Source organism: Chenopodium album, chromosome 1 (assembly GCF_948465745.1).
Source record: "Chenopodium album chromosome 1, dcCheAlbu1.1, whole genome shotgun sequence".
Taxonomy (NCBI): Eukaryota; Viridiplantae; Streptophyta; class Magnoliopsida; order Caryophyllales; family Amaranthaceae; genus Chenopodium; species Chenopodium album.
The window spans coordinates 70,433,624-70,505,712 of record NC_137834.1 but is presented as its reverse complement, the minus strand read 5'-3'; the positions used below and the strand labels follow the sequence as shown (position 1 = coordinate 70,505,712).

At 34.9% G+C, this 72,089-nt stretch overlaps 1 protein-coding gene and 1 pseudogene across 1 annotated transcript; both read right to left on the bottom strand.

Moving 5' to 3' along the window:
* Nucleotides 1-43,924: 43,924 nt before the first annotated feature.
* LOC145601571 (transcription factor RF2b-like) lies at nt 43,925-46,150 on the bottom strand (annotated as a pseudogene).
* A 2,580-nt stretch (nt 46,151-48,730) lies between these two features.
* Nucleotides 48,731-57,250, bottom strand: LOC145635247 (uncharacterized). The gene is made up of 4 exons (XM_081686535.1): nt 56,739-57,250; nt 56,477-56,621; nt 56,366-56,407; nt 48,731-48,886 (listed from the first exon to the last, which is right to left on the bottom strand). Exons 1-4 carry the CDS (start codon nt 57,248-57,250, stop codon nt 48,731-48,733), a joined length of 855 nt encoding a protein of 284 aa, XP_081542661.1.
* Nucleotides 57,251-72,089: the final 14,839 nt, after the last annotated feature.

Below are 72,089 nucleotides of genomic sequence, written 5' to 3'. Positions count from 1 at the left end.
ATCACTGTCCCAAACCCTATTTATACTAGTATCTTGTTCTTATTGAATTTGGACTAGCTTCTTGTTACCAATAAGCTTTTGAATTTAAATCTTTGAATTTAAAACAATTCTCGATGGTATATCCCTCTGTTTGATCATATGGATAGTAGAACCTATCCGTCACTACTACAAAATTGGCTAAAGAGACCCGTCGAAATTAGCCAAAGAGACCTCCTTGGAGGCGGTCACTAGCGCAGCAGTCTCTTTGGCAAAGAGACCGCTTTTAATGGAAAAGCTAAGACCGCCTCTTTAAGAAAAGCGGTCTCAACTTTGAGGAAATTAAGACTACCTTTATAAGAAAAACAGTCTCTATTTTAAGAAAACTGAGACCGCCTATTTTATTTAGGCAGTCTCTTTTTTTAGAAAAGTGAGATCGCTTTTTAACTCAACGGGTCTCTTTGGTCACATTTTAAATAAAAAAAAATAGCTTATTAGATTTTTATAATTACAATTCGATTCATCAATAATAACTTATATACTACGTAATTTTATTCATATTTTTCATAATTAAATACAAAGGAGAAAAATTAATTCTTGTATACTCCCTAAAAAATTACGTACATAGTACAGATATCAAAGAAAATTTAATACATAAAAAAAAAAAACAAAAATTCTATAAATTGAAGAAACAAATTTTATTACTCAACCCCCTTATCAAAAGAAACAATGGGAATTGAAGCAGGGAAGGTGGAGTAGCTGAACGCTCATATCCAGCTTGCGAAACCCAGTATCAAAAGCATTTCTTAGGCCAAAAATGATCGCAACCGCTTCTGCTTCGCTGACACTTCTCACTCAAAAAGAGATTTGGCTCTAGTCATCATCATATGAAACTTGAAACTACAGATTTCTATGTAAAAAGAAAATTAAACAGCGGATATTATTATCTAGAAATAAACCAGAACAATTATAAAGGAATGAAAAAAAAAGGAAAAAACTAAAATTTAAAAATCAAGATACAAAATAAAATCCGTTTACATTAAAAAAAATTGATAAATTGTTTAATTTAAGTAATGAAATACTAGATCTAAAATAAAATTTGTTTAAAATGATGAATGAACATAAAAATCAAAGCAAGAAAAAAAAACTAATTTCAAAAACAAGTGAAAGAACAATTCATAAGGAAATTCTCTAAATTAAAAGAAATTTAAAAACCATAAATTAAGTATGCTTAAAATTAAATCTGAAGAGCTTAAATCAAAATTGAAAATGATAATAGAAATATATAAAATATAATGCAAACTTAATAATGACGAATAATACCTGATGCGACTCCATACGAAAGAAAGTGAGTGATAATAACGAAAAAACTAGATCTGACTATGATAGAAGTTTTCAAAACAAAAAGTTCATAAAAAAAAGGTTAATTTTTAAATTACCACCCAAAAATGTAACTATTTTTGAACTAACCACCCGTTCAATTTTTTATTTTAAATTACCACCCCTTAAATTACATAAATGCTTAGATTACCACACATTTCAAAAATCCGGTGGATTTTCCGTCTATAGGCCCCACCTAACACTTTCTTTGACCCTTTTGACTGATTTTTTCCCCGATTTTTCTCTTTAAAAACCCTCTCTAAACTTTAATTCACATTTTCTTCACCAAATTTTACAAAATTTCAAAGAGAAAAATGTGAATTGAAGTTTGGAGAGCGTTTTTAAAGAGAAAAATCGGGGAAAAAAAATCCACCGGTTTTTTGAAATGGGTGGTAATCTGAGCATTCATTTAATTTAAGGGGTGGTAATTTAAAAAAAAAAAAATTTAAAACGGGTGGTTAGTTCGAAAATGATTACATTTTTGGGTGGTAATTTAAAAAATTGGTTTTGAAACGAAAAAATTAACATGCAAAATATACAAACAATAATCTATTACCATGGCTAAACAAAAAATCGAACAAATTTTTTATTTTTTAACAAAAAAAAAATGTTAAAAAGCAATTAATATAAGAAATTCAGATTTTTAATTACGAAAAAAAATGAACATCAGATAACTAGAACTCAAAGATTAGATGTACTCAAATAAACTTATAAACTAGAAAGAAAAATTAATGGAAAAAAAACCCCTATTTTTTGCGCCACATCTAAGAGCTAAAAAAAAATTGAAAAAGGGGATTGAAGAACTCTCACCGATCGAGGAATCGAAGTGCTTAATTTAATTTCCATAAGTTTGCTCTCTTTGTTTTGTCATTCCACTTTCCTTTTCTTTGTTAATGGCTGATCAAAGTGAATCGTTGCTAGCTATTTGGCTTGAAGGAAATTGTTAGGGTTTGAAGGAGGAGAGAGAAAGAGACGAGAGAAAAAGATAAAGGAAATGAGTAGGGGTAAGGGTAACTGGGGAGTACAGAGGAGAGAGAAGTTAAAAAGAGAAAAGGTGAGTGGCAGACGTGTAACCTCAAAAAACAAGAGGTTTTCAAAAAAAAAAAAAACCCCTCAAAAACAAGAGACCCGTCTTTAATGTTAAACAGTCTATCTATCAAAACAAGAGACCGGTTTTCTTAATAGGCGGGCTCTGGTTTATTTTTGATAAATCATTTAAAAAAACAAAATAGACCCGTCGTCTTAAATAAGTGGTCTCTCGAATACTTTTACCATTCCAACACTAAAGTTAGAGACTCATTATTAATAATAAACGGTCTCTTGGATCAAAGAGACCGCTTATGTAGATAACAGGTCTTATATATTGGGTCTATTTGACCAATTATGTAGTAGTGCGTCGTCTTTAATGACTCAAATGGTCTCGGTTCGAGAGGTTTAAACTTACCACTCTCGGAGAGCATTGTGAACATATTAGCATAGGAAGTCACGATTGGAGTGTAGGGTTTATTACTCCTCTTGGGTGTGTTGATTACTTGTAGAGAAAATGGTTTCTTCTCTATAGGTGAAATTTAAACATATTTATTCTAAACAACTTTTTCTAGTTTCTTCGCAAACTCGAAAGCTTCACGTAACAAGTCTATTCCCTCCCACATTGATCGTATGAGAATCCATACTTCTTCCCTCGTTGCAGGTTCTTGTCCGGGAGGGAGATCACTCATGGCATCGAAAAATATTTCCTCCTCTTATTCGATAGCATGAATTTCTTCAACTGGTTTTATGAGGGATGAAGGATCAACATGGTCTTCTTCATCAGAGATATCCAAAGAATTAGAGAGAGGTGCATTGTTGATACTTGGCTTCTTGCTTGTCGGTCGAATGCGGTGTCATAACTCATACCAATAGGAGTAAAGTTCCTCCTAAATGGTTTCTTTTGTCCTTGGTTATTCATAGCAAGGACTTCACTCAAATTAAAGGTGCTAACATTATTTGAGTGGGTGGTTTTGGAAGATGAAGGATTGTCGTTCTTCTTACCTTTCCAGCCACTGATGGAGTTATTATTATTAGCAGCTTTTTGTTTAGCCAAGTCGTCTTCAATGTTAATTCCAATATCATATACGGCCTTGAAGGTATGCAGATTGTTTTGGTACTTAAGATGCTTGGAGTACTTTTCTTGGAGGTTCTTAATGAACATCCTCACAGATTCTTTTTCGCTTGGTACTTCAATCATCCTAGCAGAAGTTTCTCTCCATTTATTAAAGAAAGAAGTGAAACCTTCATTCTCTTTTTGTTTAAGTATTTCAAGTTCTCTATGATCAGTTTCAAATTGAATATTACATTTATATCTATCAATGAAAGCGTTTACAATAGATTCCCAAGTAGAGGTTTTCTCTTTGTCAAGGGAAAAGAACCATTTTTGACAAACGGTTTCAAGAGATAAAGAAAATAAAGAATGAAAGACCTTCCTATCAATCCCCTTAATATTCATTATAGTCTCAAAGGCTCTTAAATGGAAATAGGGGTCGTCAGTAGCTTTTAATTTTGGGATGTCGTTGGGATTGAACTTCTGCAGAAGAAGCTCCTTGCCCACCGAGACCCCTTGTGAGCTAATTCCTTGGAATCTATAGTCATTGGATATCGTGCTTAAGCTCTCTTGCATGAGCTCCATTTATTGTTGCTTCACAAGGTCATTGATTTGGATGGTTAAGGTCCTTAATACCTCAGTAACGCTAGCCATTTGCTTATTTAGCTCATTGACTTCTTCTTTACTCACCATTATCTTCTTAGTTTTTCTTTTCCGACTGACTGGTTTATCAAAAATTTGTACTTGAAAGAAAAGGTTGTCTCGAATTAAACGCCCTTCCTTTCTTGACCACGCGGTGTATATTAAACCATTTTACTTGTTTTATTGACTTAACTCAAATTGACTATGACTTTACTGGTTTATAAAGAAAAAAAGAAGCAAAAATAGGGTGCATATATTTGGGAATCAAGTATATGGGTTCAAACAAGTGTGGTTTAATTGGAGTATTAATATCCGACTTACCCTCCCTAAAAATGACATAAAACACGCGCATACAAGACTCTTTAGACATGTTCAAAGTGTACATTAATATTAGTGTGTGCTTTATTTGTGAGTGCAAGTGACATGCTTTGACTCTTGTATATGACCATGGGACTATGTACATAGAATCAATTAAGGACTAAATGAGGTTACTGCCATTACAAAAATAAACAAACTGATTAATAAACTGTTTATTTAGACTCGTCGTGATAACTCGAGCAAAAATCTAAACTGTCGCCAAAGTAACAAAACTGTCGCCGCACACTGTAATGTAGCGCCAGACGAAAGAGTTGTCACATGGCGTTGCACAGCAACGTTCGGCGCTACAACCCAGATTTTTGCGCCATTACTGGATCATTAATCTGGGATTGTTTTCAGTATTTTTACTCTACAGGACAGGCCTGAAGTCGTACTAAGTCAGTTTTGATTAATTTATTAAACTTTAATTACTCAAACTAATTAATTAATTAATTAGGCAAAGTCCTTTTAGTCATTAATCAGTTTATTTAGGCTTAAACACAAGTCAAACAAACGGTTAGGAAAAACACATAGAGTATGCACAACAAATGATGCAGAATTAGTCAAGTAGGCACAATATGATGCAATGAGATTGCAACCTAACCATGGCTCTAGTTCTCTTAAGTTCGGGATATGGGTTAGTCAGAGAGGGTCCATGGTTATGAGTCTAGATGCACCACGTGTATGCCTTACCATTGGAAGAGTTAGCGCATGTGGATAGGATCCTGCAAGTTAAACTCGCTTCCATGGTTTGGTGAATTCAAAATTCTCGGATGTACCCTTTGTTGCTCCGAACGTTCAATCAGGTAGATGGAGCATGAATTCCCAGAGGGTTACGTCCATATGTAGAACACATATGGGTTTTAGCAAAGTGAGAAAAACTCAATCAGGAAGTAGAATCGAGCCAACAGTGCTAGAACTGGTCAAAACAAGAAGGCAGATTTTTGGCTCGGTATTAGAAGAAAACGGCGCCAGACAACAGAGCCTGTCGCCAGGATATAAGCCCCGTCTTCAGACGACAGAATTGTCGCCAGGCGGCAGAGCCATATCATCGGCGACGGGCTCTGTTTTCTAGATAGTTTTTCCTACATGCCTCAGCAACTTTATGTGTTCTTAGAATTTTCCAGTTTTTAAAGTATTATTTCGATTCTAATTGTGAAAGATATTCCTCAAATTCCCTACGTGTAAAAATCCTATGTTTTTCACTCATTACGGATGGTCTTTCCATGGAGATCCTTTTTTATGCATATGACAATAATGTTAAACAAAATTACGCACATGAAATACTTAAAACTTTTTTAGTCTCATCCACTCATTCTAAATCATTACCGAAATAAATTTGAGGAATTAAAATAGAAATCCTCCCCGGTGGAGTCACCAAAAACTGTAGGGAATATTTCAAGCTTCACCCCAAACTTGAACCACACTGTGATCATACACTTAAGCATGGTGGCGTCTCAAAGGAAGGAAGCTAGAGAAAAAGAGTGGCCAACAAGTTTTAGGAACTTGTAAACCGTCCATAGGGTAAAGGTTACACCCCTTAACGATTCAGGAGATCGTTAACTCCAATAGGTCTGGAACTGTAGACACCTAAAAAGTCTCCCCAAAACCAAACCCGATGATGAACAACCTTTAACTGCCATTATTGGTCGGGTTGAGTATTTAATCTTAGTGTACTTAAATCCATATTTCCATTTCATAAACAAACCCAACTCCTAGCCCATTTTCCCAAACCATAACTTATTTTCCTCTTTTGGTGCCTTGAAACCCAAAATAATTCATTTCGTGTCCTTTAAAATCATTCATTTCGTGTTCTTTTTTTAAAAAACGTTTAATCCAGTTTATTTTGGTCCATAATCCGGGTCTAATGATTTAATAATTGGATTTTTCTTGAAAAGAGATTTCCAACGATATATTATAAGCCCAAATTCGAGTTATAACCAATAAGTTATGACCAAAATATTAAACTGAGCTCAAACCGAACCTAAGTCCACCTAACCTACGACCCAATGATCATGTGGAGGGTCCAAATTATTTAATCCCATTCCTAAACCAATTAGGATTAATTAGAAGCTTCTCTAAGTTTCTAAAAGATCTTAATTATCATTTTTGAAAAGATAAGATTAAAAAGTTTGAAATTGAATAAACTTTTTTTTATTTAAAGTCCTAATTTTATTCGAATTGAAAGACATTCAAAGATAGACAGATATTGTTTCGTGCCTCATAGTTTTTATCCAAATTTTATTTGGTTGGATAGCCCTTGAAATTATCTTTCCAATGATATAATATAAATTCCGAGCTATAACGGTAAAGATATGAATGAAATGTCAAACTCTACCCAAAACTGACACCGTACACTATTTAGGCCATATCTTTTATTCTACAAAGGATTTTAATCTGATTCTAATTGGGTTAAAAAGTAGACTTCAAGAGATTTCCAACAATATCTTATTTATCCTATTCGAATTTCTGTATCAAAAGATATGATAAAAACAAAAACCGCAAAAACTGCAGTCTATCGAGTTTTATTCCGATTTAATTCGGATCTTATCTTGTTTCTTGGACCCTCTTTTTCCTTATAAATAGAGTTCATATCTCCCCTTTTTCAATAGTTAAAAAGTTTAATCACAAAATTATTCTCTTCTCCCTCTTTAGCCTAAATACTAGCCACCCTATTCTCTCAAAATACTTCCCCTAAGCACTTCAAGGAGCCCATAAAATACCCAAAGTTCTATACGTTAACCAAGGCGTGAAAGGTATAATTGACTGAAGGTTTGGAGCAAATTAACTATACTCTTTATTTAATTTAATTGTTTCAATTTGATTTATATTTTAATTGACGTCACTAAAAATTTATTCATGATGTAGCAATTCAAGGAAACATGAAAAGTGAGTAATTAATCACTTAATTACTCTTATTTTTATTCTTGTTGCTAGCATCATGATTACGTCTATAATTTATATTTGATTTGACGAACAATTTATTGATAAATTGCTTCCAATATTAATGTTTATTTTATTGTTATTTTAGATCACCATATTGCATGTATAAAGGGAATATGTAATTGAAAATCACGCCTAATAAGATAATTTGGACAACCGATTTAGGTTCCTTTTTAATCTTTTTTGTTAATTAAAGTGATCATTAATTATTTGAATAATATGTTGCATTAATATTCAACCAATTTAACCTAATAATAGTTTGGAGAAAATTTAATTTTTATTTGTATGTCTTTGAGAACGCAGGAATCACTTTTCATTATAAGAATCGAGTAGAGGCCAATACGAGCGAATGTGACTCCATGACTCACTTCGTACCATCATCCCTGATCCTCTTTTCGTGGTTCCGAACCATATGGAGTTATTAATATCATGGATTATGAATGGGGTGTAACCTTCACGGGTCAATCGTTGTTGCCTATCGTTGTCCCTTATTCGTGGTTGCCTTAAATGATCTGTGAACGGTTTACAAGTTCGTTAAAAACTTGTTGGCGGATCCCGACTTTCCTTGTCCCTAATCGTATATGTCAATTCCCACTTCCTATGAGTGCCAAGCATATTCACAACATGCTTAACGTAGGCGTACTTTGAGCGACGCCTACAATTTGGCGACTCCACTGGGAAAATTCTTAGTTATTTATCGATTTGAGTGATCGGTAGTTAATTAAGATGAGTGGATGAGACTTGAAAGATTCTTGAATTGTATTCCCGCAACTTAATTGGCATTGTCACATATGCATATGCTTCTTAGGTTACCTATTTCTCCTCAATAGTACGTGTTCTACGTACGTGGCTAGCCCGGGAGATTTAAGTTCTATCAACCCGAAAACGCTCATGGCAATAGAGGTTCATTCGAGTTTTTAAATCCACCCGAACCATGGAGTCGAGTTCGATTTCATCACGAAATCGTGGAGCCGCCCGTTGGCATACACCCTCAAGGAAGGTTGTCTTGCTAACGCGTCCAAACTTTTAACCATGGTACCCTTTGACACCCAAAAGCTTGACCAAAGTGGAACATAGATCTTCACTTTAGGTTGCAAACTTCATTGAATCATGCGTGACAATGTGCTTATATGTGCATTTTTTGACTTTTTTTATTTATTTATATTTTTCTCTTATCATACCCTTTTTTTTTTATTAGAGCCGAGTCATAGATTTATTTATTTATTTTTTATTTTTGAGTCACCCGGATTTTTTATTCTTGTATCCTGCACAAGAGTCAACTTGTTTTGGTCATAGCCGGAGTTCTAGAAAGAGTTACGCGTCGTGCCACATTTTGATCTGTAGCCCCGAGTTTTATCTTTGATTTAAAGTTGGTTTCGTGCCAATGAGAGTCACAGATCAAAAAATATAACCAACACTAGCCTATCCAGTTTAAGTGTCTTTTTAGAGTCATCTTACTTTAAAAAAAAAAATTAATTTTTTTTTTATCTTTTCGTGTCAAGCTAATTTTAGCCAAGTCCTTAAATCCGTGTCAACTCATATAACATAGGATTATAGATTTTTATTTTATTATTATTATTTTTTTCCCATGAGTCCTAACTCTTCTAGAATTCTAGTCCTCTTCCTAGTTTCTTGTGATCGATTTTTGTGCTAACCTTAACACGTGTTTTTTATTTTTGATTGTGGTTAATCTTTTTTATGACTAACAATTTCCAATGGACCGTTTTCACCTAGTAAATAGCATAAACATTAAAATTGGACAAAATTAATGAAGGTAGTTTGTCTTTTAGTCTTCCGTGCTATTTGGTCATTGTGTCCTTTGTTTTTCACAACGTTCTCATGTCTAGCCATGCGATCATACCACGAGTCTTAAAAAATTCACCTAATCACACATGTTGGGTCATTTCTCACACTTTGTCTTCGAGTAATGCACTATATTGTTTATGATCGTATACTAGGACCATGCATGCATCATTTTCCGTCGTAATAGGAATGAGTGGAGTGTTTGCCATCAGTTTTCAAAATTGTTTCATATGCTCTTCCTTTTAAATCCGGGTATTGAGTGAATGCATTAAGTGAGTTCATCCTTACACAGTACTTGAGTCTAATATCACTAGGCAATAGTTGGAAGAATAAGGGGAACGTCACTCCTTCCTTTTTTCCTTCCAATCAAAGCATCAACAACAACAAACTTTTTGTCCCTCTTAGCGGTAACAAGTGATTCATAAGCCTCCATGAAGACGAAGCACAAGACAAGTTTCCGTACAAGATTTAATTCTTATTTTTTTCTTTTTTCGTTTCAACACTTTTCCCATAATAAGTCTAGCATAGGTTCTCCTCATCTTTATGTCAATATGCCAAGTTCCATCAATGAGCATTTATTTCCTTTGCATTCGATCATGTCATTCGCACAAAAAAAAAAATCAATTACCGAACTAAACACAAGGTACACCAATGACTTGGGGCACCTTTGCAACCCTGTCATTCCCTATTAAACATTCAATCACATATCCATTTTTTCGTCAACCACTTTGAGCCTCGTCTAACGAGTGACCTTATTTATTCAACCCACATTCACTTAACCCTAGGATGGGAAGGTGTGCAGTTTGTGTAACATTCATAAAGAAAGTTCACAAAAAAAAAAATTAACTAAGAAATTTTCATAATAATAACCATCATCATCATAATAATAATAATTATAATTATCATAATCATGTTCATGTTAAAAATAAAGCATAATAATAGCAAGATCATCGGCACGATACTAACAAGATTGATAACAAACCCTAGCATGCCACCAAACATCAAAGATCAAAGCTTTAGCCCTAACATGATACTAACCATGCTATTATGAAAGAAAATAGGAAGCATTCTTTTAATCATACTTGATATAAGAAACTTATTCTTTAACCTAAACATGATATACTAGGAATCAAAATAACAATCTAAACATAATTTCTATATCATAATATCAATAAAACAATTAAAGCACTTACTTGGATGTCTCGTACCTCTTCTAATAACAAAATACACGCGTTAGTAACTTCAAGGAAAATAAAAAAATCAAAGAATTAAATTAAATAATTGAAATAGATATTTGGGACCGAACCCTCACAAATACCAAACCTTTCACGTCTAGGGCGAAGGAACATTCGAACTTGGCTAAGTATGTCTAGTGCTAATGTATGAGGAATTGTGTTTGTAAAAGGCTAGTTTAGAAAGAGAGAGAAAGAATCAAGAAATTATTGATGAGAGTTGGTGATTAAAAAACGAAGGTCTAAGGACACTATTTATAATAAAATATTCCGGATTTGATACAAAGAATCACAGTTCGAAAAGGAATAAAACACGCCTCTATCGCTAGGCGACAACCTGATGTTTGGCGCTGTAGGAGATTTTTCCACGCGTTTTCTAGTTTTGATAAAATTAAGTCGTAAAAGTCCGTACGAAGGGTAAAATTGTAATTTCACATAAAACACTTCTTTTATTCCAAATAAAACTAATAAAACTTAATTATCAATCCTAATCCCATTAGGATTCAAAAGATCCTTCTAGAAGATTCTAGAAGACTATAATTAATCCTAATTGTATTACGAATGATAATTTATAATAGGCCCTCCTCTAGATCATTAGGCCGCATATAAAGGTCAAACTGGGCCCAATTTAGTAATTTGGCCTTAACTTCCTCATTATTCATCGGAATTGGGCTTAAAATATATCGTTGGAAAGCTCTTTTCAAGCCCAAACAAACTAAACTATTATTGGACCCATGTTATGGCACATACTAAACTAGATTGGCTATTTTCATAAAATAGAGTAGGTTTTCGAAAATAGAAGGATAGATTTTTAATAAAAACTAACCGCAACACTAGACTTCACACACTTTCACTTCATTTGATTATGATTCGACGCAAAAGGAATTCATCACTGGGTTTTGTTTTGGGGAGATACAAGTGGGTGTATATAGTTAGATTTTTATTTATTTCAAAAAACTTTGTTTGAATGTGTTTGTCTTTCATTTGATTCAAAAAGCTTTGTTTGAATGTGTTTGACTTTCATTTAATTCAAAAGGATTTTTTTGTATGTATTTGATTTTCAGTTGATTCAATTGAATTTGTTAAATGCATTTGATTTTCATTCGATTCAAAAAGCTTTGTTTGAATGTGTTTCACTTTCATTTGATTTAAAAAACTTTGTTTCAATGTGTTGTACTTTCATTTGATTCAATTAGATTCATAAAATGCATTTAACTTTAGTTCGATTTAAAAAGATTTGTTTGAATGTGTTTGAATTTCATTTGATTCAAAAACCTTTGTTTGAATGTGTTTCATTTTCATTTGATTCAAAAAACTTTGTTTGAATGTGTTTATTTTAATTTGATTCAAAAAGATTTGTTTGAATGTGTTTTAATTCATTTTATTTAAAAAGCTTTTTTGAATGTGTTTGACTTTCATTTGATTCAATTAGTTCGTTGAATGCATTTGACTTTCATTCGATTCAAAAATCTTTTTTTGAATGTGTTTGACTTTCATTTGATTCAAATAGCTTTGTTTGAATGTGTTTTACTTTTATTTGATTCAAAAGGCATTGATTGAATGTTTTTTGACTTTCTATGATTTAAAAAGCCTTTTTTGAATGTGTTTGACTTTCATTTTATTCAATTAGCTTTGTTGAATGCATTTAACTTTCATTCGATTCAAAAAGCTTTGTTTGAATGTGTTTGACTTTCATTTGATACAAAAATCTTTGTTTGAATATGTTTGACTTTCATTTGATTCAAAAAGCTTTGTTAGAATGTGTTTTACTTTCATTTGATTTAATTAGCTTTGTTAAATGCATTTGACTTTCATTTGATTCCAAAATCTTTGTTTGAATGTGTTTCATTTCATTTGATTAAAAATCTTTGTTTAAATGTTTATAACTTTCATTTGAATCAAAAAGCTTTGTTAGAATGTGTTTAACGTTCCTTAGATTGAAAAAGATTTATTGAATGTGTTTGACTTTAATATTATTGAAATAGATTTGTTTGAATGTGTTTGACTATCATTTGATTTAATAAGATTTTTTTAATGTGTTTGACTTTCATTCAAAAAGATTTGTTTGAATGTGTTTCACTTTCATTTGATTCAATAAGCTTCGTTGAATGCATTTAACTTTTATTCGAATCAAAAGGCTTGGTTTGAATGTGTTTGACTTTTATTAGATTCAAAAATCTTTGTTTGAATGTGTTTGACTTTCATTCGATTCAAAAAGATTTGTTTAAATGTGTTTAACTTTCATTTGATTAAAAAAGCTTTGTTAGATTGTGTTTTACTTTCATTTATTTCAAAAATCTTTGTTTAAATGTTTTTTATTTTCATTTGATCCAAAAAGCTTTGTTTGAATGTGTTGACTTTCATTTGTTTTAAAAAAGCATTGTTTTATTGTTTTTAACTTTTTTTTGATTCAAAAAGCATTGTTTGAATGTGTTTGACTTTCATTTGATTCTATTAGCTTCGTTGAATGCATTTGACTTTGATTCGATTCAAAAAGCTTTGTTTGAATGTGTTTGACTTTCATTTGAATAAAAAAGCCTTGTTTGAATGTGTTGACTTTCATTTGAGTCAACTAGCTTCGTTAAATGCATTTGACTTTAAATTCATTCAAAAAGCTTTGTTTGAATGTGCTTGACTTTCATTTGAATCAATTAAATTTATTGAATGCATTTGATTTTCATTCAATTCAAAAAGCATTGTTTGGATGTGTTTGAATTTCATTTGATTCAAAAAGCTTTGTTTGAATGTGATAGACTTTCCTTTGATTTAAAAAGATTTGTTTGAATGCGTTTGACTTTCATTTAATTCAATTAAATTTGTTAAATGCATTTGATTTACATTCGATTTAAAAACCTTAATTTGAATGTGTTTAATTTAAATTTGGTTCTAAAAGCTTTGTTTGAATGTATTTGACTTTCATTCGATTCTAAAAGCTTTGTTAGAATGTGTTTGACTTTCATTTGAATTAATTAGCTTCTTTGAATGCATTTGACTTACATTCAATTCAAAATGCTTTGTTTGAATGTGTTGGACTTTCATTTAATTCAAAAAGCTTTGTTTGAATGTGTAAGACTTTCAATTAATTCTAAAAGCTTTGTTTGAATATTTTTGAATTTCCTTTGATTCAAAAAGATTTGTTTAAATGTGTTTGACTTTCATTTGATTTAATTAAATTTGTTGAATGCATTTGATTTTCATTCGATTAAAAAAGCTTTGTTTAAACGTGCTTGACTTTCATTTGATTTAAAAAGCTTTTTTTTTTTTTTTTGGGTAAATAAGATTTTATTACCAAAGAGAGAAAGTTACAACTTACAAGAGCTAAGTTTTAACTACCACCACAACACCACAAGACCTGAGAACAGGCCAACCCCCAAAACCAGTTCTAGATCCTACCTAGCCACCTTCTAGGAAGGGTTCTAGGAAGGGCCTAGAACAAACTGGACTCAGATTCCCAGCCACCTTCTAGGAAGGGTTCTGGGAACCAGGACCAGACAACAAAACAACCAACAAACTACAAGGCAACAACACAAGCCTAAATACACAATTTCTATTAAAGACAAGGCAACAACAAGAAAACTGCAAGCTTGAAACCTCTGCCAAAACCAGAACAGCAACACCAAGCAAGCACCAGACCAACAGCCACCAAGAGCAAGCAAACAGCACCACCTGCAGAAAACATCAGTAGAAATTGCACAAAATACAGCAACAGCAAGCAGCAGCAACATACACAGCAACTGAAGCAAACAAAAGCAGCAGCAAATAGCTGCACAGAACAGACACAACAACAGTAAGCAGCAGCAACAAACAGAACAACAACAGAACAAAAGCTGAAACAGAACAGCAGCAGCAGGTAAGCACAGCAACTAGCAGACCCCTGCATTAGCTCAGAACAGCAACACAAGCAGACCACTAGAGCAAAACAAAAACAGCCATCCTAAACGCAACACTAGACCAAAGAACGCAACAAGCCAGAACCAGAACATCAAAAGTACAGGAATTTCCTGTCATGATTCAAAAAGCTTTGTTTGATGTGTTAGACTTTCATTATATTCAATTAGCTGCGTTGAATGCATTTGACTTTCAATCAATTATAAAAGCTTCGTTTGAATGTGTTTTACTTTCATTTGATTCAAAAAGATTTGTTTGAATGTATTTGACTTTTATTTGATTAAAAAAAAAAAAAAAAAAAAGCTTTGTTTTGATGTGTTTGACTTACATTTGATTCACTTAGTTTGTTAAATGAATTTGACTTTCGTTCGATCAAAAAGCTTTGTTTGAATGTGTTTGACTTTCATTTTATTCAAAAAGGTTAGTTTGAATGCGTTTGACTTTCATTTTAACCAACTAGCTTCGTTAAATGCTTTTGACTTTTAATTGATTCAAAAAGCTTTGTTTGAATGTGCTAGACTTTCCTTGAATTAAAATAGATTTGTTTGAATGAGTTTGACTTTCAATTGATTCAATTAAATTTATTGAATCCATTTTATTTTCATTTGATTCAAAAAGCTTTATTTAAAAGTGTTTCACTTTCATTTGATTCAAAAAGCTTTGATTGAATGTGTTTGACTTTCCTTTGATTTGAAAAGATTTGTTTGAATGTGTTTGATTCTCATTTGATTCAATAAAAATTGTTTGATGCATTTGATTTTCATTCGATTCAAAAAGCTTTTTTAAATGTGTTTAACTTTCATTTGATTCAAAAAGCTTTGTTTGAATGTGTTTGACTTTCATTCGATTCAAAAAGCTTTATTTGACTGTGTTTGAATTTAGTTTGATTTAAAAAGCAATTTTTAAATGTGTTTGACTTTCATTTGAATCAATTAGGTTCGTTGAATGCATTTGACTTTCATTCGATTAAAAAAGCATTTTTAAAATGTGTTTGAATTTTATTTGATTTAAAAAGCTTTGTTAGAATGTATGTGACTTTCATTTGAATCAATTAGCTTCGTTGAATGCATTTGACTTTCATTCGATTAGAAAAGCACTTTTAGAATATGTTGAAATATCATTTGATTTAAAAAAGCTATGTTTGAATGTGTATGACTTTCATTTGATTCAAAAAACATTGTTTGAATGTGTTTTACTTTCATTTGTTTCAAAAAGATTTGTTTGATTGTGTATGACTTTCATTTGATTCTAAAATATTGGTTTGATTTTGTTTGACTTTTATTTGATTCAATTAGTTTGTTGACTGCATTTGACTTTCATTCGATTCAAAAAGCTTCGTTTAAATGTGTTAGACTTTCATTTGATTCAAAAAGCTTTGTTTGAATGTGTTTGACTTTCATTTGTTTCAATTATATTGTTAAATGAATTCGACTTTCATTCAATTCAAGAAGCTTTGTTTAAATGTATTTGACTTTTATTTGATTCAAAAAGCTCTGTTCGAATATATTTGACTTTCATTTTATTCAAAAAGCTTTGTTAGAATGTGTTTCATTTTCATTTAATTCACAAAGAGTTGTTTGAATGTGTTTAACTTTCATTTGATTAAAAAAGCTTTGTTTGAATGTGTTTGACTTTCATTTGTTTCAGTTAGATTGTTGAATGAATTTGACTTTCATTCGATTCAAAAAGCTTTGTTTGAATGTGTTTGACTTTCATTTGATTCAAAAAGCATTGTTTGAATGCGTTTGACTTTCATTTGAATCAACATGCTTCGTTAATGATAGAGGAATAAACTAGTCGTTAATTGCTTATCCCAAAATCAAACACTATTTATAAAATCCTAAACCAACCTAAAACAAGTATAGGTAAGTATAGGGTAGAACCCAAAGGAGTTAGTTGGTGTTATCTTTAGCCTAAATCAAGCTATTTCGGAGATTGAAATGAGAAAATGGTTGGTGTTATGATAGCAAAATTAGACTAATCAAGTAATTTAATAAGCTAAATGCTAGGGATATTGGTTCCACATCTAATTCAATAATCGTGTTAATCGACAATTTCTTCGTTTGATTCAAGCATTGCAAAGGACAAACTGTTGTATATTTGGAGTAACACTCGGAATACACAAGGGATAAACCAAGGGATAGTTAAGGCTAAAGAACCAAAAGCTTCTTAGATAAAGTCACACCACTAAGAAACTGTTTGGATTCCTAAGATCACAAGCCAACTAGTAGCCTAAACTAGCTAACTAAGCAAAGGAAACGAAATTCCAAATACAAGAATTTCAGGTTTTGTTTCTAATCCAAGAAACGAATGTAAGACAAGTTTTTTTGTTTAAATAATGTGATTTTTTAATTCACATTTTGCTTGCTATTTATAGTAAACAAGCATCCTTAAGTACAAGCTAACTTAAGTGCCTGTTCAGCTCACTTGTTACACGCCTAAGCTAAAGCTAAGTACAAATCAGCTTTTTGTTGTCTAGATACATTAATAAAAGAAGCCTTATTTTACTAGATACATCAAAAAGAAAATGGTGGTTTATAACCTCCAAATTAAGGCTGAAATAAAATTAGAATTAAGAGAGTGTAACTCCCCTTGATTCACGCCCATCCAACCAGCTAGTTGGAGATGTATTTCCTCCAATATTCACGCCCAAATTCAAACAGAAAAGTAGTGTAACTCCTCCTTGGTTCAAGCCTTGAAATTAGCTTGAATGTATGTGGACAAGGGTGTACTTGGACGCCTTTAGTTGCTCCAATGTTGACTGATATCAACGGCCACTTGAAGGCTGGAGTTAAGGCTTGTAATTCCTCTTTGAAAACAGATTGTAACTCCCAAGTCAAAGCTTTGAAATTCCTTGTAAAGGAATTTTGGATTCCAAGCTTAAATGGCTGCCATTTGATGTATCTTTTCACTTGTACTTTTGTGTGAATGTGACAATATTTTTCGAACTAAAATAAGCTCAAAAGAACTAAGAAAAATATAACTAATTTGCAAACTTAAAATATGACTAAAGTTTACAATTTATTCAAAGCATAAAATGAACTAGAATAACTAGTTAATAAGAACAACAAGAAATTCAAGGGGTTGAATATCTTGCTGCCCAAGGATAGAATGCATAGCACCAATACATGATGCTACATCTTGAACCAAAGAAATGTCCATAACCAAGTTGTTAGGCTTGGCTACAACATTCCCCCCTTCTTGAAAAGAGTTTGCCCTCAAACTCGGCAACTCTTCAAACTCATCATAGTAAGGTGATAAATCAGCCACATTAAAGGTGCTAGAAACACCATAATCTCCGGGCAACTCAACTTTGTAAGCATTATCATTCACCTTTTCAACAATAGCAAATGGACCATCACTACGAGGACTAACCTTGGACCGCCTTTTGGAAGGAAATCTTTCCTTTCGAAGATGAATCCAAACTAAATTACCGGGCTGAAAACGGACCTCCTTTCTTTTCTTGTCATAGTATGCCTTTGTCTTTGCATTAGCTTGTTCAATCCTGGAATGAACTTGCTCATGCATAGACTTGATTTCTTTTGCACGCACCTCGACATCATTGTTGTTGTCTTGCTAGGCACACGATTGTAAGAAAACTCCGCATGAGGAAGCATCTCTTCCTATTGCTTGGGACGTTTAGTAGCCAAAGACCGCAGCAAGGATCCCAAAGTTCTATTAGTCACTTTGGTTTGACCATCTGTTTGAGGATGACTTGATTGCTAAAGTTCAATTTTGTGCCCATCTTCCTCCATAATGTAAGCCAAAAATGACTTAGAAATTTTGGATCACGATCACTCACCATGGATTTAGGTACACCATGCAAACGAACAATCTCATTGAAAAACAAGTTAGCAACATGAGTAGCATCATAAGTTGAATGACAAGCAATGAAATGAGCCATTTTAGAAAATCGATCCACAACAACCATTATAGAATCTTTCTTTCGTTGGGTGATAGGAAGTCCCACAACAAAATCAAGACTAATATCCTCCCATGGTGCTTGTGGAATAGGTAAGGGCAAAAGATAGCCTTGTGGTAGACTATGACTCTTGGCCTTTTGACATATCACACATCTCTTCACAATGAACTCCACATCACGAACCAATCTAGGCCAATGAAAGTATTCTTGGACAAGAAGAGTAGTCTTCTCTATGCCAAAGTGTCCCGCCATTCCTCCTTCATGAAACTCTTTGATAAGATATTCTCTTAGGCTTGATCTTGGGTGCACAACCTGTTTCCTTTGAACAAATAGCCATCTAAAATCTAATAATCTTTGTAAGCATGATTAGAACATTTTAAAAATAAATCACCAAAATCATGATCATTTTTGTAACTTGCTTTCACATCTTCAACACTAATCACCCTTGCTTTGAAAGAATTCAAGAGTGTGTATCTCCTTGAAAGCGCATCAGCTCCTTTGTTCATGGCGCCTCTCCTATGTTTGATCACAAAATGAAAAGCTTGCAAATACTCCACCCATTTGGCATGGCGTGGTTGGAGTTTTTGTTGGCTTTGAAGATATTTGAGAGCTTCATGATCTGAATGAAGGATGAACTCCTTGGAAATGAGGTAATGTCCCAATGGTCCAAAGCATGAACAAGATCAAAGAACTCCTTATCATAGGTGCTATACTTCCGTTGTGCTTCATTGAGTTTTTCACTAAAGTAGGCAAGGGGACGCCCAACTTGTGACAAAACAGCACTAATACCAACTCCACTAGCATCACATTCAACTTCAAAAACTTCATCAAAGTTAGGCAAAGCAAGAATAGGTGCACTAGTAAGTTGATGTTTTACCTCATCAAAGGCCTTTTGAGCCTTGTCATTCCAAACTAACTTCTGATTTTTAGTTAGCTCGGTGATAGGTGCCATGAGGGTACTAAAATTCCGCACAAATCTTCTATAGAAAGAAGCAAGTCCATGAAAGCTTCGAACTTGTTGAATGGTTTGTGGCGTGGGCCACTCACGAATTTCAGCAACTTTCTTTTCATCAACTTCAATGCCTTGTGATGAGACTTTAAAGCCAAGAATAACTTGGGAAGTGAAGAAATGACACTTCTCTAAGTTACCATATAATTTCTCACGTTCAAGGGCTTCAAAAACCTGTTGTAAGTGCATAGAATGCTCTTCTTCCTCCCTACTATACACCAAATTATCATCAAAATAAACTATAACAAATTTACCCATGAAAGGTTGCATAACCTGATTCATAAGGCGCATAAATGTAGATGGTGCATTAGACAAACCAAATGGCATCACAAGCCACATAGAGGCCCTCTTTTGTCTTGAAAGCGGTCTTCCATTCATCTCCTTCAAAAATTCGAATTTGATGATAACCACTTCTCAAATCAATTTTAGAGAACACTTTAGAACCATGCAAATCATCAAGTAAATCATTCAACCTTGGAATAGTAAACCGGTACTTGATAGTGATTTTATTGATTGACCTACTATCAACACACATTCTCCATTCTCCATTCTTCTTAGGCACAATCAAAGTAGGACAAGCACATGGACTAAGAGACTTACGAATAAGACCCTTGGACAGTAATTCTTCCACTTGCCTCCTAATCTCTTCAGTTTCTTTTGTAGTGGTTCTATAGGCTAGTTTGTTTGGGAGCATTGATCCGGGAACAAGATCAATTTTGTGTTGTATGTCACGTTTTGGGGGTAGGCCATGGGGAATGTCTTCGGGGAAAACATGGGAAAAAGTTTTGAGAAGAGGGGTGAGGAGTGGGTGGTTTTCTTTTTGTGACGGTTGGGAAGGGGTATCAAGTTGGCTTAAAATGAATTGTTTGTGAGCTTTATACTCATGCAATTCTTATTTTATGAGAGTGGTAAGGGAAGTGGGGGGTGTGGAAGTGGGGTGGCCGTTTTTGAGGTTTATAGGGGTAAGGAGTATTTTCTGTCCATCCTTAGTGAAGGAATATGTGTTTTTATACCCATCATGCATCACACGCCTATCAAATAGCCAAGGTCTACCAAGTAAAATATGACATGCATCCATAGGTATAACATCACACCATAATTCTTCCTCATAAGTTTTACCAATGCTAAATGATAAAAAGACTTGTTATGTTACTTGAATCCCTTTACCATGATTTCGCCATTGAATCACATAAGGTTTAGGGTGAGGAACGATTTTTATTTTCAGCTTGTCTATCATTACTTGTGAAGCTACATTGGTGCAACTACCTCCATCAATAATCAAGGTACATACCTTACCACCAATGGTGCAACGAGTGTGAAAGATTGCCTCACGTTGCAACCTCCCATCTTTGCCAATCATATTGCTTAGTGTACATCGAACCACCAAGAATTCTCCTTCATCCGGTCCAAGACACGCATACTCATCATTCTCCTCAAGGTTGTTGTCCACTTCAATTTCTAATTCGTACTCCTCTTCATGCTCAATCAAATTGACAATCTTTTTATTTTGACAATCACTAGCCAAATGTCCAAGGCCTTGACACCTAAAACATCTTCTTGGGGCTAGTTTTGGGTTGGAATTTTAGGTGTTTTGTGAAGGTGGTTTAGAAGTAGGCTGATTAGATGTGGGTTTGAAAGGTGGGAAATTGGATGTTTGCCTTTTTTGGGGAAATGAGGTTTGAGATGCAAAACGTGATGATTCACTTTTGCCTCTTGCTTTTTGTTGCCGCTCAATCTTATGTGCTAAGATAATGAGCTGTTCAAGGGTGGTGTAAGGGTGTAGCTCGGCCACATTGGCTATTTTTGGGTCAAGTCCTCCCAAAAAGCGCACCAATGTTTGAGGTTCATCTTCCTCTACTCCACATTTCATGACAAATCCTTCAAATTCCCTAGCATATTCTTCTACTGATTTTGTACCTTGTTTGAGGTTGTGGAACTTGGAAAAGTTTTCTTGCACATAGTATGTGGGAAGAAACTTTTGTTTCAGCATCTTTTTCATCTTGGTCCACGATCTCACTTTCTCTTTGTCTTGCCTTTCCCTTTTGGCACACACACTTGCCCACCAAGTTGAGCCATATTTTCTTAACTTGAAGGCTACAATCTTCACCTTTTTTTCTTCCAATGTTTTCTTGTAATCAAACACTCTCTCCACCGTCCTAAGCCATTCTACAAACTCATCAGCATCGAGTTTTCCATCATACTCCGGGATGTCAGCCTTAATGTCATTATTAGGTCGTGACCTTTCTCTTTCATGAAAAGGTCTATCATTGTTATTGAAATTAGATTCACTCAATTCTTCATCACTATGATTGGGTGAACCCTCTTTTTGATGGCGCAACTTAGTAGAAAGATCTTTTAACTGATCTTGCAAATATTGCATTCTTTGCTCCATATCTTATTTCTCTTGTGCAACCTTATTGACATATTCTAGCCAATTAGGGGGTGGGATGTCAAACATGGTTTGTGTTTGGGGTATGTGTTTGGGTATGTGTTTGGGAATTTATTTTGCTAGATCCCCCTCCTTCTAGCGCCAAATTTTGTATATTTGGAGTAACACTTGAAATACACAAGGGATAAACCAAGGGATAGTTAAGGATAAAGAAGCAAAAGCTTCTTAGATAAAGTCACACCACTAAGAAACTGTTTGGATTCCTAAGATCACAAGCCAACTAGTAGCCTAAACTAGCTAACTAAGCAAAGGAAACAAAATTCCAAATCCAAGAATTTCAGGTTTTGTTTCTAATCCAAGAAACGAATGTAAGGCAAGTTTTTTTGTTTGAATAATCAAATTTTTTCATTCACATTTGCTTGCTATTTATAGTAAACAAGCATCCTTAAGTACAAGCTAACTTAAGTGGCTGTTCAGCTCACTTATTACACGCCTAAGCTAAAGCTAAGTACAAATCAGCTTTTTGTTGTCTAAATACATTAATAAAAGAAGCCTTATTTAACTAGATACATCAAAGAGAAAATGATGGTTTATAACCTCCAAATTAAGGCTGAAATAAAATCAGAATTAAGAGAGTGTAACTCCCCTTGATTCACGCCCATCCAAGCAGCTAGGTGGAGATGTATTTGCTCCAATATTCACGCCCAAATTCAAACATCAAAGAAGTGTAACTCCTCCTTGGTTCAAGCCTTGAAATTAGCTTGAATGTATGTGGACAAGGGTGTACTTGGACGCCCTTTAGTTGCTCCAAAGCTGACTGAATTAAACAGCCAATTGAAGGCTGAAATTAAGGCTTTAGATGCTCCAATGTTGACTGATATCAACGGCCACTTGAAGGCTGAAGTTAACGCTTGTAATTCCTCTTTGAAAACTGATTGTAACTCACAAGTCAAAGCTTTGAAATTCCTTGTAAAGGAATTTCGGATTCCAAGCTTAAATGGCTGCCATTTGATGTATCTTTGCACTTTTACTTTTGTGTGAATGTGACAATATTTTTCGAACTAAAATCAGCTAAAAAGAACTAAGAAAAATATAACTAATTTGCAAACTTAAAATATGACTAAAGTTTACAATTTATTCAAAGCATAAAATGAACTAGAATAAACTAGTTAATAAGAACAACAAGAAATTCAAGGGGTTGAATATCTTGCTGCCCAAGGATAGAATGCATAGCACCAATACATGATGCTACATCTTGAACCAAAGAAATGTCCATAACCAAGTTGTTAGGCTGGCTACAACACAAACAATAGTAGCACTCAAGAGAGTTCAAGAGCTATCTCCTAGAGGCCAAACTAGGGGTCACTATGAATGGCTAATCAAGGAAATTCACAATCAAACTCAATCAATTAAAGCAATTCACAAATTGATGGGCCATGTCATTAAGAAATGCAATGCAATCTAGATTAATCTTATAGGTTGATCATTCCTAATCTTATTAATCACATGCAAAACTATGTCAACCAATTTAATTACAACAATTCAATCAATCAAAGATCATCAACTAGCACAAATTATCAACCAAGCATGCTTCCCCTTCTCCCTAGCAACTAATCTACTCACTAATCATGGTGTAACTCAAGAACAAATCACTAGAATTAGCATTGATCATCATTCTAAATCAAAATCAAGAGAAAGCAATATCAACTACAATATCCAATTCAAATCCAAGCAATACAAACAATCAAAGATGAAATTAAATCAATCAAGTAAGAGATGAACTAGAAGAAGAATAAAATCTTACTAACATTAATGATTGAAAATGAAGAAATCCAAGCTCAATTGATCCAATGTTGAAATACAAATCCAATACCAAGAACTTCTCTCTAACTTCTCTCTCTAAAATTAAGCTAATGAAAATTATCTAAAAGTTATCTTCAAAAAGGAATTACAAGTGTATTTATAGGAAAAGAAGAAAAACGGGATTCCCGCGCCCTCTCCAATAAACCCCGCGCCAGCGGAAAAATGGGTACGGAACCCATTAAAAACTCTGCGGGCTTTCTTGGCAACACTCGCGCCCACGAGTCTTCTTGCCCGCGCCCGCGCCCGCGGCAAAAGCACCCGCGCCCGCGGCAAAAGCGCGGCGAATTTCCTACTCCCAAAGGGTGATCAGAGGGTCGCGGTCTCTCTGGTACGAGCGGGCTCTCCAAACTACCCGCGCCCGCGGTAAGCCCGCGGCCAGACCGCGGAGAGTTCCTGGTTGAAATCTGCCAATTTGGTGCATATAAGCCCGCGCCCGCGGCAGACTGGCAGGGCTTGATGCCCTATCCATGCCCTCTCTGAGCACTCTCCAAGCCGATTATTTCCTCCTTGCTTACTCAATATAGCACATCTTGATTCCCTTGCAAAGACAAATCCTAGGTACCTACAAGAACAAACAACGAAAAGGAATAAAAGGGAAAAAGAACCAAATAAAAGGAAAACACGAAATACACAAGGAAAGAAAAGAAGGAAAGGGATTAAAGAAAAAAGGACCAAAAATAAGATAAGAAAGCATAAAAAGGAAGATGAAATCATCCTAAAAGACTACCCTATGAGTGCCATAAATGACACTCATCAAATTCCCCCAAGCTAGACTTTTTCTCGTCCCGAGCAAAACAAATGCTAAAAAGGAAAAAGAAGGGCTTATGCAAAATAAGAAAATAAAAAGAAAGAGGTGAGAATATACACTAACTCACTTTCGTAGGAATCACGGTCAATTTTAGCAACAGAAGACAAGCCATTTAAACCCCTAAATCGCTCTAGAGGACGAGTGATGCTCTCGTAAAGGTTTCCTAGAGATAACCTATAACTCTTATTAAACAAACAAAAGAAGGAAAAATGAGGCAAAATACAAGAATAAAGAGCAAATAATGAAAAACAAAATAAAAATAAAAAACTTTGTGAAATTGACTTTACAAAGTGACTATAGTTCAAATGAATAACAACCTTTCTAAAGTAAGTAATGGTATGCAAGTTATAAGATACCTAAGGTTGATTGAAACATAAATATGCTAAGCATAGGAACTAGTTGTCACACTCCACTTTCATCCCAAACGATCTTACCGCGTTCCCCCTACTAATCTCATATCTCCCCTTAGTGAGCGTCTCATAGATTCCACGAAGGAACCGGAAAAAGATCGAATTTTTGGCTTACTCGACATCTTGACTTCGCATCCCCTTTCCTTAGGCTATAACACATGATTCCCTCCACCGATGAATGACTCAACCCCTAGGTCAAAAGGTCTTCCCAAAGGTTGTAACGTAAGGCAAAAAGGGTTAAGGTAGGCTAAATTTAAAATTTGGTGGTTAACCTAAATTGTGAAGCAAAGATTGGCCAAATCTTAACACCAAAATCGAGTAATCACCAAACAAAAACATATTAACACCCCCAAGATTATTCAAAGCATCTACAATCATAAGAACAAAAAGCGCAAACGCTTTCCCCCAAATCTAAAAGGAGCATTGTCCTCAATGCATAAAAGGGAGAAAGACACTTGAATTTTTATGGTTTTTTTTTCTTATATTATTTATATATTTTTATTTTTTTTTGAGGTTTTTGAATTTTTTTTTTGAATTTTTTCTTACTTTATCAAAGCATTAGTTCTTGCCTTTTTATTTGGGAAGGCTTTTACTTAGTCATTTGCCATTATTTTCCAAATATAAACAACTCAACCTTGTTCACCAATTCGAACCAAAATCCAAACTTATACACCACAATCATCCAACATTGACCATTGCTTCACAAAAACCAAGAGAAAATGAAAATGAAACAAAAGGCTCAAGAATTCTAAATATGTGGCTTGAAAAGAAGGGAAAAAAGTTCAAAGGGCTAGCAACTGACAAATGTATTCAAACCCAAAAGTAAAAAATAAGAAAACTATCCTAGAAAAAGGAAAAATACCTCCCCGAAAAGATGCCTTTGTCCTCCCTAGGTGGTTCGGTCTCGGTCTTAGGAATCATACGTTAAGATTCAAGATTAAGTTTGCGAAAGTCAAGGATCCATGCTGCTCATGCAAGAATATGATGAAAGCTTGAAAAAGTATGAATCTCACATGGTTGTAGCAAAAACTCACTAAGGTTGTCAAATCGAAGATAGGGAGCAACTACCAACATGCCACAAAAAAGTAGAATCTGGCTTCATGATCCCCTAGTTCTAGACAACTACCCTAGCATGCTTTATCCTAGAATCAACCAAACGTATTCTCAAACCGTGCATACCATGACCACCTAGTAAGGTTATTATCCAAAAGAAAGAGTCCATTGTTTACAAATCCAAGTCAAAAAAGAATGAAAGAGTTAAAAATAAAGCCTAAAAAAGCTATGTACAAAACCAAGAACAAAAAGAAGAGAAAAGAAAATAAAATATGGAAAACCAAGATAAAGAAAAAGTAGGAGAACAAAGAAAAGGACAAAGATGCAATCATAACACGTATTTCCCAATCGACAAACAAGCGGTCAAATGGCCACATCGCCAAAGACCCCAAACACACTAGGTGTTATAATCATACATCCTCAAACCGTTCAACTCTCCTAAAACTAATCCTAATCTAAGCAACCAAGAAAAGTAAAGGAAGAAAAGTAATGAGATAAAACAAGACAGGCCTCACCAAGCGTCCAAGCTATGCTGCAATAATAAAGGAGCAAGAACGACCTCCTCTAAGAAGCATCGAAGACCAAAGCAGTGGCTATGAGCAAGGTGAGAAAAAGAAAAGAAAAGGACTATATACAAAATGAAATTGTTAGTAACTTCCAAACAAAAGTAAACTTACGCGAAAACTATGTACAAAGAACCAGAGAAACCATCATCATCATCAATATAAGGGACCACAAAACATCATCATAAAAAAACCAAGACAACAGGATAAACAACATACCAACGAGACTACCAAGAGCGAAGCAAAAGAAATCCATCAAAGCCCTTTCAAACACATCCCTAAGGGAGGAAACAAAAACCTACCCTAAAACATCCTATTTGATTCCCCCCGTACAAAATAAGGGCATCGACCGCTATGCTTAAAAACATGCAAAGCTAAAAGGGAGGAAACAAAAAGGGAATCAAACAACCAAAGTGGAAACTATTGGCCACTAGGGCCGGCACCACCATCATCCACATCCCAACCTCCGGTATAACCGGGAGGGAACCCATAGCGACCCTTAAAAAGGTCAAGTTGAGATGTGGACAATTGGTCAAAAGGGTCCGGTTGCATACAGAGCTCGGGGTGAGTGCGGTGAACATAGTAATAGTCGGGGTCACCCCGATAATCACTCCCCCCCAAGACCTGGTAGTCATAATGACAGGTTTCATCTGGGAAGTCACGCCTTGGCTCATTGGGGTTCGCAACCCCAGGCCAATATGGGTACGTGGGGAGGTTGTCACCACCCCAAGATGGCACCGGCCCTTGTTGGGGTGGCACATAAGGGTAGTTCACCGGAGGAGTGACCTCCCCCCTACGCACACTAGCGTCATATAGGGCGCTAGTTTGAAAAGACAAAGTTTGATGGTTCGAATACATACCTTGCATGCTCAATTGCATGCGCTCCATATGCTCACGCATAGCCTCCATCTCACGGAGATATGCATCTCCTTGGTTGTCTTGTTGGTGATGTTGTTGTCTTCTTCTTCCTCTTTGTTGCGGTTGTTGTTGTTGTTCATGCTGAAATTGCCATTGTTGTTGTTCTTCTTCATCTTCCTCTTCTTCACCACCTTCTCCTTCTCCACCCTCACCATCATGCCCATCATCATCATCATCGTCCTCATCACCATCATCCTCCTCCATAACATTCTCCACCCTCCCATTATCCTCGGGAATCCTCCAAACAATCCTAGCTTCTAGAGTGATTGAGGTGGCAGCTGGGTTTGGGAGCATACAATGGTGCACATTACGCACTAGCCAAGAGTACCCACCGTATCCCTTAGTCTTAAAAATGAAGCGCAAGGTGTTAAGTTGCTTCATATCCAAATACATGTCTTCACTCTTTCCAATCGGAGTGCAAGACCTCAAGAAACGCTCTTGCTTGAAATAATGCACCAATCTAGTAATCATACCACCACAATGAATCTCACCCGTCTTCTTCCCATTGGTGATCAACTTACAACAATTCATGAAAAGATACCTAAAATTCAACCTTGGCCCCAAATCCGGCCTTGTAGCCATCCAAAGCTCCAAGATCTCCTCCCTCGAAAGCCTCCCAAGATCTTGCTTACTAAACACTGTATACCCAAGAATCCGATGGAGAATACGAAGAGCCGGGTGAATGATCTCGCTAGCAAGGGATTCCTTAGAGTCAAACGACTTCTTCCTAGATATGGCTCTCCACCAAGCAACCCCATTGTATTTGGTCTTGTGAAGGGCAACCAAGGGCTCAAAGATGTCGGTATTTGGGTTGAAACCAAGGGCTTTGTTGAATTCCGCAAGGTTCATGGTATGCTTGGAATTGAAAAGTTGAAAAGAGATGATATAGTCGGTATCCCCCGTAATATTAAACTCAAAGGTGGAGAAAAAATTCAATGCATGGTTCCAAATAAGTTCGGGGGGATGACTTTACAAACTCAACCAAACCAAGATTACGGAGCAAAATGTTAAGATCGGCATCAACACCAAATTTTTCCATATCCTCGGGAAAATAGTTGCGGGATGGTCTAAATTTCCAGGATTTCATTTTATTATAGATAGCGGTGTGTTTAGTCCAGTTATGAAATTTGAGAGCGGGTAAAGGAGGAGGTGGGGAATTATCTTGAGTAGTTTGGTTTTGAGGGGGTTCAGTGTTTGAAGGTTGGCCACGAGAGGATTGGCCTGGGGATTGGTTTGAACTTCTCTTGCTACTCTTAACTCTCCTCAACAAATCCATATTTTCAAGCTCAACCAACACAATGAATCACAAAAAAAAAATTAAAAACACCCAAATTCAACACTACCACCAAAGTGAACAAACCTCCGTTCACAAGACCACCCAAAACCACCACAAACTACAAAGTACCTGTTACAAGCAACAAATAACCAAAAATCCAACAACAACCAACAATATTAACAATCTATCACAAAAAGAAGCAAAAAAACATCCAAAATAATTCCAAAACCACCATACAAACAATAAAAAACATCATACTCAAGCTTAATCAAGGCCACTCACAACCAATGCATAAAAATCAATCAAAATTGACAAAAATAAAACAAAGGTGAGAAGTATACCAAGATTGAAGACTTAAATTAAGCACAAAACCGATTAGGCTCGAAATTCCCGAAGAAAACCACGAGAAAGAAGAGCAAACTTGATGAAAATGGAGTATGAAGGAAGTTTGGATGGAAATTTAAGAGAAAACAAGGGTGAATTTGAGTAAAATTGAGTGAAAGAGATGATTTGGGGGTTAGGGTTTGAGAGGAGGAAGAGAGAGAATGGGGAAAATTAAGAGTGAAAGGGAAAATAAGAGAGGAGAGAGAAAGAGAGAGGAACTGGGCTACTAAAAACCCAGATCCCCGCCCCCTCTCTCGACAAAGCCGCGACCGCTCCAATATTGGCGCGCCCGCGGAAAGACCGCGGGGCAACCGCGGAGAGTTTCTGGAAAAATCCGGAAAATTCATACCTGACCAGGGTCGCGCCCTCTCTAACTCTCCCGCGCCCGCTCCAATAATGTTGTGCCCGCGGAGAGACCGCGGAGAGTTCCTGATCCAAATTTGAGAAAATGAGTCGCGCCCTCTCTGAATTTACCCCGCGCTCTCTCTATTTCACCTGCGCTCGCGTACAGCCCGCGGAGAGATCGCGGAGAGCTATTGATCCGATTTCCACTTGTTGAAAGCAAGGGCACCCGAGGCCTCTCCAAGCCCGCGGGGTGCCCTCTCCCCTGCACTCTAAAACCTCTTATCACCCTCAACAAACACATTTAGTCCATATATGATGAATGAAGGCACCCTACAAAACAAACCAAAAACACAAGGAAGGGTAAGAGCAAAAAAAATCAACAAAAAACCAAAAATAAAAGAAAGGAAGGAAAAGAGAGTAAAAGTGAGAATCCGGGTTGCCTCCCGTAAGCGCTTTTGTTTAACATCGTTAGCTCGACGTTTACCACCCCACTCAAGGTGGTTTGAAAAGAATCATTTTATGAATAAGACCAACAAACACTCCATCAAAATATTTCTTAAGCCGATGACCTTTAACCTTGAAAGAAGATGAGGAATCCAAAGGAGAAATCTCCACGGTGCCATTAGCAAAAACATCTTTAACCAAGAAAGGACCACTTCATTTTAACATGAGCTTTCCGGGAAATAACTTCATTCTCGAGTGGTAGAGGAGGACTTTATCACCCACACAAAACACCTTTTTCTCAATAAGCTTATCATGAGCTTCTTTGGAACGAGCTTTGTAGGTGCTAGCACAGTCATAAGCATCAAGTCTAAGCTCCTCTAGCTCATGAAGATCTAACCACCTTTTCTCCCCCGCACTTTCTAAATCAAAGTTTATCTTTTTGATTGCCCATAAAGCACCTTTTCTTCCCCTCACTTTCTAAATCAAAGTTTATCTTTTTTATTGCCCATAAAGCACGGTGTTCAAGCTCCACCGGGAGATGGCAAGACTTTCCATAGACAAGGCGATACGGAGTGTTACCAATAGGCGTCTTGAAAGCCGTCCTATAAGCGCAAAGAGCATCATCTAACTTATCCGACCAATCCTTTCTATTCCTTGCAACTGTCTTCTTAATAATGAGCTTTATTTGACGATTGGAGACCTCGACTTGGCTACTCGATTGAGGATGATATTGGAGGCCGAACCGTTGATGCACTCCATGTTTCCTCAACATCTTTTAGAAGGCGTTGTGAACAAAATGAGATCTGTTATCGCTTATCACAGCCTTAGGCACGCCAAACCTTGGGAAGATGATTTTGTTGAACAACTTCAACACTACTTTGTGGTCATTAGTAGGGGAGGCAATGGCCTCAACCCATTTAGAAACATAGTCCACAGCCACAAGTATGAATTGATTACCATATGTAGATGGGAATGGTCCCATGAAGTCAATCCCCCAAACATCGAACACCTCTAACTCAAGAATAGGCTGTTGAGGCATCTCATTCCCCTTGGAGATATTCCCAACCCTTTGACATCCGTCGCATGACTTTACAAAGCCCCACGAATCTTTGAAGAGATGCGGCCACCACAAACCACATTGAAGAACCTTAGTGGCGGTTTTTGAAACGCCCATATGACCGCCACTTGGAATCGAATGGCACATCTTTAGAACACTTGGCACCTCTTCATTCGGGACACAACGCTGAAGCAAGCCATCCACCCCGCGTTTATACAAGATTGGTTCATCCCACAAGTAATGTCTTGCCTTCCTCTTGAGCTTCTTCTTTTGGTTCTTGGAGAAAGAAGGTGGAAACTCCCCACATGCTAGAATGTTTACCAAGTCGGCATACCATGGGAGATCCTTAACCTTAATGGCATACAAGACATCATCAAACATTCTATCTTTAATTGGTAGACCATCATGAGTTTGATCAGCCTCAAAGCGAGAAAGATGGTCCGCCACAACATTTTCCGCACCCTTCTTATCCCTAATCTCTATTTCAAAAGTTTGTAATTCAAGCACCCAACGAATCAACCTTGGCTTAGACTCTTTCTTGGCAAAGAGATACTTGAGAGCCGCGTGATTCGTAAAGACATTGGTCTTGGAACCCAACAAATAACACCGGAATTTCTCGAAAGAGTGAACAATGTCCAAGAATTCTTTTTCCGTTGTTGTGTAATTCTTTTGGGCCCCATTTAGTGTCTTGGACATATAGTAAATGACATAAAGCTTCTTGTCCACACGTTGTCCCAAAACACCTCCCATTGCCCAATCACTACCATCACACATCAATTCAAAGGGTAGATCCCATCTTGGGGCTTGAACAATGGGGGTAGAGATTAGGGCCTTCTTCAATCTATTAAATGCATCCAAGCATTTATTATCAAAAACGAACTCAACATCTTTTTGAAGAAGATCATTAAGGGGCTTGGCAATGAGTGAGAAATCCTTGACGAATCTTCTATAGAAACCCGCATGACGCAAAAATGATCTCACTCCCTTGACATTCACAGGAGGTGGAAGCTTCTCAATAACCTCAATTTTGGCCTTATCCACCTCTATCCCTTTATGAGAGATCTTATGCCCAAGCACTATCCCTTCCCCTACCATGAAATGGCATTTCTCCCAATTCAAGACAAGATTAACCTTTACACACCGAGCCAAACATTTCTCAAGATTAACTAGGCACTCTTCAAATGAAACCCCACCTACGGAGAAATCATCCATAAATACCTCCATTTCTTCCTCCAACATGTCTCCAAAAATGCTCATCATGCACCTTTGGAAAGTTGCGGGGGCATTACAAAGGCCAAAGGGCATTATCCTATAGGCAAAGGTCCCATAGGGGCATGTAAATGTTGTCTTCTCTTGATCTTCAGGGTGGATTGGAATTTGGAAAAATCCCGAATAGCCATCAAGGAAGCAATAGAACTTGTGCCTTGTTAGTCTCTCTAACATTTGATCAATGAATGGAAGGGGAAAGTTATCTTTTTTGGTGGATGTATTTAGACGTCTATAGTCTATACACATCCTCCAACCGGTGACCGTCCTAGTTGGAATGAGCTCACCACTCTCATTCTTAACTACGGTCATACCCCCCTTCTTAGGAGCGACATGAACGGGAGAAACCCACCTAGAGCTTGAGATGGGGAATATGATTCCCGCATCCAAGAGCTTGGCGATATCTTTTTCACCACCTCTCCCATTTGAGGGTGTAGCTTTCTTCGTCGTTCAATAGAAGGAAGGGTGCCTTCCTCAAGCGTTATGTGGTGCGTACACAAAGCAAGGCTTATAACTTTAAGTTCATCGATAGTATAGCCCATAGCACCTTGGTGCTTTCTCAAGACACAACATAACGCTTAAGCTTGGCTCTCGCTCAAGGATGCACTAACAATTACGGGGTAAGTGGAATTTGGGCCTAAGAATTCATACCTAAGGTGTGATGGTAGAGGTTTGAGCTCTACCATAGGCACACCTTTACCTTCTTTTGTTGCAGCCGCTTGCAAAGCTTCATGGCTTGAGATCTTCAAGCACAATTGTTCATCCACATCCTCCATGCTTCCATTAAGAAATTCCTCATATAACGCTATCTCCTTGCACTGTACACCTAGCTTGTCTTTGTTCAACAAAACATTCTCAAGAGCATCGTTAGAGGTGAGCAAGTGCTCATGCATGGAAGACACAACATGATGAAGAGAGTCAATCATCATGCAATTTTCAAGAGAAGAACTTGTATATTTCATGCTTTCATTCAAATCGAATTCTATGACCTCATCTCATACCTTAAGTGAAATATTTGCACACTTTACATCTATCATAGCACCCTAGGTAGGAAGAAAGGGTCTACCTAGAATAATTGGAATGGTAGCATCTTCATCCATTTATAAAACAACAAAATCCACTGGGAACACAAACTTCCCAACCCTCAATGGAACATCTTCCACTTTACCTTTTGGAAACTTGATTGACCTATCGGCTAGTTGCAAGTTAATGTTAGAAGGTAAGAGTTCCCCTAGATCAAGTCTTTGATAAACCGAATATGGCATTAAGCTTACACTAGCTCCTAAGTCACATAAGGTATTATCAAATTGCATCTTGTTAATAACACAAGGGATGGAAAAGTTTCCGAGGTCTTTCAACTTGGGTGGCATTTTGTTCATGATGATCGCACTACAATTTTCAGTCAAATTGATTGTCTCCACAACATCACAAGTCCTCTTTCCGCTCAAAATGCCTTTGAGGAATTTAGCATAATTAGGCATTTGGTTGATCACATCGGTGAAAGGTAGAGAAAGGTGAAGTTGTTTGAGCATATCAATAAATCTCCCAAATTGCTCATCAAACTTATGTCTCATGAATTTTTGGGGATAAGGGAGCTTGGGTTTCACAATCTCTTTCTCTACTCTCACCTCTCTTGGTGTCTCAACCACAACCTCATCTAAAGATGCTCTACTTCCCTCATTCTCAACCAAAACTTCCTTGGGGACCTCCTTGTTATCACTCCTCTTTGGCAATCTCTCTTCAAGAACCTTACCACTCCTTGTAACAATAGCATTCACGGGTTTCTTGGGATCTAGGCCATGGGAGGGTAAAGAAGAAGGGCTTGCTTGGTCTTTCAAAGCACTAGCAAGTTGAGAAATTTGGTTTTCGAGCATTTTGTTGTGGGTCATCATTTCATTGAACTTCTTGTCACTAACGGCCATATATGTGTTCAAAAACTTGGTTTGATTTTCAATTATTTCCTCCAAATTGGTCCTAGAAGAAGAAGATTGTGAATAGGAATTTTCACCTTGAGTATTTGGAACAAATCCGGGTGGGGGAACTCTTTGAGAATTATTTTGAAAATTGCCCCTACCTTGCTTGTTCCAATTACCCCTATTTTGATTTTGACCATAACCTTGATTATGGTTTCCACTACCTTGGTTATGATTTCCATAACTTTGGTTTTGATTACCATAATTTTGGTTTTGATTTTGACTACTATAACCTTGATTGTTATAGTTGCCACGAGAACTTTGGTTCCCTTGGTTCCTATAACCACCACCTTGGTTATAGTTGTCAAAATTACCTTGGTTTTGGTAATTCCTATTCCATTGACCTCTTTGATTATCAAACCTTTGCACATTATTATTTGACACATAATTTACATGCTCACTCTAACTATTATCAAAATCATCACCACATTCCGGAGAAGCATGAGGGCAATTACAAGAGTCATGATCATAGGATCCACATGCATCACAAAACAAGCAACCACTAGGCATTTTATTTGAAGATGGAGGGGGTTGAGAGTTAGAAAAGGTACCTCTCCCCTTAAATTGGGAGGGAGAATTCAAATCTTGAGAATAAAAGAAGCCTTCTAACTTGGCCTTGATCGCGGTCATTTCTTTCCCCAAGTTTGTCATTTGTGAGGATAAGTTGTTGATCGCATTTAGATGGTCTATAGAGTACACCGAAGAGCCACTCTTGCTAGTTGAATCCCTCTCACCATCTTGCCAATCTCTATAGTACTTAACCACGTCCTCTATAATGTCAACCACTTCCTCTTCCGTCCGATTCATTATGGGACCTCCGGCACCCCCATCAAGGCATGATTTGCCTTGAGGACTTAGGCCACCATAGAAAATTTGAATGACTTGATAGGTTGGAATTTCGTGGTGGGGACATTCCCTTTGGTACTCTTTATACCTCTCCTATGCTTCGTAGAGGCTTTCATTAGGTCTTTGCTTGAACCCTTGAATCAAAGCTCTAGCCTCAGCCGTTTTCTTTTGTGGGTAGAATCGGGACAAGAATTCCTTGGTGACTTCGTCCCATGTTCGAAGGGAATTTGGCTTTACCTCCTTATCCAACCACTCCAAGGCTCGGCCTATGAGAGAAAATGGAAACAACTTTAGCCGGATGAATTCTTGAGAAACTCCGTTCACTTTGATAGTGTTGCAATACTTTTTGACCTCCTTGAGATGGTTCAACGCACTCTCATTCTTAGCTCCACTATATTGTCTCCTTTCGATCAAAGCGATCATAGCCGGCCTAATTTCGAAGTCATTCGCCGGTGTTGTAGGTGGAGCAATTCCACTCTCAAACTTGTACGCACCGGGAATTCCCAATTCTTTCAAAGCAACTCTTGTTTGATCTCCCATGCCTAGTTCCTCTTCAAATCCTTCTTCGCTTGAAGAACTAAATTCAAAGGATCCACTAGCAATTCTTCTCCTTAAAATAGTCCTTTGGATTTCCGGGTCAAAAGGCACAATGGATCGATCACGAGCTCTATGCATGCAAAACTTCAATGAAATTATTATTAGCACGGCTACAAATGTAGCCTTAAGAAACAAAATCTTTTTGTATTTTTTTTTCAATTAAAATGAAATAGACTCAACAACTAAAGCTAAGCACCAATTTCATTCCCCGGCAACAGCGCCATTTTGATAGAGGAATAAACTAGTCGTTAATTGCCTATCCCAAAATCAAACACTATTTATAAAATCCTAAACCAACCTAAAACAAATATAATAAAGTATAGGGTCGAACCCAAAGGAGTTAGTTGGTGTTATCTTTAGCCTAAATCAAGCTATTTCGGAGATTGAAATGAGAAAATGCTTGGTGTTATGATAGAAAAATTAGACTAATCAAGTAATTCAATAAGCTAAATGATAGGGATATTGGTTCCACATGCTAATTCAATAATCGTGCTAATCGACAATTTCTTCATTTGATTCAAGCATTGCAAAGGACAAACAATAGTAGCAATCAAGAGAGTTCAAGAGCTATCTCCTAGAGGCCAAAATAGGGGTCACTATGAATGGCTAATCAAGGAAATTAACAATCAAACTCAATCAATTAAAGCAATTCTCAAATTGATGGGTCATGTCATTAAGAAATGCAATGCAATCTAGATTAATCTTATAGGTTGATCATTCCTAATTTAGTTAATCACATGCAAAACTATGTCAACCAATTTAATTGCAATAATTCAATCAATCAAAGATCATCAACTAGCACAAATTATCAATCAAGCATGCTTCCCCTTCTCCCTAGCAACTAATCTACTCACTAATCATGGTGTAACTCAAGAACAAATCACTAGAATTAGCATTTATCATCATTCTAAATCAAAATTCTAGAGAAAGCAATATCAACTATAATATCCAATTCATCCAAGCAATACAAACAATCAAAGATGAAACTAAATCAATCAAGTAAGAGATGAACTAGAAGAAGAAAATCTTACTAACATTAATGATTGAAAATGAAGAAATCCAAGCTCAGTTGATCCAATATTGAAATACAAATCCAATACCAAGAACTTCTCTCTAACTTCTCTCTCTAAAATTAAGCTAATGAAAATTATCTAAAAGTTATCTTCAAAAAGGAATTACAAGTGTATTTATAGGCAAAGAAGAAAAACGGGATTCCCGCGCCCGCTCCAATAAACCCCGCGCCCGCGGAAAAATGTGTACGGGACCCATTAAAAACTCCGCGGGCTTTCTGGGCAACACCCGCGCCCACGGGTCTTTTAGCCCGCGCCCGCGGCAAAAGCACCCGTGCTCGCGGCAAAAGCGCGGCAAATTCCCTGCTCCCAAAGGGTGATCAGAGGGTCGCGGTCTCTCTGGTACGAGCGGGCTCTCCAAACTACCCGCGCCCGCAACAAGCCCGCGGCCAGACCGCGGAGAGTTTATGGTCGAAATCTGCCAATTTGGTGCATATGAGCCCGCGCCCGCGGCCTTTAGTACCCGCGCCTGCGGCAGACTGGTAGGCCTTGATGCCCTCTCCATGCCCTCTCTGAGCCCTCTCTAAGCCGATTATTTCCTCCTTGCTTAGTCAATATAGCCCATCTTGATTCCCTTGCAAAGACAAATCCTAGGTACCTACAAGAACAAACAACGAAAAGGAATAAAAGGGAAAAAGAACCAAATAAAAGGAAAACACAGAGAAAACACGAAAAACACAAGGAAAGAAAGAAGGAAAGGGATTAAAGGAAAAAGGACCAAAAATAAGATAAGAAAGCATAAAAAGGAAGATGAAATAATCCTAAAAGACTAACTTATGAGTGCCACAGTTAACTGCATTTGACTTTTAATTGATTCAAAACGCTTTGTTTGAATGTGCTTGACTCTCCTTGAATCCAAAAAGATTTGTTTGAATGTGTTTGACTTTAATTTGATTCAATTAAATTTATTGAATCCATTTGAGTTTCATTCGATTCAAAATGCTTTATTTGAATGTCTTTGACTTTCATTTGATTCAAAAAGCTTTGTTTGAATGTGTTTGACTTTCATTCAATTCAAAAAGCTTTGTTTGAATGTGTTCGACTTTCATTTGATTCCAATAGTTTTGTTTATATGTCTTTGACTTTCATTTGATTCAAAATTCTTTTTTTAAATGTGTTTAACTTTTCTTTGAAAAATATTTGTTTGAATGATTTTGAGGTTCGTTTGATTAAATTGAATTAGTTGGATGCATTTGATTTTCATTCGATTCAAAAAGCTTTGTTTAAATGTGTTTGACTTTCATTTGATTCAAAACGCTTTGTTTGAATGTGTTTGACTTTCATTTGATTCAAAAAGTTTTGTTCGAATGTATTTGGCATTCATTTGATTCATAAAGCTTTATTTGAAAGTGTTTGACTTTTATTTGATTCAAAAAGTTTTGTTTTAATGTGTTTGACTTTCATTTGATTAAAAAAGCTTTTTTTGAATTTTTTTGACGTTCCTTTGATTCAAAAATATTTGTTTGAATGTGTTTAACTTTCATTTGATTCAAAAAGCTTTGTTTGAATGTGTTTGACTTTAATTTGAATCAAAAAGCATTATTTTATTGTGTTTAACTTTCCTTTGATTCAATAATATTTGTTTGAATTTGTTTGACTTTCATTTTATTTAATTCAATTTGTTGGATACATTTGATTTTCATTCGATTAAAAAAGCTTTGTTTGAATGTGTTTGACTTTCATTTGATTCAAAAAGATTTGATTGAATGTGTTTGACTTTCATTTGATTCAACTAGTTAATTGAATGCATTTGACTTTCGCTCGATTCAAAAAGGTTTGTTTGAATGTGATTCACTTTTATGTAATTCCAAAAGCTTTGTTTGAAATGTGTTTAACTTTTCTTTGATTTAAAACCTTTGTTTGAATGTGTTTGAGTTTCATTAGATTCAATTAAATTTGTAAGATGTATTTGATTTTCATTCAATTTAAAAAACTTTGTTTAAATGTGTTTGACTTTCATTTCATTCAATAAGCTTTGTTTGAATATGTTTGACTTTCATTTGATTCAAAAAGATTTTTGTTTAAATGTGTTAGTCTGTTATTTGATTCAAAAAGATTTGTTTTAATGTGTTGAACTTACATTTGATTCAAAAAGCATTGTTTCAAGGTGTTTAACTTTCATTTTATTCAATTAGTTCGTTGAATGCATTTAACATTTATTCGATTCAAAAAACTTTAGTTGAATGTGTTCGACTTTCAAAGTATTCAAAAAGCTTTGTTTTAACGTGTTTGACTTTCATTTGATTCAAAAAGCTTTGTTTGAATGTGTTAAACTTTTCTTTGATTTCAAAAAGATTTGTTTGAATGTGTTGGAGGTTCGTTTAATCAAATTAATTTTTTTGGATGCATTTGATATTCATTCGATTCAAAAAGCTTTATTTGAATGTGGTTGATTTTCAATTGATTCAAAAAGCATTGTTAAATGTGTTTGACTTTTATTTGATTAAAAAAGATTTGTTTTAATGTGATTGGCTTTCATTTGATTCAAAAAGCTTTGTTTGAATGTGTTAGACTTTATTTGATTCAATAAGTTTAGTTGCATGCATTAGAGTTTCATTCAATTCAAAAAGCTTTGTTTGATTTTGTTTAACTTTCATTTGAATCAAAAAGTTTTGTTTTAATGTGTTTGGCTTTCATTTGATTAAAAAACGTTTTTTTGAATGTGTTTGACTTTCATTTGATTCAAAAAGCCTTGTTTGAATGTGTTTGACTTTCATTTGATTCAAAAAGTTTTGTTCGAATGTCTTTGGCATTCATTTGATTCAAAAAGCTTTATTTGAAAGTGTTTGACTTTTATTTGATTCAAAAAGTTTGGTTTTAATGTGTTTGACTTTCATTTGATTAAAAAAGCTTTGTTTGAATTTTTTTGACGTTCCTTTGATTCAAAAATATTTGTTTGAATGTGTTGACTTTCATTTGATTCAAAAAGCTTTGTTTGAATGTGTTTGAATTTAATTTGAATCAAAAAGCATTATTTTAATGTGTTTAACTTTCGTTTGATTCAAAAATATTTGTTTGAATTTGTTTGACTTTCATTTTATTTAATTCAATTTGTTGGATACATTTGATTTTCATTCGATTAAAAAAGCTTTGTTTAAATGTGTTAAATTTTTCTTTGATTTCAAAAAGATTTGTTTGAATGTGTTGGAGGTTCGTTTAATCAAATTAATTTTTTTGGATGCATTTGATATTCATTCGATTCAAAAAGCTTTATTTGAATGTGGTTGATTTTCATTTGATTCAAAAAGCATTGTTAAATGTGTTTGACTTTTATTTGATTAAAAAAGTTTTGTTTTAATGTGATTGGCTTTCATTTGATTCAAAAAGCTTTGTTTGAATGTGTTAGACTTTATTTGATTCAATAAGTTTAGTTGCATGCATTAGAGTTTCATTCAATTCAAAAAGCTTTGTTTGATTTTGTTTAACTTTTATTTGAATCAAAAAGTTTTTTTTTAATGTGTTTGGCTTTCATTTGATTAAAAAACATTTTTTTGAATGTGTTTGACTTTCATTTGATTCAAAAAGCCTTGTTTGAATGTGTTTGACTTTCGTTTGATTCAAAAATATTTGTTTTAATTTGTTTGACTTTCATTTTATTTAATTCTATTTGTTGGATACATTTGATTTTCATTCGATTAAAAAAGCTTTGTGAATGTGTTTGACTTTCATTTTATTCAAAAAGCTTTGATTGAATGTGTTTGACTTTCATTTGATTCTACTAGTTAGTTGAATGCATTTGACTTTCGTTTAATTCAAAAAGCTTTGTTTGAATGTGATTCACTTTTATGTAATTCCAAAAGCATTGTTTGAAATGTGTTTAACTTTTCTTTGATTTAAAAAGATTTGTTTGAATGTGTTTGAGTTTCATTTGATTCAATTAAATTTGTAAGATGTATTTGATTTTCATTCAATTTAAAAAACTTTGTTTAAATGTGTTTGACTTTCATTTCATTCAATAAGCTTTGTTTGAATATGTTTGACTTTCATTTGATTCAAAAAGATTTCTTTGATTGTGTTCGACATTTATTTGATTCAAAAGCTTTGTTTGAATGTGTTAGACTTTCATTTGATTAAATTATCTTCGTTTAACGCATTTGACTTTCGGTCAATTCAAAAAGCTTTGTTTGCATGTGTTTAACTTTTAGTTGATTCAAAAACCTTTGTTTGAATGTGTTTGACTTTCATTTGATTCAAAAAGATTTGGTTAAATGTGTTAGTCTATTATTTGATTCAAAAAGATTTGTTTTAATGTGTTTAACTTACATTTGATTCAAAAAGCATTGTTTGAAGGTGTTTAACTTTCATTTGATTCAATTAGTTCGTTGAACGCATTTAACATTTATTCGATTCAAAAAACATTAGCTGAATGTGTTCGACTTTCAAAGTATTCAAAAAGCTTTGTTTGTACGTGTTTAACTTTCATTTGATTCAAAAAGCTTTGTTTGAATGTGTTTAACTTTTCTTTGATTTTAAAAAGATTTGTTTGAATGTGTTGGAGGTTCGTTTGATCAAATTAAATTTTTTGGATGCATTTGATTTTCATTCAATTCAAAAAGCTTTATTTGAATGTGTTTGACTTTCATTTGATTCAAAAAGCTTTGTTAAATGTATTTGACTTTTATTTGATTAAAAAAGATTTGTTTTAATGTGATTGGAATTCATTTGATTCAAAAATCTTTGTTTGAATGTGTTAGACTTTATTTGATTCAATAAGCTAAGTTGCATGCATTAGACTTTCATTCAATTCAAAAAGCTTTGTTTGATTGTGTTTAACTTTCATTTGAATCAAAAAGTTTTGTTTCAATGTGTTTGGCTTTCATTTGATTAAAAAACGTTTTTTTTTAATGTGTTTGACTTTCATTTGATTCAAAAAGCTTTGTTTGAATGTGTGTGACTTTCATTTGATTCAAAAAGATTTGTTTGAATGTGTTTAACTTTTTTTTATTCCAAAAGCTTTGAATGAATGTTTTAGACTTTCATTTGATTCAATAAGCTTTGTTGAATGCATTTGACTTTCATTAAACTCACAAAGCTTTGTTTGAATGTGTTTGACTTTCATTTGATTCAAAAAGCTTTGTTTGAAAGTGTTTGCCTTTCCTTCTATTCGAAAAGATTTGTTTGAATGTGTTTGAGTTTCATTTGTTTCAATTAAATTTGTTGAATGCATTTGATTTTCATTAAATTCGAAAAGCTTTGATTGAATAAGTTTGATTTTCATTTGTTTTTAAAAGCTTCGTTTGAATGTGCTAGAGGTTCATTTGATTCAATTAGCTTCGTTGAATGCATTTACCTTTCATTCGATTCAAAAAGATTTGTTTAAATGTGTGTGACTTTTATTTTATTTAAAAAGGTTTGTTTTAATGTGTTTGGCTTTCATTTGATTCAAAAATATTTGTTTGAATGTGTTTGGCTTTCATTTGATTCAAAAACCTTTGTTTGAATGTGTTTGACTTTCATTTGATTGAAACAACATTTTTTGAATTTGTTAGACTTTCATTTGATTCAAAAAGATTTGTTTGAATGTGTTTGGCATTCATTTGATTCAAATAGCATTGTTTGAATGTGTTAGGCATTCATTTGATTTAATTAGCTTCGTTGAATGCATTTGACTTTCACTCAATCAAAAACCTTTGTTTGAATGTGTTTAAATTTCATTTGATCCAAAAAGCTTTGTTTGAATGTGTTTGACTTTAATTTGATTAAAAAAGAATTGTTTTAATGTGTTTAACTTTGCTTTGATTCAAAAATATTTGTTTTAATGTGTTTGACTATCATTTTATTTAATTAAATTTGATGGATACATTTAATTTTCCTTTGATTAAAAAAGCTTTGTTTGAATGTGTTTGACTTTTATTTGATTCAAAAAGCTTGGTTTGAATGTGTTAGACTTTCATTTGATTTAATTATCATAGTTGAATGCATTTCACTTTCTTTCGATTCAAAAAGCTTTGGTATAATGTGTTTGACTTTAATTTGATTCCAAAAGCTTTGTTTGAATGTGTTTGACTTACATTTGATTTAAAAAGCTTTGTTTGAATGTGTTTGATTTCCTTTGATTCAAAAAGATTTGTTTGAATGTGTTTGACTTTCATTTGATTTAATTAATTTGTTGAATGCAATTGATTTTCATTCGGTTAAAAAAGCTTTTTTTTGAATGTGTTTGACATTCCTTTGATTTAAAAAGCTTTTTTTAAATGTGTTAGACTTTCATTTGATTCAAAAAGCTTTGTTTGAATGTGCTGACTTTCATTTGATTCAAAAAGATTTGCTAATCTTGTTTCTAGAGTGCCTTTGCTTCATCATAGAAAAGAAATAGTGATTATTAGCATCACCCAATCTCACCCACTCCACTCTAGATTTCTCTTTAAAAATTCTTTCCTGAATCCCAGTCAAATACTTAACCTGAGCAATGGCCTCAGATTCCTTAGTTTGAAGCTCCAGACTATCAATATTCTCATCAATATCATTTTGAATGCTATCCAAGTCAACAAGAGCAGCTTCAAGCCTTTCTGCAGTTCTTACAAAGTGCTTCAAGTGCAAAGCCTTAACTTTGCTTTTAACATTTTTAAGTTTATTCCACACTCTCAATAAAGCATTTCCAGGCACAAGATCACTCCAAGCATCCCTCACAGTATCCTGGAACTGGTCATACTTTGTTATACAGTTCAAAAACCTGAAAGGTCTTCCTTGAGAAGGAGGAGCAGAAGAAAGCTCAATCAAGATAGGACTTATTTGACTTTCATTCGAATCAAAAGGCATTATTTGAATGTATTCGACTTTCATTTGATTCAAAAAGCTTTATTTGAATGTGTTTAACTTTTTTTGATTTAAAAATATTTGTCTGAATGTGTTTGGATGTCATTTGATTGAAAAAGCTTTGTTAGAATGTGTTTGACATTCATTTGATTAAAAATGTTATGTTTGAATGTGTTAGAGTTTCATTTGATTTAAAAAACTTTGTTTGAATGTGTTGGACTTTCATTCACTAGTGGAAAAAAGGTCATCCGTAACGGGCAAAAAGGGCCCATCCGTAACGGGCAGCGTCCGTTACGTATGTGGCCGTTACGGATGACCATTATTATTCGTAATGGGCACCGTCCGTTACGAATAACTACTTATTCATAACGGGAACTTACAATGTCCGTTACGAATAAGTAGTTATTCGTAACAGGCATTTACAATGTCCATTACGAATAAGTAGTTATTTGTAACAGGCATTTACAATGTCCGTTACGAATAATCTCCGAATAAGACAAAAAATTAGGGGCATTTGTAACTAGCATTTCAGGTGCTAGAAACAAATACCCCTATTCTTTTTTCCATTTACCACCCAAATTATTACATTCTAAAAGGCTTATTATTCCTTGACAAGCAACAATACTAATATTACCTGCATATTTGCAGTAAAATATCATGTAAATGCTACTGTTACTACTTGCTTTTTATACTCTTCTATATACATGTACTTATGACTTCCTGTTAAAATTCTCAGCAAATTCCATCTAACATCATTAGAATAGTATGGATTTGGTTAGACAAATCATGAAATTTAGCTACAAAATTGAAGTGTTATCACCCAATTAAAGGCTCCAAGAAGTGATAAAGATCACCAAAGAAAGCCTCAATATCACGTCAAAATGTTGTGCTATTTTCACTGGCAGACATCGAGCCACCTTCAGATTTCAATGCGGGTGTTCCTCAGCTGCCAATGTCAAGCCCTTGTAATCTTCCCAAGGGATCATTCGGCATAAATTCTGAAGGGTTGGTTTTGGCCTAGGAACTGGATGAATGCATATGGTACAAGTTATTATTATTTCCCTAAGTTAAATGATTCTGAAGGACCCATCATTTTTCCTGTGGGCATTCTAAGCCTCTCCACTTCCTGCTTTAATGCTTCATTAAGTGCTGAAAAAATAAACAAACAAGTGCAGATTTTAAAGATCTATACCCCAACAAAATTCAAAAACAAGAGACCTGTCAAGCCATGTTCAATATATTTAGTGATATTTTTTCTACTTGAAAAAAGGAAATCAAGATATTTTGATAGTTGAAAACTTAAATTTGTATATTGGCAGCTAAATTCCAAACTAAATCAACTGTTCAAACCTAAATTTTGATCCCATCCATGTTTAATGTTGTACAAGGCATGAGACTCACCATCTCGCAACTGAGCTTGTTGTTCCATAGCTTGTAAACGGAGCTTAAGTTCTGTGTTTTCATATGTCAAGCCAGTTGTGTCCTTCTAAACAATAAATTCTTAAAAGAAACGTAAGCACAACAAGTTCACACAAGAGAATCCTTGAAGTACTTTTAATTTCCAGATCCTAAAACCTTGTACTCCGTAATCTAAATGAAAGAACAAGTGGATCTAAATTTAAGAGCAGATCTTTTACATTACTTATGGTGTGATATCAGCAAAATACCTGATACAAGGTGAGTTGTGCAGAAAGGGTGGTTGCTTCAGTTTAAAGAGTCTGTACTTTCCGCTCCAACTCCAATATGTATCGAGCTTTCCTCTCTTTGGAACGTGCATCAGACTGCCGATTTGCCAAGTAAACCACTATGAGGAACAAGTACACTAAATAAGGAAAGCAACATAATAACCACCAATTAAGGGCCCTAATTTTCCAAAAGTTACATGATTATAAAGCAAACATACTCTAAAGTGTGCATATTGCAATGATTGGATATATGAAACACCGACAACAAAAAAAGCCACAATAATTGGTTAAATTCCCATGAAACACTGAAGTCTCATCTCATTACTTTGCAATACAATGTAACAATGTTCACTCCAAAATTAAACCATTGATAATAATGTCACTAAAAAGCCAATCTACCAATCGGAAAAGTAAACAACATACGAAGAATGCCACGAACATACGAATGGATAAATATGCAGATATTTCAGTAAAGGCATAGATAAAAGCCAATCAAGAATTAAATGTATCAAACTCTTATGACTATATTATAATTTTCACCATATCAAAGTATCAAACTTTTGCAGCTCATCCAATGAACAGGATTAACTTAACATATTATGTGTACCAATTAGACGTGATCCAACAATAATATATTTCAATGACTCGGAGGAATTTTGATTCCCTCAGGTACCTAGGAAAGAAAATGCTCATATATTGAAAATAGAATGTTCTAAGAAGTTTAGAAATGGGTGACTTGGGTAATTTTGTCCCCCGTATCTCATTCCTTTTAACAAAATACTAGTCTGCTCAACATTAATTATCTTCCAGAGGGTATGCAATGTTAATTAATCTACTTTCATTGGAAAACAGCGGCAATAATTGAAAGAGCATATATCCCAAATGAATCACAAGTCTAGTGTCTATATATACCATGTTGAAACTTTTGGCACACCAAGCAAGTCTAGTGTCTATAGCTCTTAAAGAAGATGATTTATAATCTGAGTATTTAGTGGAAACATACTAATTTCAACTTGCTTTGATCCAGTAAAGATAAAACCTTCAACTCCACACACATTAAATGTCCTAATGCTTCAGTTTTTAACGGCGTACACCCCTTTACGCCCCCTACTGGCTCCACACTCGTTATTAAGTCACACCGAGCACACTTGTGGCCACACAAGCACTACAACATAACCCTATGGAAGCAGCATTTATACTACACACACAACACAAAAATACACCAATCTTAACTCGCTAAGTCTCTCCTGCATATACAATACACAGCCACTACCACTCAAGCACACAACAGTCTCTGTACAATCCAAATAAACTCGCTAGCATAATTTGCTGAAGCAAACAGCAGCCTGCAATGATATGTCTAGTAGCTGCTTGCTCCAATACACACTAATTAGCACAACTTTACACACAAAATTTTGGAATACTGTTTTAAATTGGCTATTTCTTCTATTAACAAAATCAATCATTTTTAGCGTAACTTCAAACGATAATTGCAACAACAAAATGAATTCCAAACATTATCTTATATCTTTATGCTAGTGATATCCTTAGAAATCATTTGAAAAAGTTTCTTCAATTAATGGAATTACTAGCAAAAAAATAAACTTTAGAAATTACTACAAGTCAAGAACGAGTTCAAGCAGAATTAGATCAGTAACTAAATCAAGCTAAAATGTAAAGTTGTAACATTCACTAGATCAAGCAGAATTCTTTTTCTCGTGTTTACCTTCAATACTTGAACAAATAATTCATAATTTTATTGAGATAATCCAAAACAACAAAATTTGAAGAACATTCACATAGGCAAAAATGCAAAAGAGTAGAAATAACACGAAATTTGTCGAGAATCAGTTGAATATATAAATAAAGCAACAAAATTCTTGGCAAAATCATAAGAAACAACGATTTTACCAATAGCAAAGAAAGATATATGGTTATACCTAGCCTATAACCTTAATTGAAGTGAGTAGATTGCTCAGCATGCTTCTTGTCCTCCATAGAAGCGTTTGTTTCCGCCATTGATGTTCGCTGAAGCTCTAGTAGCTCTCGCGACAACAAATTTTCCCAACCATTAGATTTCACAATTGCTTTCTCTCTGCTAGGGTTTGTTAGTTGCTAGTGTTAGAGTATTGAATTGTGATTCGAAATAGGGTTAGAGTTAAGAATTTGGATATGGCAAATGGAATGAGATGTCGGCGATTTGGGGTGAAGAGAGGAGGAGAAGGCGAAGGGGGAGGAAAAGAGGAGGAGAGAGAGTGAAAGGGAAAATATGTGGGATTTTAGTGTTTGACGACTAGGACTAGGAGTGTGAAACCCTAATAATTTATAATGGGCTTCTCTTTTCATGGGCTCCTCTTTTCAACTGGGCCAAATATTTGTAACGGGCACATAGTTTCCGTTACGAATAAATATTTATTCGTAACGGGCACATGGTGTCCGTTACGAATAAATATTTAATCGTAACGGACACCAATAAATATTTATTCGTAACAGACAATATTTTGCACGTTACAAATAATATAGTATTCATAACGGACACCATGTGTCCGTTACGAATAAATATTTATTTGTCACGGACAATATTTTGCCCGTTACGAATGTATTTAATGTAACGGGCATAGCTTTGCCCGTTACAAATAACCCATTACAAATGAAACTTTTTCCACTAGTGATTTAATTCAAAAAGGTTTGTTTGAATATGTTTGATTTTCATTTGATTAAAAAAACCTTTTCTTGAATGTGTTTGACTTTCATTTGATTCAAAAAACTTTGTATAAATGTGTTTGACTTACATTTGATTTAAAAAGCTTTGTTTGAATGTGTTTGATTTTCCTTTGATTCAAAAAGATTTGTTTGAATGTGTCTGACTTTCATTTGATTCAATTATTTTGTTGAATGCATTTGATTTTCATTCGATTAAAAAAGCTTTTTTTTAAATGTGTTTGACATTCATTTGATTCAAAAAGCTTTGTTTAAATGTGTTAGATTTCATTTGATTCAAAAAACTTTTTTTCAATGTGCTGACTTTCAGTGATTCAAAAAGTTTTGTTTAAATGTGTTTGACTTTTATTTGATTCAATTTGTTCGTTGAATTCATTTGATTTTCATTCGATTCGAAAATCTTTGTTTAAGTTTAACTTTCATTTGATTCAAAAAGCTTTGTTTGAATGTGCTAGACTTTCATTTGATTCAATTATCTTCGTTGAATGATTTTAACTTTTGTTCGATTAAAAAAGCTTTGTTTGAATGTGTTTGACATTCATTTGATTCAATTAGCTTCATTGAATGCATTTAATTTTCATTTCATTCAAAAAGATTTATTTGAATGTGTTTGACTTTAAATTGATTAAAAAAACATTTTTTTTTGATATTTTTTTTTTTTGGAAAATAAGAGAAAATTTTATTACCAAAAGGAAAAGTTACAACTTACAAAAGCTAAGTTATAATAAACACCAACCCCCACAAGTCCAAACAAACAAGCCATCCAAACACCAAACCGTTCAAGCTCTATCTCCTGCCACCTTCTAGGAAGGGTACAGGGGAAAGAGACAAGAACACCCTGAGCACAAGCTTTCAACCACCTTCTAGGAAGGGTTCTGGAAACAAGGCCCAAGAACACAGAGACAAGCATAGAGCAACAACAAAAACACACCACCCCTGTAAACTTTAAAAGCAAACCTCCTCCTAGACTCAGTTGCAAAAGCAACAAGACTAGACAAAAGAGGGTAAAACACCAACCCAAGGGCAACAACAAGACAAAAAAAAACCAGAAATCAGAGCATTGCAACATAGACATCAGCAAAAAAGAGCAGCAACACAGACCATTGCAACATCAAAACCAGCTACAACACAGCAACAACTCCAACAACAGCAGCAACACTTGCTATCAGAACAGCAACAAAGCAGCATTAGACCAGCAGCAGAACAACCAGCAACAAAGCAGCAAACTATCTGCAGACCAGCACAGCAACAACACAGACATCAGAGAAAAGCAAATAGCAACAGCAACAGCAGCTGAGAAGCAGCAGTACAGCAGGTCAGTGATTCAAAAAACATTGTTTGAATGTGTTTGACTTTCATTAGTTTTAAAGATATTTATTTAATTGTTTTTGACTTTCATGTGATTCAAAAAGATTTGTTAAAATGTGTTTGACTTTCAATTGATTCAATTAGTTTGCTGAGTGCATTTGACTTTAATTTGATTCAAAAGGCTTTGTTTGAATGTGTTAGACTTTGATTTGATTCAAAAAGCTTTGTTTGAATATATTAGACTTTCATTTGATTCAATTAGTTCGTTGTATGCATTTGACTTTCATTCGATTAAAACACCTTTGTTTGAATGTGTTTAACTTTCATTTGACTAAAAATGCTTTGTTCGAATGTGTTTGTCTTTCATTTGTTTCAAAAAGCTTTGTTAGAATGTGTTAGATTTTCATTTGAATTAACTAGCTTCGTTAAATGCGTTTAACTTTCATTCAATTCAAAAACCTCTAGTTGAATGTGTTTGACTTTCATTTGATTCAAAAAGCATTTGTTTGAAGGTGTTTAACTTTCATTTGATTCAATTAGTTCGTTGAATGCATTTGACATTCATTCGATTCAAAAGGCTTTATTGGAATTTATTCGACTTTCATTTGATTGAAAAAGCTTTTTTTGAATGAGTTTAACTTTCATTGATTCAAAAAGAATTGTTTGAATGTGTTTAAATTTTCTTTGATTTAAAAATATTTGTTTGAATGTGTTTGAGTTTTATTTGATTCAATTAGCTTCGTTGAATGAATTTTACTTTCATCCGATTCAAAAAGCTTTGTTGGAATATGTTTGACTTTCATTTGATTAAAAATTCTATGTTTGAATGTGTTTGAGTTTCATTTGATTCAAAAAGCTTTGTTTGAATGTGTTTGACTTTCATTTGATTCAAAAAGATTTGTTTGAATGTGTTAGACTTTCTTATGATTAAAAAAACCTTTGTTTGAATGTGTTTGACTTTCATTTGATTAAAAAGCTTTGTTTAAATGTGTTTGACTTTGATTTGATTCATAAAAATTTGTTTGAATGTGTTTGACATTCATTTGATTCAAAAATCTTTGTTTAAATGTGTTTGACTTTCATTTGATTCAAAAATATTTGTTTGAATGTTTCTGGCTTTCATTTGTATCAATTAAATTTGTTGAATGCATTTGATTTTCATTTGATTCGAAAATTGTTGTTTTAATAAGTTTGACTTTCATTTGATTCAAAAAGCTTTGTTTGAATGTGCTAGACTTTCATTTGATTTAATTACCTTCGTTGAATGCATTTAACTTTCATTTGATTCAAAAAGCTTTGTTTGAATGTGTTTGGCATTCATTTGATTCAAAAAGCTTTGTTTGAATGTGTTTAATTTTCATTTGATTCCAAAAGCTTTGTTTGAATGTGTTTGACTTTTATTTGATTCCAAATGCTTGTTTGAATGTGTTTAAATTTTCTTTGATTTAAAAAGATTTGTTTGAATGTGTTTGACTTTCATTTAATTCAAAAAGATTTGTTTGAATGTGTTTGGCATTCATTTGATTCAAAAAACTTTGTTTGAATGTGTTTCACTTTCATTTGATTCAAAAACCTTTATTTGAATGTGTTTTGACTTTTGATTCAAAAAGCTTTGGTTACATGTGTTTTTCTTTCATTTAATTCAAAAAGATTTGTTTTAATGTGTTTGACTTTTATTTGATTCAAAAAGCTTTGTTTGAATGTGTTAGACTTTCATTCAATTAAATAAGCTTCGTTGAATGTATTAGACTTTCATTAAATTCAAAAAGCTTTGTTTGAATCACTAGTACAAAAACCTTCATTTGCGTCGCTCATTTAGCTGCATTTGCGTCACTTCTACTCGCGACGCAACTACTTGCGACGCAAATGACTCAAAAGTCATTAGCGTCGCTCATTGGAGCGACGCAAATAAGAGTTATTTGCGTCACTCGTTTGTAAAATGAGCGACGCAAATGACTTTTTTTGTAACTTATATTTGTTATTTGCGTCACTTCTTTAATAAACGAGTGACGCAAATGACTCTTTTTAATAACATATATTCTTATATTTGCGTCACTTCTTTAATAAACGAGTGACGCAAATGACTAGTTTGAGGAAGAGAAAATGAGCTATTTGCATCGCTTCTTTTTTAAAGAGTGATTCACATGACAAATTTTTTTAATCCACACATTAAAGTAACATTATAATTTGTTAACTGTATCCCTTCATATATACAATACTGCAAGACAGAAAAGTAAAATCATAATAAAAATAATAAGATCAAATACGAATTTCGACATAATTTCCTTTGTATTTTAGCCCACTCATTAATTTGGGAATGACGGCGCCTTGTATTAGCAACATGTCAAATAAGTTTACAACAAAACAATATTGACCTCTTCATCATTAATAAGTATAACACAAGCACCAGACCAACCCAAATGTTGGTAAACCAAATGCGTTCATTTCAAGCCTAAGAACTATAACAAAATAATCCAATAAATAATATGGAATTTGAAGCCAGCGTAATTCAATTTAGGGACAAAATCTTCATTTTCCCTAACACGGTCGAAGAAGTCCATAATGGAAGTCCACTTCCTTTTTCTCTTGCAAACAATTTAAATAAAGTCACCAGTTTCTGATATCAAATACAATGAATCAATAAACAATCAGAGTTGAGAATGAAGCATCAAAGCAAAAAAATAATATTCTACAATTATTTAAACAACTACATTACCTTTCCAAGAAAATACTAATAGTTGTTCCTCTAATAAAGTATACTAGCAGAGGAATAGAGGATTGATGCCTATTATATGCAAAACCTCTTAATACAAAAACCAAGAATGGCATTTATACGATTCGATCAGGATTTTCTTAATACAAAAACCAAGAGGGCCACCAAAATTAAGGCATTTTCTTTGGAGTGCCGTGAAGGAGAATATGGCAGTGAAAGATCGACTAAGGTATCGTCACATTACAACTGACGCTACTTGCCAATTATGTGGTGTGAATGAAACCATTTATCACACTCTATTTGAGTGTGTTGTTGCAAAGGAAATTTGGCATTACAGTGAGTAAAAAACCAACCTGGAAGATGCGCCAAATGATAATTTCGCAGAGCTATGGTTATGGCTTTGTAAGAAATATGATGCAAAAGTAGTTTGTTCTATGGCCGCACTGATGTGGGCTGCTTGGAGAGGGAGGAATTTATTCATGTTTCAAGGTGAGAATCCGAATAGTGTGCTGCTGGCTGCGGGGTTTGCAAGGCTAGTTCATGATTACAATGGCTATGCTAAAAAGGTTCTGCTGCCCCCCTCTGTTCTGAGACAAAATGATGCTGCTACAAGCTGGAAGAAACCGTGCCTTGGGTGTGTTAAATTAAACTCGGATGCTCATATTCTTGAGGGGTGTAAGGCAGGGCTAGGAGTGGTCATTTATTTTTAACAAAACGGCCTGGTAATATTATTTCAATACAAACACTATATCATAGTTTATCTATTTACGGCTAAGTATATCATGGAACATTTTTAAGCTAAAAAAAAAGGGAAAGAGCTTCTCTTAGTAGTAGCAGGGGAAAAATCAACCAGAATGAGCAGCAAAACATAAAAAATAAAATAAAATATATATACAGTCAGATTAAAAAACAGTAAAATGAGCAGCAAAACATAAAACAAAATACAGTCAGATTGGAGAAAAATCAATAAAATAGTAAAATCAAAATTCACCAAATCAACTACATAAATTCACCAAAACAGAACCAAAATAGTGAAATCAACTACATAAATTCACCAAAACGGAACCAAAATTCCTTAGAATCGAGTATAAATCCTAAATTTGATGAACCCTAAATTCGAATATGAACCCTTAATTCGAATATGAACCCCAAAAAGATGTTATTTATAAACATGCTTGTAAAACTAGAATTCGTGCAAAAAACAACAACAAAATAGGAGGATTAAACTAAGTTAATTTACAATTGAATCCAAATATCTATGTAGATTGAAGTACATGATAAAAAAGAAAAGAGATGAAGAGGTCTTCCTTTGCTTGAAATCGATTTTTCATATGCAACTTCAGCAACAATAGAGCCGAAATTCCATATTTTTGAGTACAAACCCTAACTTTCAATTGTTATTTTTCTCAAATTTAAGGTAATTTGCTCGATTTTTTGCAATTGAATTCCGTGGGGATTTTGGGTAGAATTTTTGCAAGAAAGTAGGGGATTTTTGCTCGAATTTGCTCGAATATAAGGGGTTTTGCCTCACATTTTCTTGGATTTTTTATTAGTGGTCAAATTGGTAGGTTATGAAGACGAATTTCTCGAGGTATTACTGTTAATTAGCTGATGTTTAGGGGGTTGAACAGCAGCAAACCAGCAATGGGGAATTCAGGGGTTTTACCGATCAATTTTTTGGGGTTTTGATGTTGAATTTCTGGGAATTTTGGGGTTGAATTTTCTAGGGTTTGGAGTATTGAAGTTCGAACAGCAAAAGGCAGCAAGAATTAATATAAGTCGTAATGGTCATTTGCGTCACTGAGTATAGAAAGAAATGACGGAATTGACTCACAAAGGTTATTTGCGTCACTTGTCAATAAACGAGTGACGCAAACAACATTGTTATTTGCATGCTCCTATTTATAAAAGCGACGTAAATATAAATAAGTTGAAATATGTCAGACATTTGCTTCGCTTCATAACAAATGCCCGACGCAAATTACTTGGTTATATGTGTTTGTCTTTCATTTGATTCAAATAGATTTGTTTTAATGTGTTTGAATTTCATTTGATTCAAAAAGCTTTGTTTGAAGTTGTTCAACTTTCATTTCATTGAATTAGTTCGTTGAATGCATTTGATTCAAAAAGCTTTATTTGAACGTGTTCAACTTTCATTTGATTCAAAAAGCTTTGTTTGAATGTGTTTGACTTTTATTTGATTCCAAAAGCTTAGTTTAATGTGTTTAACTTTTTTTTTATTTGAAAAGATTTGTTTGAATGTGTTCGAGTTTCATTTTATTTAATTAAATTTGTTAGATGCATTTGATTTTCATTCAATTCAAAAAGCTTTGTTTAAATGTGTTTAACTTTCATTTGATTCAAAAAGCTTTGTTTGAATATGTTTGACTTTCATTTGATTAAAAAAGATTTGTTTGATTGTTTTTGGCATTCATTTGATTCAAAAAGCTTTGTTTGAATGAGTTAGACTTTCATTTCATTAAATTGGCTTCGTTGAATGCATTTGACTTTCATTCAATTCAAAAAGCTTTGTTTAAATGTGTTTGACTTTCATTTCATTCAAAAACCTTTGTTTGATTGTGTTTGACTTTCATTTGATTGAAAAAGCTTTGGTTAAATGTGTTTGTCTTTCTTTTGATTCAGAAAGATTTGTTTTAATATTTTTAACTTTTATTTTATTCAAAAAGCTTTGTTTTAATGTGTTAGACTTTCATTTGATTAAATAAGCTTATTTGAATGCATTTGACTTTCATTATATTCAAAAAGCTTTTTTTGAATGTTTTTCACTTTAAATTGATTAAAAAAGCTTTTTTTGAATGTGTTTGACTTTCATTTGATTCAAAAATATTTGTATGAATGTGTTTGGCAGTCATTTGATTCAAAAAGATTTGTTTTAATGTCTTTGACTTTTATTTTATTCAAAAAGCTTTGTTTAAATGTGTTTGCTTTACCTTTGATTTAAAAAGATTTGTTAGAATGTGTTTGACTTTCATTTGTTCCAATTAAATTTGTTGAATGCATTTGATTTTCATTCAATTCGAAAAGCTTTGTTTGAATAATATTGACTTTCATTTAATTAAAAAAGCTTTGTTAGAATGTGCTAGACTTTCATTTGATTCAATTAGCTTCGTTGAATGCATTTAACTTTTATTCGATTTAAAATTCATTGTTTGAATGTGTTTTGACATTCATTAGATTCAATTAGCTTCGTTTAATGCATTTAAATTTCATTTGATTCAAAAAGCTTTGTTTGAATATGTTTGACTTTCCTTTGATTCAAAAATATTTTTTTGAATGTGTTTGACTTTGATTTAATCCAAAAGGTTTTGTTTTAATTTGTTTGACTTTCATTTGATTCAAAAAGATTTGTTTGAATATGTTTGCCTTTCCTTCAATTCAAAAAGATTTGTTTTAATGTGTTTGACTTTCATTTGTTTCAATTAAATTTGTTGAATGCATTTAATTTTCATTCGATTCGAAAAGCTTTGTTTTATTGTGTTTGACTTTCATTTGATTCAAAAAGCTTTGTTTGAATGCATTTGACTTTCATTCAATTCAAGAAGCTTTGTTTGAAAGTGTTTGACTTTCATTTGAGTCAAAAAGTTTTGTTTTAATGTGTTTCACTTTCATTTGATTAAAAAACCTTTGTTTGAATGTGTTTCACTTTCATTTGATTCAAAAATATTTGTTTGAATGTGTTTGATTTTCATTTTACTCAAAAAGATTTGTTTTAATGTGTTTAACTTTTATTTGATTCAAAAAGCTTTGTTTGAATGTGATAGACTTTCATTTGATTAAGAAAGCTTCGTTAAATGCATTTGACTTTCATTAAATTCAAAAAGCTTTGTTTGAATGTGTTTGACTTTTATTAGATTTAAAAAGCTTTGTTTTAATGTGTTTGACTTTAATTTGATTCAAAAAGCTTTATTTGAATGAGTTTGTCTTTCCTTCGATTCAAAAATAATTGTTTGAATGTGTTTGACTTTCATTTGTTTCAATTAAATTTGTTGAATGCATTTGATTTTCATTCGATTCGTAAAGCTTTGTTTGAATAAGTTTGACTTTCATTTGATTCAAAATGCTTTGTTTGAATGCGATGGACTTTCATTTGATTCAATTAGCTTCGTTGAATGCAATGAACTTTCATTCGATTAAAAAAGTTTTGCTTGAATGTGTTTGACTTTCATTTGATTCAAAAGCTTTGTTTGAATGTGTTTGACTTTCATTTGATTCAAAAATAATTTTTTGAATGTTTTTGGCATTCATATTATTTAAAAAGCTTTATTTGAATGTGTAAGACTTTCATTTGTTTTATTCAATTTTATTCAATTCAAAAGCTTGTTTAGAATGTGTTTGACTTTAATTTGATTCAAAAACCTTTGTTTTAATGTGTTTGACATTCATTTGATTCAAAAAGTTTTGTTTAAATGTGTTTGCCTTTCATTTGATAAATAGGGAATTTTGTTACCAAAAGGACTCAAATTACAGCACAAGGTTATTGCCCCCAAAGGTTAAGTAAAAACAACTACAAACACCACAAGACCAAAAGGTTAACCAAACACTAAAACAGTTCCTAGAACACTCCTAGCCACCTTCTCTAGGAAGGGTTCTAGGAGAGACTAGGAACAACTACTGGACTCATGCACCTAGCCACCTTCTAGGAAGGGTTTTAGGTGCCAGGAGCAGACAAAAAGCCTAAGAACAACACAACCAGCAACCAACCAAACAAACTGCAAAAACAGAAACAGTAAAAGCAGAAATTACATTAAGCAGTTTTCTGTTAGCATCAGAACATCTACAGGAAACTCTGAACACAACATCTTTAAAATAGCTTCTACAGGTAAACAACATCGTGTAAACACAGTGTTGTTGCTCTGAATCCAAATGGCATACACTGCCTCAGCAAAAAATATCATAAACAATCTTCCAGCAGCTTTAGTCTTCCTGCAAAATTTGAGGGCCTAGGAAACTTCATGACTGAAGTCTTGCACATTTCTTCTGCAAGTAAAAAGATCAAGAACTCTCTGCTAGATTTTCTTAGAGTAGTTACACTAAAAGAACAAGTGACTAACACTCTCAGCAGCTGTAAGGCAAAGAACACAAATAGGGTCACATTGCAAATTCCAAGACAGAATCCTGTCCTTAGTCATCAATCTGTTCCATAAAGCCAGCAAAAGGATAAAAATACACTTTGGAGAAGCATGACTATTACAAACTAATCTTTTCCAAGGAACCTTAGGAGCTTGAGGTCTTAAACACCTATAAATCTTCTTGATTTGCACTCCAGGCTCTTTCCTCACCTTATCCCAACCACCAATGTCATTGATAACCTGCCTACATTTGAGAATTATTCTTAAAACCCAAGAACTTTCCTTAGAGATAGCAGCATCCCAGCAATTTTTGTTCTTGAAATAATAGACATGCACCCACTTTACCCAAAGAGAGTCAGCCTTACGAGTAATATCCCATAAAAGCTTAGAAATAGCTGCAGTATTCCACTCAGGGAGAGAAATAACATTCCAACCTAAACTTACTTTAGGCAAGCAAACAGAATTCCATCCAACAAGAGACATCCTGGAGGGGTTGGAGTGACCAATCCATAAGAACACCCTAAATCTAGTTTCAATTTCCTTCAAGATCTTCTTAGGTAGCACAAAAATTTCACTCCAGTAAGTCTGAACCCCAAATAACACACTCTTAATCAATTACATCCTCCCGGCATAAGATAGATGCTTAGCATCCCACCCATTGATCCTTGCTGTAACTCTATCAATAAGTGTCTTACATTGCCTAATAATGACCTTTTTAGAAGATAAAGGTACCCTAAAATACCTAAATGGAATGGAACCAGGAACCATTCCTAAGATATGCAGCAAAACAACCTGAGTTTGGTCAGAAATCCCCCCAAAATAAGCTTCACTTTTATCCAAATTAGCAGAAAGACCATAAGCTAAAAAGAACTTAGTGAAAGCTTGAAGAAGCAACTTGACAGAACATTCATCAGCTCTAGCAAACAACAACAAATCCTCAGCAAACATGAGATGACTCAAATGAATCTTTTCACACCTAGGGTGGAAATTGAAGTTAGGAAAATTATCAAGCTCATGTAAGCACCTTGAGAGATATTCCATGCCAATAGCAAAGATAAAGGGGAACATAGGATCACCTTGTCTAAGCCCTTTCTTAGCAGCAAATGGAGGGGAAGGAACTCCATTAATAAGAACAGAAAAAGAAATAGTAGTAATACAGCTCATAATCCATCCAATAAAAAGCCTAGGGAATCCCAACTCAGCTAAAACAGTTTCCAAGAAACTCCACTCAATGAAGTCATAGGCTTTCTTTAAATCCACTTTGATTAAGCACCTACGACTGATATGCTTATGAGAGTAACCCTTGATCAACTCAGTAGCCAAAAGAATGTTGTGAGATATGTGTTTACCAGGAATAAAACCAGCCTAAGTTTGGATTCTAACTTTCATTCAATTCAAAAAACTTTATCTGAATGTATTCGACTTTCATTTGATTCATAAAGCTTTGATTGAATGTGTTTGACTTTCATTTGATTCAAAAAGCTTTGTTTTAATGTGTTTGACATTCATTTGATTCAAAAAGCTTTGTTTGAAAGTGTTAGACTTTCATTTGATTCAATAAGCTTCGTTGAATGCATTTGACTTTCATTCAATTGAAAAATCTTTGTTTGAATGTGTTTGATTTTCATTTGATTCAAAAAGTTTTGTTTTAATGTGTTCGACTTTCATTTGACTAAAATCCTTTGTTTGAATGTGTTTGACTTTCGTTTGATTCAAAAAGATTTGTTTGAATTTGTTTAACTTTTATTTGATTCAAAAACCTTTGTTTGAATATGTTAAACTTTCATTTGATTCAATAAGCTTCGTTGGAATACATTTTACTTTCATTAAATTCAAAAAGCTTTGTTTGAATGTGTTTGATTTTCATTTGATTCAAAAAGCTTTGTTTTAATGTGTTTAACTTTCATTTGATTCAAAAAGCTTTGTTTGAATGTGTTTGCCTTTCCTTCGATTCAAAAAGATTTGTTTGAATGTGTTTGACTTTCTTTTGTTTCAATTAAATTTGTTGAATGCATTTGATTTTCATTCGATTCGAAAAGCTTTGTTTGAATGTGTTTGACTTTCATTTGATTCAAAAAGCTTTGTTTTAATGTGTTTGACTTTCAGTTGATTCTATTAGTTCGTTGAATGCATTTGACTTTTATTCGATTCAAAAAGCTTGATTTGAACGTGTTCAACTTTCATTTGAATAAAAAAGCTTTGTTTGAAATTTTTAGACTTTCATTTGATTCAATAAGCTTCATTGAAGGCATTTGACTTTCATTCAATTGAAAATTCTTTGTTTGAATGTGTTTGACTTTCATTTGATTCAAAAGTTTTGTTTTAATGTATTTGACTTTTTTTTTGGCAAATAAGATTATATTACCAAAAAGGAGAGAAAGTACAACTTAGAAAAGCTAAGCTACACCACCCAAACAACATAAGCCTGTAAAGAGGCACCCAACACACCCAAAGTTCTTAGTTGCAATGATTCCACCTTCTAGGAAGGGTTCACCAGAGAACCAAGAACTGACCTACCACAAAACCTAACCACCTTCCAGGAAGGGTGCCAGGAGACAGGGTAGGAAGCAAAGAAAACCAGAGCCCCCCTAGACTCAACTGCAAAAACTGCAGAGGACTAGACAACAAGGATAAAATAGCAAAACAACATCAATATAAATTCAGAAAATCCTACAAGTAGAGCAAATTCCTATCAGCGTCAAGGCATCTGCAAGCAACTGCAAAAATAATGTCTCTAGAAGCAATATCTGCAGGTTTGCAATCACTTGTGAACATCATGGCATTTCTCTGACACCAGATACAATGAATAGTCTCAGCAAAGCACATAAACAGCAACCTTCCTGTAGCATTAGCTCGTCTACTATGCTGTAACACTCATTGAGTTTCACAACTGAAAGTCTGACCAACTCTACAATATCCAAGAAGTTGAAAAATCCTATTCCAAATGCTAACAGAATAATCACAATCAAAAAACAAATCGGAGACACTTTCTTCACAATTAGAACAAAGGAAACACCCAGGATCACAAAGAATGTTCTAAGTAAGCAACCTATCTTTAGTAAGCAATCTGTTCCATAAAGCCAACCAAGAGATAAAGAGACTTTTAGGAGAAGCTTTGTTGTTACAGATTACTCTCTTCCATATCACCTTCTCATCATGGGGTCTGATCTGAAAATAAAGCAATCTGATGCTCATCTTACCATTATTTGTAATGCTAGACCATCCCCCAATGTTATCAACTAATTCCCTGCAGCTCATAATCTTCTTCAGAACCCAAGAACATTTCTTAGGAATAGGAGAAGACCAAAAATCACTATTGCTTAAATAATAAGTGTGAATCCATTTTACCCATAAATTATCTGACTTATGAGCAATGTCCCAAAGAACTTTGGTAATTGCTGCTTTATTCCAATCTTCAAGAGAGGTAAGGTTCCAACCTCCACAAGTCTTAGGCAGACATAAAAACTTCAAAGAAACCAGAGCTTTCTTACTAGGATTAGACTTCCCAGTCCAAAGAAAACATCTAAATCTTGACTCCATTTCTCTCAAAATTTTTTTGGGTAAAATAAAAATCTGAGACCAATAAGCTTGAATACTAAAACGCACACTCTTTATCAAATGAAGCCTGCCTGCATAAGAAAGGTGCCTAGCTGCCCACCCTTGAATCCTAGCAGTCACTCTCTCCATTAAAGGCTTACACTGAGCAATAGTAAGCTCTTTAGAGGAAAGAGGCACACCCAGGTATCTAAAAGGCAAAGAACCTTTAGCAACCCCCAAAATAGATTGAAGCTCAATTTGATCCTGCTCACTTATCCCTCCAAAATAAACATCACTCTTATCCATATTTGCAGCTAACCTAGAAGCACTAGAAAACTTCTGAAAAGCTTGGAAAACCAACTGAATGGAGATAAGGTCAGCCGTAGATAAAAGAAGCAGATCATCTTCAAACATCATGTGAGTAATCCCTAACTTTTCACATCTTGGATGAATATTGAAGTCAGGGTTCAAAGTCGTCAATTTTAGGCACTTGGAAAGATATTTCATACAAACAGCAAAGAGAAATGGGGACATAGGGTCACCTTGCCTCAAACCCTTTTTAGCAGAAAAAGGAAGAGAAGGATACCCATTGATCAGGACAGAATAAGAAACAGTTGTAACACACCCCATGATCTAAGAAATAAATATGTTAAGAAAACCTAACTGAGCAATAATAGTTCTCAAAAAAATCCATTCAACAGAATCATAAGCTTTCCTAAGATCAATCTTAAGTAAACATCTAGGAGTGATGAACTTATGAGAATAATCTTTGATAAGCTCAATAGCAAGAAGAATATGATCAACAATATGTTTGCTAGGAATGAAACTAGCCTGAGCATCATAAATAACACCACCAATAACCTTTGAAATCCTGGCTGTAATGATTTTAGAGATAAGCTTATAGACCAAGGTATAGCAAGCAATAGGCCTGTACTCCTTTGCATAAGGGGGATTGGAAAGTTTAGGAACCACAGTAATGGTTGTTGGGGTTTGGTGAATCCGACTCACCGCGGAAACAACCCCGACCCGAGGAACCACCCGTAATTAATAAAACCATAAAGCATAAATAAATAAGCACAAGAAAAGGAAGAACGAATCATACACTTGAAGCGAGATTCGCCCTCTCAAAACGGGCTCTTACTTGAAAGCCTTGAGCACCGCAAATGCCGTGCCTCCAACGGTATCCACCCACAAAGGACGAACACGACTTTTTAGGTCCTCTACCTTGGAGTTAGCAAGGTCCGACCAAAACCCAAGTGTTAATGGAGTTTAAGAGTTTTTCCCAAAATATGGAATGCTCTTTCTAACTCCCACTCAAGCACTTTACTCTAAATCCCAAGGTTGCTATTTATAGAGGAAAGTATGAGTGGGAATTTCTATCCCATCAATGTGGGATCATGAATTTCCACAAATTAATTTAAAGCTAAATTAAATTAAAATTGCAAACTAATAATAAATCTACAAGTGGCAATACCATGTGAAATGGGTTGGTGAGGACCACATGGAGAGTAGGGGACCATACTTGCTCCCCACTCAATACTATCCTTGTGCCACATGTCCTTACCCACTTGCTCCCATATTTCTCAAGCTTCCCCATAGTGACCAGCCCTATGGCCCAGCCATGAGCCCATCCCGAGCCCAGCCCCGCACCAAGATGCGGGCTGCTGTTGTGCGCGCAAGCCACGCACTTGGTGCGGGCTTGCTGCTGAGCGTGGCTTCTAGTGCGTGCGCTGCTAGCACGCCTAGCTTGCGGCAGCTAGCTGCGGCACGCACCACGTGCACGTGGCTGCTAGCTGCTGCTGTGCGTGGCTGCTAGCACGGTGCGCTAGCACGCACCTAGCCAGCCATGCTAGGCTCGGCTTGGTGCGCTTGCTAGCCACCTATGCTTGGACATTTTTGCCCCTAGCATTCGGATGCTCGGGGCACTCCGATGCTAGGGGTATTTTGGGAGTATGGTCGATTTATTATTATTTTGCGCGTCTCGTCTTTTTTTTATTTTTCACTCGACTTCCGACGATCGGTTTCGACGCTCCAAGCTCGAATTACCGACGTCTAAATTTTTAACACTCGGGCGACGAATTAATTTCTTCCGAATTGATTCGTCGAGTCGGTTCGTATATTTTGATTGGGTGTGACCCGAAGGGTTCAGTCAAGATTAAGCTGTAATATTAATTATATTAATATCACTGATCGGAAGCGGCCTCCACCCAGGCATTCCGATCACTTGACCTTACTGAATATATTAGCTTTCTAATAATTCTGAACCCGCTATCAGAATAATACACTTGTTCGAAGGACATCATTCCTTTCAATCTCCCACTTATCCTTCCGGACAAGTGTGCATTTAGTGTATAGCCCCTTTCCTATGTCTCTTCATGAACTACAGAGTAAGATTACTCGTCATCTCTGTTACGTCTAGAAGTGTTTCTAGAAATCTGAGTTTGACTGTCAATAAGCAGATGATTTCTAAAATCCATCTGAGCACGGCCATGCATTTTCACAGTCTCGCTCTTCGAGAGGCCTTGTAAACAACAAGACATGTTCCCTATTGTTAGTAGGGGGACATTTCCAGTCTTGTAATGTAGCTTCTCTTACTAAGAGGACCTAGTTGCCCTATATCTGTCGTTATAATCCCTAGTTACGGCAGACTTTGGCGGATACCAAAGCGGACTAGTACTCAAACAAGAGACCTCCCACTACTTATGGTCAAGGAAAAGAGTTCCGATAGTAATAATGAGAAAAATACTTATGACGATTTAAAATCTCTTAAAGTATTCTCATAGGTCGATCCAGTATGGTTCTAAACCAATACCTGTGCAAATGATTTATATCCTCATAGCACAAGAAACGGTGCTATAAATCATACTACACACTAATCTCTAATGGTCATTAATCGTCCACAAAAAATATGACCTTGATTAGGGATAATTTTTTATTAAAATATTCAATGTTCACTTAATACGTGTTTCTTTATCCAAGCCATTGACTTGATACCCTATTTTGAATATTTATTAAAATCGAATGGACTCATTATTTAATTCTAAACCACAATTAAATAGAGACGGAGTGAATTAAATTGAATGAAAAATTTTAATTACTCCAAAAACTGAATGGTTCATCATAGTGCTTTACATTAACATTGTCCAAAATTTAATTAAAACACTATAATATGGAAATCAAAGCCAATTCGCGACATTCTTGATTCCCATTGCCTCAATGTGTTTGTTGTGCTTCACTTGAGACAAGGGTTTAGTAAGTGGATCGGCTACATTGTCATCCGTTCCCACTTTGCAAATTCTGATTTCACCCTCTGTCTTCCATTCTCGAATCATGTGAAATCGCCTCTTGACATTTTTGACCTTCTGATGTTCTCGTGGCTCTCTAGCCTGAGCAATAGCTCCATTGTTGTCACAATGGAGGTCTATTGGACCCTTGATGGAGGGTACAACACCAAGTTCATCAATGAACTTGCGAATCCAAACTGTCTCCTTGGCTGCCACATACGCTGCCAAGTACTCGGCTTCAGTTGTAGAATCAGCGGTTATGCTTTGCTTTGCACTCTTCCAACTAAACGCTCCTCCATTGAGAAATAATATTTATCCGGATTGTGACTTGGAGTCGTCTCTGTCTGTCTGGAAGCTTGCGTCGGTATATCCCTCAACAACCAATTCATCTTTACCGCCATAGACCAGGAATTTATCCTTGTTCCTTTTCAGGTACTTCAGAATTTTCTTGGCCGCAGTCCAATGCGCCTCTCCTGGGTCTGATTGGTATCGGCTCGTAGCACTCAAGGCAAACGATACATCCGGCCTAGTACATATCATGGCATACATGGTCGATCCAATAAGCAAAGCGTATGGAATACGACTCATCCTTTCTCCCTCATCAGGTGTCTTTGGACACTGCTTCTTGCTTAAGGTTCTGCCATGTGACATGGGTAGGTGCCCTCTCTTGGCTCCTTTCATTTGGAATCGAGCTAGTACCTTATCAATGTATGTTCTTTGACTCATTCCTATCATCCTCTTTGATCTATCCCTATAGATCTTGAAGCCTAGTAAGTACTGAGCCTCTCCCAAGTCTTTCATTGAAAAACATTTCTCGAGCCAAGCCTTTACAGACTCTAACAACGGAATGCTATTTCCAATGAGCAAAATGTCATCAACATATAAGACTAGGAAGGCGATGTCACTCCTACTAACCTTCTTGTAAACACGAGACTCATCTGGATTCTTGATTAAACCAACATTACTGATGGCTTCATCAAATCGCAGATTCCAACTTCTACTTGCTTGCTTTAATCCATAAATGGACTTCTTAAGCTTGCATACCTTCTTAGGATTGTTCTGGTCGACAAAACCTTCAGGCTGTGTCATGTACATAGTTTCTTCCAAAATTCCATTGAGGAAGGCGGTTTTGACGTCCATCTGCTTTGCCTTTGTTTCTACTTTGCCTTTGTTTCATAACAGAGAAGAAATATTAAGAGTTAGCATCTCCCAGCTTAATCCAATCAGCTCTAGATTTCTGTCTGTAAACATTGTCTTGAATATGCATCCAATATTTAAGCCGATCAATAGCTTTAGACTCCTAAAGCTACAAAGAAGGGTTGGAGTTGTCCAGGTCAAGTTTCTCCTGGATTTTCTTTAAGGCGGAATTACACTAGTAGAAAAAAATAATGGCAAGCGGTTCAAACCCCCTAATGGGAAGCTTAGGGGGCTTGCCATTTGGGCTTTTAAATGGCAAGCGGTTCAGAACCGCTTCCCATTTGTAGTGAAAGGGTAGCGGTTTTGGCGCCAAACCACTGCCCATTATGGCTTTAAAAAAATAAAATTTTTTTCAGAGAAATTGATACACAAAAATAAAAAATATGTATAAAATTATATATTTCCATAATTATTTGTAATATTACATTATAATTCTTCCTAAAAAAAATTACATTATAATTCAACAAAAAAAACTAATAAACACTTTTAGAAAAAAGTCACTGCCACCACCGCCACCAGCCCGCCACCGTAACCATCAAAACCACCGCCACCAGCCCACCACGCACCACCGCACTGCCACTAGCCTTTGACCGCCTTCCTTGAAATCAGCTTCAGATTTACGTTTCTTCGCTCTAGAAAATCAATTTCACCAAAATAAATCACAATCAATACCAAATTCAACAAAAATATTCAACAAATCAACTAATATAAACAAATTCAAAGTCAATCAAACACAAATTTCCAGAAAATATAAAAGAAAACAAAAAAAAAACCCTCATCCCCCAGGCCACCACGACCTAAACCTCATCAAAAAATTAAAAAAAAAAACTACCAAAAATTACTTAAAAAACAAAATAAAAGATAAAAAAACAGATGATACATTGAATTCCACCAAAACCTTGAAATTGGCTTGAAATTTGGATTTTAATGGTCAAAATCAACCATGAAAACTCTATATCTAGAGTTTTCATGGTCAAATTTGACATGAAAAACTATGAAAATAGAAGTTCGTGAGACCGAGAACAAAGCTCGTCGAAGTTGTTGTTGTTGGTGTTGCGGGCGGTGGTTGTTGTTGGTGTTGCGGGCGATAGAGGAGATCAAAAATAAAGAAAAAAAGGACTCACCAATTTTGTGGGATGAGGAGAGAGAAATGAAGGAGATCGAGAATGGAGGGGATGAAATGAGGGAAGAGGAGAAAGAAGAAGAGATAGCGTGAGCAGGAAGAGAGAAATAAGAGAGGAGAGAGAAGAAGAAGAGGCGTGAGGAGGAGAGAGAACCCCTCTTTTAGTGTTTTTTAGCAAATGACAGGCAGTTCACCAAAAATCCTCTTGTCATTTGCTTGTTTTAATTTTTTTAAGGTGTTATTGGAAGCGAAATTCAATAACCGCTTGCCATTTGGGGCTTCTCATTACGTTTTTTCTACTAGTGTTAGCAAAGTCCACCCTTTCTGTAATATTAGCAAAATGTCTGGTATTGAGGTTCTTAAGGCCTTGCTTACTAAACTTAAGATTCTGCAACACATCAGTCATAGCAGTAGAAAGAGAAACCTGTTTCCAGTTATCTTTAACTGCATGACATAAATCTTTGTGCTCAGCTAAACAATTAAGAAACCTGAAAGGTTTACCTCTGCCAGGAACATGATGACCGATTTCAATCATAATAGGACTATGATCAGAAAAAAGAGGAGACAGGTAAATAGCTTCAATGGAGCCATAAGCATTAAATCAAGCTTGATTCACTAAGCCCCTGTCAATTCTAGTTGTAGTTTTATCATTACCATGTCCTTTATTATTCCAAGAGTAAAAATGGCCCTTACTCTTAATTTCACAAAGATCAAGATTCACAACAAACTCCTTAAAATGTCTGATCTCATAATCAGTGATAGAGGTACCATTAAGCCTATCCCCATCATTAAGAACAGAATTGAAGTCACCAATAAGAAGCCAAGGAGCAAAAGAAACATTAAAATTACCAAGATCATTCCAAAGAGGCACTCTATCATGAATAAAATGCAAACCATAGACAAAAGAGCAAATGAGGTGATGCTGCAAGTCTTTAGAACAAATATCCACATGGTTAAACTACTCATGAGAAGCAAGAACACTTAGAGTAACTCTATCCTGCAGCCAACCAAGCCAAATTCTACCTTTTGGGGAACTAGAGTAGTTACAACACCAGATCCAAGTAGGGCCAAACTTTTTCAGTAACTTGACACTATTCCCCACCTTAACTTTAGTTTCAAAAATACCAATCACATCCACAGATTGCTCATGAAGAAACTTGTTGACAGAAGTCACCTTATTAGGGTCATTAAGACCCCTTATATTCCATGAAAGAATAATCATTCCCCTTGAGAGGGATTACCATCACCCTCGATAGGCATTATTTCAGCAATTTCATCTTCCAAGAGCACAGAGTATGAGTTAGAGTTATTAGGAATAGCCAACTGTCCACCAGCCAAAGAAGGTCTTGATTTTTTACTCACCACTCTCTAATCAACATTAGAGTAGGCAGTAAAAGAAGCATGAGCATAAGTAATCAAGGGCTGGGAGTCAAAATTAGAATGTGTGCTAGTGCCCTGATCAGGGATAGAAGGAGGAATAGATGCAGGTGGTGGGACATTAGTATCTGCAGCAAGAACAGACTGCTTCTGAACCCAGACCTTCTGTTGTTTAGGTTGAGCTTTCTCGCCCTGCTGGGCCTTAGGTTTAGGAGCAACCTTTAGCTTAAGAGCATTACAGTCATGTCCCGCTTTGTCACATTTCTTACAGAAGGGGGGAGACCATTCAAAAATAACTTTGAGCTCAAGAATCTCTCCAAAGGACTCTCAACCGTCACAAAGCTGGGAAGGGGTTTAGTAATATCAACCTCAATGAGCATTCTAGCAAAAGACAGTCTAAGTTGTCTAGTGGTACACTCGTCAGCATATAAAGGTAAACCAATCAAGCTACCTATTCTACTTAAAGTATTTGAGCCCCAGCAATTCAAAGGCAGATTTGGCAATCTAAGCCATAATGGAACTGTCCTAAGTATCTCAGCTTGAAAATTGAATTTATCACTCCATGGTTTAACAATAGCAGGCTTATTATTAAACATATGAGGTGCAAGACTCATAACAGCATTCTTATCATCATTTTAACACGGAATAAGTATAAAATAGCCATCATCATGCCAAAAAATCTCAGGTTTAGCAAAATTACTCTAGTTTTGAGCAATGAATTTATGAACAGCAACAATTGTAGGATAAAATCCAACAACATAAAAAATAATTGCATTGCACCACTAAGAGTTACCTAATGCAATTTTAGATGCCTGGATCTGAGCTACAGGTTTTCCACTCTTCAAAATAGGCGCCTCAAAGTTCAAGGCAGCACCCTTAGCAGTTAGCTTACCACGAAACAAATTCGACCAGTTCTCAGAATTCTTACTTTGTTTAGTTTAACTAGGTTGTTCAGGGTGATCTGCAAATTCATAAACAACCGGAACAATATCATTTGGTTCCTCAAACGTAGATTCAGGAAATGAAACATTACCCGGCAAAACCCTAGGTACTGTTCCATAGGATTTCTGCAAATTTGATGAAGCAAAAGATTCCTCAAGAATCTTCAATTCAGCCTAAGTGATCTTCCCTCCCGATGGATGAACAAGATGAGCTAGTAGGGAAACCAACTCTAGGTCATCTTTAACCTCAGGAATTGCACTAGGGGTCACACTCAGATTCTTCAGTCGATTAATATCAGCAAGAGTCAGAGAACCAAAAGCAGGAGACCGAGGAAGGGGAGTAGCTTGTTTCTTCTTTCGAGCCATGGAGATCAGAACTGGGTGAGAAACCAACTTCAGATCAAAACCGCCATGCAAATCAACCACAAAACCAGAGCTTCTCTCTTTAACTTTCTCTCTCTAATTGACTGCATTTATTTTTTTGAATGTATTCGACTTTCATTTGATTCATAAAGCTTTGTTTGAATGTGTTTGACTTTCATTTCAATAAAAAAGCTTTGTCTTAATTTGTGTGACTTTCATTTGATTTAAAAACATTTGTTTGAATGTGTTTGACATTCATTTGTTTCAAAAAGCTTTGTTTGTAAGAGTTAGACTTTCATTTTATTCTATAAGCTTCGTTGAATGAATTTGACTTTCATTCAATGAAAAATCTTTGTTTGAATGTGTTTCATTTTGATTTGATTCAAAAATTTTTGTTTTAATGTGTTTGACTTTCATTTGACTAAAAAAAACCTTTGTTTGAATGTGTTTGACTTTCGTTTGATTCAAAAAGCTTTGTTTGAATGTGTTTAACTTACATTTGATTCAAAAAGCTTTGTTTGAAGGTGTTTAACTTTCATTTGGTTCAATTAGTTCGTTGAATGCATTTGACTTTCATTCGATTAATAAAACTTTATTTAAATGTGTTCGATTTTGCATTTGATTTAAAAAGCTTTTTTTGTACGTGTTTGACTTCCATATTATTCAAAAAGCTTTGTTTGAATGTGTTTAACTTTTCTTTGATTTAAAAAAGATTTGTTTGAATGTGTTTGAGGTTCGTTTGATTGAATTAAATTTGTTGGATGCATTTGATTTTCATTCGATTCAAAAAGCTTTGTTTGAATGTGTTAGACTTTCATTTGATTAAAAAAGCTTTGTTTGAATGTGTTAGACTTTAATTTGATTCAAAAAGTTTTGTTTGAATGTGTTTGGCATTCATTTGATTCAAAAATCTTTGTTTGAATGTGTTAGACTTTCATTTGATTCAATAAGCTTCGTTGAATGTATTTGACTTTACTTCAATTCAAAAAGCTTTGTTTGAATGTGTTTGACTTTCATTTGAATAAAAAATATTTTTTTTTTTTTGGAAAATATGAGAAATTTTATTACCAAAAGGAAAGTTACAACTTACAAAAGCTAAGTTATAACAAGCACCAAACCACAAGACCTGAAAAAGAAACAGGTCAACCAACCACCAAATAGTTCAAGCTCAATCTCCTGCCACCTTATAGGATGGGTTCAGGAGAAAGAGACAAGAACAACCGGAGCTCAAGTTTCCAGCCACCTTCTAGGAAGGGTTCTGGAGACTAAGCCCGGGAGCACAGAACAAACACAGAGCAAGACAGCCCTATAAGCAAAAACCCCACTCATGCAGACTGTAAAAAAGAAAACCTCCACCTAGACTCAGCTGCAAAAACAGCAGGACTAGACAAAAGAAGGTATAATAGTAGTGAAAGAAAAAAGGTCAAGCTAAGCACCACAACAAAGTGCTGACCTAAAACCAGCAAAACCAACAAACCAGACCAGCAAATGCACAAAAAATCAGTAACAACAGAACAGCAGCCAGAAACAGCAACAGAAACCAGCAACAGAAGCAGACTTCAGCAACAGCAAAGCTGACTTGCAGCAACTGCATCAAGTGGAACAGCAGCCAGCAACAGTAGCTAAAACCAGCAACAGCAGCAGAATACAACAACAGCAACAAAGACAACAACAGGTTCAGCAACAAAACCAGAACCAGCTGACTTGCTGACCAGAACAGCAACAGAGAAGCAACAACACAGCAGAACAACAGCCAGCAACAACAACAAAACTTAGCAACAGCAGCTGCTGACCAGAACAGCAAAAGAGCAGCAACAACACAGCAGAGCAGTCAGCAACAGCAACATAACTCAGCAACAGCAGCTGATTTCAGCAACAACAACAGAAAACTTTAACAACAGCAGAGACCAGCAGCAGTACAGAAACCAGCAAAAGCAACAAGAACAAAACAGCAACAACAAAAATTAAAAACCAGAAACCAGAAATCAACAGTTAGGAATCAGAAATCAGCAACAAAAATCAACAGCATCAGAAAACCAGAACAGCAGAAGCAGCTCCCTAAAAACCAACTAAGTAATCAAGTATTTGCTTCCCACTGGGATTCTATAGGTTGAATGAAAGACAATATCCCTAACTAGAACATCAACAAGTTTGCAACAACCAGTAAACAAAACCGCATTCCTCTAAATCCAAATACCATATACTGTTTCAGTGAAGGCTACATGGATTACTTTGTTTTTCAATCTGGAACTTCTACAGATTTTCTTCAACCATTCAATCTCATCATTAAACAGCTGAACAGGCTTGGAAACATGTAAGATACCCAACACCTTGTTCCAAACCTGTCTAGAGTACTCACAATCAAAGAATAAGTGTTGAACACTTTCATTGCTATTCAAGCACAAGAAACACCTTGGATCACAAGAAATGTGCCATTGAAGCAACCTATCCTTAGTGACAAGCCTATTCCACAAAGCTAGACACAAGATAAAAACACTTTTAGGAGTTGCTAAGTTATGACAAATGACTCTCTTCCAAGGAACCTTAGGGACTTGAGGCCTAATAGCAGCATAAAGCTTCTTGATTTTCATCTTGTTGCCCTGTATGAAACCATCCCATCCCCCATGATCATTCACAACATCTCTACAACTCAGAATCTTCTTCAAGAACCAAGGGCATTTAGAAGGGGTAGGAGTGGTCCAACAATCTTTATGCTTGAAATAATAGATATGGACCCACTTAACCCAAAGATTATTAGCCTTGTGAGCAATATCCCAAAGTAACTTAGTGACAGCTGCTTTATTCCACTCAGGAAGAGAGAGCAAGTTCCAGCCACCACAGACTTTAGGGAAACAGACATAATTCCAAGCAACCAAAGATTTCTTAGCAGGGGTAGAGGATCCAGTCCAAAGAAAGCACCTTAATCTAGCCTCGATCTCTTTCAGAATTTTCTTTGGCAAGATAAAAATTTGAGCCTAATATGTCTGAACACCAAACAACACACTCTTCACCAACTGAAGCCTCCCAGCATAGGACAAGTGTTTAGCCATCCATCCTTGGATTCTAGCAGTCACCTTCTCCACCAAAGGCCTACACTGAGCAATAGTAGGCTTCTTGGAAGAGAGAGGGACCCTAAGATACCTAAAAGGAATATTACCTTGAGAAACACCAAGAAGCTCTCTCTGCTCTGTCTGAACATCAACAGAAACACCTCCAAAATAGACTTCACTTTTATCAAGATTAGCCAAAAGACCGGAAGCACCCGAGAATTTCAAGAAGGCTTGGAAGAGAAGCTTAACAAAAACACTATTAGCTCTAGAAAACATCAATAGATCATCAGCAAACATCATGTGAGTTAGGTTTAACTTTTCACATCTAGGATGAAAGTTAAAATCAGTAGTTAACCTAAGCTCATCAAGGCATCTGGAGAGGTATTCCATACTAATAGCAAAAAGAAAGGGAGACATAGGGTCGCCTTGTCTTAAACCTTTCTTAGCTTC

Excerpts from the sequence above, each read along its gene's own strand:
- LOC145635247 (XM_081686535.1), bottom strand. The coding sequence starts at position 57,250 with ATGTCTCTTGTTGGATGGAATTCTGTTTGCTTGCCTAAAGTAAGTTTA. Across the intron at positions 56,408-56,476 it reads TGTTGTGTTCAGAGTTTCCT|TTTGTTTGGTTGGTTGCTGG; the intron begins GTAGATGTTCTG and ends CTGTTTTTGCAG. Across the intron at positions 48,887-56,365 it reads GTGTTGTTCTTAGGCTTTTT|ATAGTTTGCTGCTTTGTTGC; the intron begins GTCTGCTCCTGG and ends GCTGGTCTGCAG.